This window comes from Nicotiana tomentosiformis, chromosome 3 (assembly GCF_000390325.3).
Source record: "Nicotiana tomentosiformis chromosome 3, ASM39032v3, whole genome shotgun sequence".
Taxonomy (NCBI): Eukaryota; Viridiplantae; Streptophyta; class Magnoliopsida; order Solanales; family Solanaceae; genus Nicotiana; species Nicotiana tomentosiformis.
This window is the reverse complement of record NC_090814.1, coordinates 130,486,347-130,558,435: the sequence shown is the minus strand read 5'-3', so window position 1 is coordinate 130,558,435 and position 72,089 is coordinate 130,486,347. Positions and strand designations below refer to the sequence as shown.

General features: G+C 38.8%; 1 protein-coding gene and 1 long non-coding RNA gene across 3 annotated transcripts; both read right to left on the bottom strand.

Annotated features, from left to right (window-relative positions):
- Positions 1-32,138: 32,138 nt before the first annotated feature.
- Positions 32,139-33,740, bottom strand: LOC104088347 (uncharacterized). Its single transcript, XR_011414995.1, has 2 exons — positions 32,606-33,740; positions 32,139-32,533 (listed from the first exon to the last, which is right to left on the bottom strand). It is a non-coding gene; the product is annotated as an uncharacterized lncRNA (long non-coding RNA).
- Positions 33,741-48,077: 14,337 nt separating this feature from the next.
- LOC104111801 (phospholipase D alpha 1) lies at positions 48,078-53,969 on the bottom strand. 2 transcript variants are annotated; one of them, XM_070197606.1, is made up of 3 exons: positions 53,158-53,969; positions 49,227-51,126; positions 48,078-48,783 (listed from the first exon to the last, which is right to left on the bottom strand). In XM_070197606.1, the coding sequence occupies exons 1-3, from the start codon at positions 53,248-53,250 to the stop codon at positions 48,344-48,346; spliced, it is 2,433 nt and encodes an 810-aa protein (XP_070053707.1). In that variant the 5' UTR covers positions 53,251-53,969; the 3' UTR covers positions 48,078-48,343. The 2 variants fall into 2 exon arrangements, with proteins under 2 accessions (XP_070053707.1, XP_018631693.1); XM_018776177.3 differs by lacking the exon at positions 53,158-53,969 and adding an exon at positions 51,568-51,612.
- Positions 53,970-72,089: the final 18,120 nt, after the last annotated feature.

Genomic DNA, 72,089 nt, shown 5'->3' with positions numbered 1-72,089 from the left:
CAAGAAGGCTTTCAAATGTTTCCAACTTAAATCACTAATTAAATGTTAAAAACAGTGATGGATTCGGGTAATCTAACCAAGATTGAGTTAAGAACACTTATCCCAATGATTTTCCTTGAAGATATATCAAAAATGGCCTCTGCTCAAGCTCCAAGTTGTTAAAAATGGCGAATAGGACGAAGCCTCCCTGATTTTATATCTTACAGATCTGTCCAGGGTGACCTCGCTCATGGGGTCCGATCCTGGACCTCGATCATAGGAGTCCGATCATGGGGAGTCCGATTAAGGGGAGTCCAATCATGGGCCTCGGTCATGGTCTTCGATCATAGCTTCGATCATGGCCCTCGACCCTAGGGCTCGATCACAGCCATCAATCCTAGCTATCGATCATGGCTTCGATCTTTATGGCCTTCGATCACTGGCCTTGGTCATAACCCTCGATCCTGGGCCTTCAATCACTGGCCTTCGAGCTTGCCTTCGATCATGGATCTCGAGCCTGCCTTCGATCCTCGGCTCGATTTTTGGGGGCTCGATTGCACAACAGAAGAGAATTTGCAGCAACTTTTGCAGCAGCTGTTTAAGTCCCTTTTTTGATCCGTTAACCATCTGAAACTCACCCGAGGCCCTCGGGACCTCAAACCAATACACCAACAAGTCCTAAAACATCATACGAACTTATTTGAAACCTTAAATCACATCAAAAAATGCTAAAATCACGAATCACACATAGATTCAAGCCTAATGAACTTTGAAACTTCCAATTTCTACAAACAACACCGGAACCTATCAAATCAAGTCCGATTGACCTTAAATTTTGTACGCAAGTCATAAATAACATAACGGAGCTATGAAAATTTTCAGACTCGGATTTCGATCCCGATATCAAAAAGTCAACCCCTCGGTCAAACTTTCCAAAAATTCAACTTTCGGCATTTCAAGCCTAATTCCACTACGGACTTCCAAATAAAATTCTGATCACGCTCCTAAGTCCAAAATCACCATACGGAGTTGTCGGAATCATCAAAATTCTATTCCGGGGTCATTTGCACATAATTCGACATCCGGTCACTATTTGAACTTAAACTTTAAATTTTTCATCAAAATTCTATATCTCGGTCTAGGGACCTCGGAATTTGATTCCGGGCATACGCCCAAGTCCCAATTCACGATACGGACCTACTAGAACTATCAAGACACTGATCCGAGTCCGTTTGCTCAAAATGTTGATCAAAGTCAACTCAGTTGTATTTTAAACATCAAATTCATATTTTAATTCATTTTTTCACGTGAAAACTTTCTGGAAAATTTTTACGGACTGCACACGCAAGTCAAGAAATGGTAAATAGTGCTTAGATCATATAATTAATCATTAAATTTAAAGATGACATTTTGGGTCACACAAAATCGAAGTTGGGTCGGGTCAAAAATTAGAAAGAATAGAAGCTCCGACGCAGTTATGCGGTCGCATATGCGATCGCATAACAGGTATGCGGTCCGCATACCGGCCGCATAATTTGGCCTCCAAAGTTGGGCACTTCTGACCCGGTCTGCATTTATTATGCGGTCCGCATACTTGTTCTGCGGTCGCATAATGCACCGCAAAACAGGTCTGCAGTCGCATAGTGCACCGCAGATTTTCCTCAAATTTTGCCCCTCTCCTGGTCCACTTTGCGACCATTATGCGGTCCGCAAAGTGATTCTGCGATCGCATAGTGGTCACAGAAATGACCCTTTTCCGACAATAGACGAGAATCCTTCCACGAAGCGACGATAATAATCGGCCAAGCCGAGAAAACTCCGAATCTCAGTAACTGAAGAGGGCCTGGGTCAATTCTGAACTGCCTCTATTTTCTTCGGATCCACCTTAATTCCTTCACTGGACACTATATGTCGCAAGAATGCCACTGAACTAAGCCAGAACTCGCACTTAGAGAATTTAGCATAAAGGCTCTCCTCTCTCAGCCTCTGTAATACAATACCCAAGTGTCGTGCATGCTCTTCCTAGTTACGTCAGTACACCAGAATATCATCAATAAATACCACGACAAATAAATCAAGATATGGATGGAATACACTATTCATCAAAGGCATAAATGCTGCTGGGGCATTGGTTAGCCCAAAAGACATCACAAGAAATTCATAATGGCCATAACGAGTTCTGAATGTCGTCAATTTCTATAATCTTTGTACTAATTGATCTACCTCGGCACCACCAAACCTAATTTTCCTTAGCAAAATTTCTCCGGGGTCATTTCACATAAGTCAATATCCGGTCAACCTTTTCAACTTAAATTCTAAACCTTGGAACCGGACCCAAACCAAATACCTCGGCAAGCCAAATAACAACTGTAATTCACAATTTGACCAGTAAATGGGGAAACGGGATTATAATACTCAAAACGACCGGCCGGGTCATTACATTCTCCCCCTCTTAAACAAACATTCATCCTTGAACGGGTTTAGAATAATACCTGGAGTCTCAAATAAGTGTGGGTATTTACTTCGCATCTCCTGCTCAATCTCCCAAGTAGCTTCTCTGACTAGCTGGCCTCTCCACTGCACCTTCATTGATGTTATGTTCTTGGACCTCAGTTTTCGAACCTGCCGGTATAAAATAGTTATCGGCTCCACATCATAAGTCAAATTACCGTCCAGTTGCACTGTACTGAAATCCAGAATATGAGACGGATCCTTGACATACTTTCGGAGCATGGATACATGGAATACAGGATGAAAACCTGATATACTAGGTGGCAAGGCAAGTTCATAAGCCACATATCCAATTTTCTTAAGTATCTCAAAAGGCCCAATATACCGAGGGCTCAACTTGCCCTTCTTCCCGAACCTCATCACATCCTTCATTGGTGAATGTTTGAGCAAAACCTTCTCCCCAACCATGTAAGCAACATCACTGACCTTTCTGTCGGCATAACTCTTTTGTCTAGATTGCGCCATGTGAAGCCGCTCCTGAATCACTTTAACCTTCTCCAAAGCATCCTAAACCAAGTCAGTACCCAATAGCCTAGCCTCACCCGGCTCAAACCAACCAACCGGAGATCAAAACCGTCTCCTATATAATGCCTCATACGGAGCCATCTGTATACTCGACTGGTAGCTGTTATTGTAAACAAACTCCGCAAGTGACAGAAATTTATCCCAAGAACATCCAAAATCAATGACACAAGTGCGTAGCATATCCTCCAATATTTGAATAGTGCGCTCGGACTGTCCGTCTGTCTGAGGGTGAAATATTGTACTCAATTGAACCTATGTGCCCAATTCTCGCCGCACTGCTCTCCAAAACTGTGATGTAAACTACGTGCCCCGATCTGAAATGATGGACACAGGCACACCATGTAGGCGAACAATGTCGCGGATATAAATCTCTGCCAACCGCTCCGAAGAATAATTAGTACCAACTGGAATAAAATGCACGGATTTGGTCAACCGATCCACAATCACCCAAACCGCATCAAACTTTCTCAATGTCCGTGAAAGCCAACTGCTAAGCCCATGGTAATGCGTTCCCATTTTCACTCCGGAATTTCAAGTCTCTGAAGTAATCCTCCCGGTCTCTGATGCTCGTACTTTATATGTTGACAATTTAAACACCGAGCTATAAACACAACTATATCTTTCTTCTTTCGCCTCCACCAATAATGCTGCCTCAAATACTGATACATCTTCGCGGCACCTGGATGAATGGAGCACCGCGAACTGTGAGCTTCCTTGAGAATCAACTCACGCAAACCATCTACATTAGGCACACATAGCCTACCCTGCATCCGTAATACACTGTTATCTGTAATAGTGACTTCTTTTGCATCACCGTGCTGAACTGTGTCCTTAAGGACAAGCAGATGGGGATCATCATACTGGCGCTCTATGATGTGATCATATAAGGAAGACCAAGAAACCACACAAGCCAAAACTCGATTCGGCTCGGAAATATCCAATCTAACAAACTGGTTGGCCAAAGCCTGAACATCCAATGCTAAAGGCCTCTCTGCTACCGGTAAGTATGCTTAGCTGTCCAAACTCTCCACCTTACGACTTAAGGCATCGGCCACCACATTGGCCTTTTCGGGATGGTAGAGAATGGTAATGTCATAATCCTTAAGCAACTCTAACCATCTTCGCTGCCGCAAATTAAGATCCTTTTGTTTAAACAAATGTTGTAGACTATGATGATTTGTATATACCTCACACTGGACACCGTACAAAAAATGTCGGCAGATTTTTAAGGCATGAACAATAGCTGCTAACTCAAGATCTTGGACTGGATAATTCTTCTCATGTACCTTTAATTGTCTGGATGCATAGGCAATCACCCTACCATCTTGCATACATACGGCACTGGGACCAATACGCGACGCGTCACAATATACAGTATACGACCCTGAACTTGTAGGCAACACCAATACTGGGGCTGTAGTTAAAGATGTCTTGAGCTTCTGAAAGCTCTCTTCACATTCATCTGACCACCTGAATGGAGCACCTTTATGGGTCAATTTAGTCATAGGCGATGCAATAGATGAGAATCCTTCCACGAAACGACGATAATAACCAGCCAAGCCGAGAAAACTCCGAATCTCAGTAACTGAAGAGGGCCCAGGCCAATTCTGAAATGCCTCTATTTTCTTCGGATCCACCTTAATTCCTTCACCGGACACTATATGTCCCAAGAATGTCACCGAACTAAGCCAAAACTCGCACTTAGAGAATTTAGCATAAAGTATCTCCTCTCCCAGCCTCTGTAATACAATACCCAAGTGTCGTGCATGCTCTTCCTGGTTACGTGAGTACATCAGAATATCATCAATAAATACCACGACAAATAAATCAAGATATGGCTGGAATACACTATTCATCAAAGGCATAAATGTTGTTGGGGCATTGGTTAGCCGAAAAGATATCACAAGAAATTCATAGTGGCCATAACGAGTTCTGAATGCCGTTAATTTCTATAATCTTTGTACTAATTGATCTACCTCGGCATCACCAAACCTTATTTTCCTTAGCAAAATTTCTCCGGGGTCGTTTCACATAAGTCAACATCCCATCAACCTTTTCAACTTAAATTCTAAACCTTGAAACCGGACCCAAACCAATTACCCCGGCAAGCTAAATAACAATTGTAATTCAAAATTTGAGCAGTAAATGGGGAAACATGATTATAATACTCAAAACGACAGGCCGGGTCTCTACATTCTCCCCCTCTTAAACAAACATTCGTCCTCGAACGGGTTTAGAATAATACCTGAAGTCTCAAATAAGTGTGGGTATTTATTCCGCATCTCCTGCTCAATCTCCCAAGTAGCTTCTCCGACTGGCTGTCCTCTCCACTGCACCTTCACTGATGCTATGTTCTTGGACCTCAGTTTTCGAACCTGCCGGTCTAAAATAGTTATCGGAACCACATCATAAGTCAAATTACCGTCCAGCTGTACTGTACTGAAATACATAATATGAGATGGATCCCCGACATACTTTCGGAGCATGGATACATGGAACACTGGATGAAAACCAGCTATACTAGGTGGCAAGGCAAGTTCATAAACCACATCTCCAATTTTCTTAAATATCTCAAAAGGCCCAATATACCGAGGGCTCAACTTGCCCTTCTTCCCGAACCTCATCACACCCTTCATTGGTGAAATTTTAAGCAGAACCTTCTCTCTAACCATGTAAGCAATATCACGGACCTTTCTGTCGGCATAACTCTTCTGTCTAGACTGCGCCGTGCGAAGCTGCTCCTGAATTACTTTAACCTTCTCCAAAGCATCCTCAACCAAGTCAGTACCCAATAGCCTAGCCTCACCCAGGTCAAACCAACCAACCGGAGATCGACACCGTCTCCCATATAATGCCTCATACGGAGCCATCTGTATACTCGACTGGTAGCTGTTATTGTAAACAAACTCCGCAAGTGGCAGAAATTTATCCCAAGTACATCCAAAATCAATGACACAAGCGCGTAGCACATCCTCTAATATTTGAATAGTGCGCTCGGACTGTCCGTCTGTCTGAGGGTGAAATGTTGTACTCAATTGAACCTGTGTGCCCAATTCTCGCCGCACTGCTCTCCAAAACTGTGATGTAAACTGCGTGCCCCGATCTGAAATGATGGACACTGGCACACCATGTAGGCGAAAAATCTCGCGGATATAAATCTCTGCCAACCGCTCAGAAGAATAATTAGTACCAACTGGAATAAAATGCGTAGATTTGGTCAACCGATCCAAATCACCCAAACCGCATCAAACTTCCTCAATGTTCGTGGAAGCCCAACTACGAAGTCCATGGTAATGCGTTCCCATTTTTACTCCAAAATTTGAAGTCTCTGAAGTAATCCTTCCGGTCTCTGATGCTCGTACTTTACCTGTTGACAATTTAAACACTGAACTACAAACCCAACTATATCTTTCTTCATTCGCCTCCACCAATAATGCTGCCTCAAATCCTGATACATCTTCGTGGCACCTGGATGAATGGAGTACCGCGAACTGTGAGCTTCCTGGAGAATCATCTCACGCAAACCATCTACATTAGGCACATATAGCCTACCCTGCATCCGTAATACACCGTCATCTGTAATAGTGACTTCCTTGTCATCTCCATTCTGAACCGTGTCTTTAAGGACACGCAGATGGGGATCATAGTACTGGAGCTCTCTGATGCAATCATATAAGGAAGACCGAGAAACCACACAAGCCAAAACTCGATTCGCCTCGGAAACATCCAATCTAACAAATTGGTAGGCCAAAGCCTGAGCATGAAATGCTAAAGGTCTCTCTGCTACCGGTAAGTATGATAAGCTGCCCAAACTCTCCACCTTACGACTTAAGGCATCGGCCACCACATTGGCCTTTCCGGGGTGGTAGAGAATGGTAATGTCAAAATCCTTAAGCAATTCTAACCATCTTCGCTATCGTAAATTATGATCCTTCTGTTTAAGCAAATGTTGTAGACTCCGATGATTTGTATATATCTCACATTGGACACCGTACAAATAATGTCGCCAGATTTTTACGGCATGAACAATAGCTGCTAACTCAAGATCTTGGACTGGATAATTCTTCTCATGTACCTTTAACTGTCTGGACGCATAGGCAATCACCCTACCATCTTGCATAAGTACTGCGCCGAGTCCAATACGCGACACGTCACAATATACAGTATACGACCCTGAACCTGTAGGCAACACCAATACTGGGGTTGTAGTCAAAGATGTCTTGAGCTTCTGAAAGCTCTCTTCACATTCATATGACCACCTGAACGGAGCACCTTTCTAGGTCAATTTAGTCATAAGCGATGCAATAGACGAGAATCCTTCCACGAAGCGATGATAATAATCGGCCAAGCCTAGAAAACTCTGAATCTCGGTAACTGAAGAGGGCCTGGGCCAATTCTAAACTGCCTCTATTTTCTTCGGATCCATCTTAATTCCTTCACTGGACACTATATGTCCCAAGAATGCTATCGAACTAAGCCAGAACTCGCACTTAGAGAATTTAGCATAAAGTCTCTCCTATCTCACCCTCTGTAATACAATACCCAAGTGTCATGCATGATCCTCCTGGTTACGTGAGTACACCAGAATATCATCAATAGATACCAAGAAAAATAAATCAAGATATGGCTAGAATACACTATTCATCAAAGGCATAAATGTTGTTGGGGCATTGGTTAGCCCAAAATACATCACAAGAAATTCATAGTGGCCAAAACGAGATCTGAATGTCGTCAATTTCTATAATCTTTGTACTAACAGATCTACCTCGGCACCACCAAACTTTATTTTCCTTAGCAAAATTTCTCCGGGGTTGTTTCACATAAGTCAACATCCGATCAACCTTTTCAACTTAAATTCTAAACCTTGGAACCGGACCCAAACCAATTATCCCGACAAGCCAAATAACAACTATTATTCACAATTTGAGCAGTAAATGGGGAAACATGATTATAATACTCAAAATGACAGGCCGGGTCTCTACATTCTCCCCATCTTAAACAAACGTTCGTCCCCGAACGGGTTTAGAATAATACCTGAAGTCTCAAATAAGTGTGGGTATTTACTCTGCATCTCCTTCTCAATCTCCCAAGTAGCTTCTCCGACTGGCTAGCCTCTCCACTGCACCTTCACTGATGCTATGTTCTTGGACCTCAGTTTTTGAACCTGCCGGTCTAAAATAGTTATCGGCTCCATATCATAAGTCAAATTACCATCCAACTGCACTGTACTGAAATCCAAAATATAAGACGGATCCCCAACATACTTTCGAAGCATGGATACATGGAACACTGGATGAAAACCTGATATACTAGGTGGCAAGGCAAGTTTATAAGCCACATCTCCAATTTTCTTAAGTATCTCAAAAGGCCCAATATACCGAGGGCTCAACTTGCCCTTCTTCCCGAACCTCATCACACCCTTCATTGGTGAAACTTAGAGCAGAACCTTCTCCCCAACCATATAAGCAACATCACGGACTTTTCTGTCGACATAACTCTTCTATCTAGACTGCGCCGTGCGAAGCCGCTCCTGAATCACTTTAACCTTCTCCAAAGAATCCTGAACCAAGTCAGTACCCAATAGCCTAGCCTCACCCGGCTCAAACCAACCAACCATAGATCGACACCGTCTCTCATATAATGCCTCATACGGAGCCATCTGTATACTCGACTGGTAGCTGTTATTGTAAACAAACTCCGCAAGTGGCAGAAATTTATCCCAAGAACCTCCAATATCAATGACACAAGCGCGTAGCATATCCTTCAATATTTGAATAGTGCGCTTGTACTGTCCGTCTCTCTGATGGTGAAATGATGTACTCAACTGAACCTGTGTGCCCAGTTCTAGCTGCACTGCTCTCCAAAACTGTAATGTAAACTGCGTGCCTCGATCTGAAATGATGGACACTAGCACACCATGAAGGCGAACAATCTCGCGGATATAAATCTCTGTCAACCGCTCCAAAGAATAATTAGTACCAACTGGAATAAAATGCGCGAATTTGGTCAACCGATCCACAATCACCCAAACCGCATCAAACTTCCTCAATGTCCGTGGAATCCCAACGAGAAGTCCATGGTAATGTGTTCCTATTTTCACTCCGAAATTTCAAGTTTCTGAAGTAATCCTCCCGGTCTCTGATGCTCGTACTTTACCTGTTGACAATTTAAACACCGAGCTACAAACCCAACTATATATTTCTTCATTCGCCTCCAGCAATAATGCTGCCTCAAATCCTGATACATCTTCGCGGAACCTGGATGAATGGAGTACCGCGAACTGTGATCTTTCTGGAGAATCAACTCATGCAAACCATCTACATTAGGCACGCATAGCCTACCCTACATCTGTAATACACCGTCATCTGTAATAGTGACTTCCTTGGAATCTCCATGTTGAACCATGTCCTTAAGGACAAGCAGATGGGGATCATCATACTGGCACTCTGTGATGCGATCATATAAGGAAGAACAAGAAACCACACAAGCCAAAACTCGATTCGGCTCGGAAATATCCAATCTAACAAACTGGTTGGCCAAAGCCTGAGCATGCAATGCTAAAGGTCTCTCTGCTATTGGTAAGTATACTAAGCTGCCCAAACTCTCCGCCTTACGACTTAAGGCATCAGAGGCCTTTCCGGAGTGGTAGAGAATGGTAATGTCATAATCCTTAAGCAACTCTAACCATCTTCGCTACCGTAAATCAAGAACCTTCTGTTTAAACAAATGTTGTAGACTCCGATGATTTGTATATACCTTACACTGGACACCGTACAAATAATGTCGCCGGATTTATAAGTCATGAACAATAGCTACTAACTCAAGATCGTGGACTGGATAATTCTTCTCATGTACCTTTAACTGCCTGGACGCATAGGCAATCACCCTACCATCTTGCATAAGTACAACCCCGAAACCAATACGCGATGCATCACAATATACAGTATACGACCCTGAACCTGTAGGCAACACCAATATTGGGGTTGTAGTCAAATATGTCTTGAGTTTCTGAAAGCTCTCTTCACATTCATCTGACCACCTGAACGGAGCACCTTTCTGGGTCAATTTAGTCATAGGCGATGCAATAGACTAGAATCCTTATACGAAGCAGCGATAATAACCGGCCAAGCCGAGAAAACTCTGAATCTCAGTAACTGAAGAAGGCCTGGGCCAATTCTGAACTACCTCTATTTTCTTCGGATCCACCTTAATTCCTTCACTGGACACTATATATCCCAATAATGCCATCGAACTAAGCCAAAACTCGCACTTAGAGAATTTAGCATAAAGTCTCTCCTCTCTCAGCCTCTGTAATAAAATACCCAAGTGTCGTGCATGCTCCTCCTGGTTACGTGAGTACACCAGAATATCTTCAATAAATACCACGAGAAATAAATCAAGATATGGCTGGAATACACTATTCATCAAAGGCATAAATGTTGTTGGGGCATTTGTTAGCCCAAAAGACATCACAAGAAATTCATAGTGGCCATAATGAGTTCTGAATGCCGTCAATTTCTATAATCTATGTACTAACTGATCGACCTCGGCACAACCAAACCTTATTTTCCTTAGCAAAATTTCTCCGGGGTCGTTTCACATAAGTCAACATCCGGTCAATTTTTTTAACTTATATTCTATACCTTGGAACCGGACCCAAACCAATTACCCCGGCAAGCCAAATAACAACTGTAATTCATAATTTGAGCAGTAAATGGGGAAACGAGATTATAATACTCAAAATGACCTGCCAGGTCATTACATTCTCCCCCTCTTAAACAAACGTTCGTCCTCGAACGGGTTTAGAATAATACCTGGTGTCTCAAATAAGTGTGGGTATTTACTCCGGATCTCCTGCTCAATCTCCCAAGTAGCTTCTCCGACTGGCTGGCCTCTCCACTGCACCTTCACTGATGTTATGTTCTTAGACCTCAGTTTTCGAACCTACCGGTCTAAAATAGTTATCGACTCCACATCATAAGTCAAATTACCGTCCAGCTGCACTGTACTGAAATTTAGAATATGAGACGGATCCCCGACATACTTTCGGAGCATGGATACATGGAACACTGGATGAAAACCTGATATGCTAGGTGGCAAGGCAAGTGCATAAGCCACATCTCCAATTTTCTTAAGTATCTCAAAAGGCCCAATATATCGAGGGCTCAACTTGCCCTTCTTCCCGAACTTCATCACACCCTTCATTGGTGAAATTTTGAGCAGAACCTTCTCCCCAACCATGTAAGCAACATCACTGACCTTTCTATCGGCATAACTCTTTTGTCTAGACTGCGCCGTGCGAAGCCGCTCCTGAATCACTTTAACCTTCTCCAAAGTATCCTGAACCAAGTCAGTACCCAATAGCCTAGCCTCACCTGGCTCAAACCAACCAATTGGAGATCGACACCGTCTCTCATATAATGCCTCATACAGAGCCATCTGTATACTCGACCGGTATCTGTTATTGTAAGCAAACTCCGCAAGTGGCAGAAATTTATCCCAAGAACCTCCAAAATCAATGACACAAGCGCATAGCATATCCTCCAATATTTGAATAGTGCGCTCGGATTGTCCGTCTGTCTGAGGGTGAAATGCTTTACTCAACTAAACCTGTGTGCCCAATTCTCACTGCACTGCTCTCCAAAACTTTGATGTAAATTGCGTTCCCCAATCTGAAATGATGGACATTGGCATACCATGTAGGCGAACAATCTCGTGGATATAAATCTCTGCCAACCGCTCCGAAGAATAATTAGTACCAACTGGAATAAAATGCGCGGATTTGGTCAACCGATACACAATCACCCAAATCGCATCAAACTTCCTCAATGTCCGTGGAAGCCCAACTACGAAGTTCATGGTAATGTGTTCCCATTTTCACTCCGAAATTTCAAGTCTCTGAAGTAATCTTCCTGGTATCTGATGCTCTTACTTTACCTGTTGACAATTTAAACATCGAGCTACAAACTCAACTATATCTTTCTTAATTCGCCTCCACTAATATTGCTGCCTCAAATCCTTATACAACTTCGCGGCACCAGGATTAATGGAGTACCGCAAACTGTGAGCTTCTTGGAGAATCAACTCAAGCAAACCATATACATTAGGCACACATAGCCTACCATGTATTAGTAATACACTGTCATCTGTAATAGTGACTTCCTTGGCATCGTCATGCCGAACCATGTCCTTAAGGACAAGCAGATGGGGATCATCATACGGGCGCTCTCTGATGCGATCATATAAGGAAGACCGAGAAACCGCACAAGCCTAAACACGATTCGGCTCGGAAACATCCAATCTAACAAACTGGTTGGCCAAAGCCTAAACATCTAATGCTAAAGGACTCTCTGCTACCGGTAAGTAAGCTAAGCTGCCCAAACTCTTCGCCTTACAACTTAAGGCATCGGCCACCACATTGGCCTTTCCGGGGTGGTAAAGAATGGTAATGTCATAATCCTTAAGTAACTCTAACCATCTTCGCTGCTGCAAATTAAGATTCTTCTGTTTAAACAAATGTTGTAGATTTCGATGATTTGTATATACCTCACACTGGACACCGTACAAATAATGTCGCCATATTTTTAAGGAATGAACAATAGCTGCTAACTCAAGATCGTGGACTGGATAATTCTTCTCATGTACTTTAACTGTCTGGGCGCATAGGCAATCACCCTACCATCTTGCATAAGTACTGCGCCGAGACCAATACGCGATGCGTCACAATATACAGTATACGACCCTGAACCTGTGGGCAACACCAATACTAGGGTTGTAGTCAAAGATATCTTGAGCTTCTGAAAGCTCTCTTCACACTCATCCGACCACCTGAACAGAGCACCTTTTTGGATCAATTTAGTCATAGGCGATGCAATAGAAAAGAATACTTCCATGAAGCGACGATAATAACCGGCCAAGCCGAGAAAACTCCTAATCTCAGTAACTGAAGAGGGCCTGGGCCAATTCTGAACTGCCTCTATTTTCTTCGTATCCACCTTAATTCCTTCACTGGACACTATATGTCACGACCCAATTTTCCCTCCATGTGACGTCGCCACGGCACCTAGTCTCTAACACTAGGTAAGCCTAACATTTTGCGAAATAATGAAATAAAAATATAAATTTAACCAACTATGCAAAAATACACAACAAATCCCAAAACCCGGAACATCGTCAATCACAAACTACAGAAGGAAAGATCTAGTGTCTCTATACATCAGAGTCTAACAAGAAATAAATACATAAGATAATGGTCATGGGAAAGAGTAGAAGGGGACTCTGAGGTCTGCGGAAGCGGCAGATATACCTTTAAGTATCCAAAACTGTCCCGGCTCACTCATAGTGCGGCTGATAAGGTGCACCTAGATCTGCACACGAAAATAAATGTGCAGAGAGTAGCATGAGTATACCACAATCGGTACCCAGTAAGTGCCAAGCCTAACCTAGGCCGAGTAAGGATGAGGTCCGGTCAGGGCCCTACTGGTAAATATATAATAAAACAATATAGAGTGTAATACCGAAATAAAATAAAGGTTGAAAATTAACAACAATGAAATCATAGAAGGTAACAGCTCAGTACACAGAAACACAACAGGAGATCTCCCGAGATACCGTCTCGTAGTCCCAAACGTATATGAGCAGGGGGATCTCCCGGAATACCGTTCCGTAGTCCCAAAGTAAATATGCAAGACAGGGGGGATCTCCCGGAATACCGTTCCGTAATCCCAAAGTAAATATGCAGTACAGGGGTTTCTCCCGGAATACCGTTCCCTAGTCCCAAAGTAAATATGCAAGACAGGGGGATCTCCCGGAATACCGTTTCGTAGTCCCAAAGTAAATATGCAGTATAGGGGATCTCCCGGAATACCGTTCTGTAGTCCCAAAGTAAATATGCAGCGCGAATGATAGAAATACAACTACATCACAAAATTCTTACAATTTAGACTAAGTACCAGTCAGGGAAGAAGCAGGAAAATCACTAAGCATGCTGCACATAATTCACATAAACAATTCAGATACGTAGACATGTTGTATTAGACTAAACATGATAGCTACACATATTAGAATAACTCAATTAAGAATGAAAATAGATTAGTACTTATTAAAATGGTATAACTCAAAATAACAGGAAAACATGTTGCTGCTCGGCAAGAAAAATTGGGTTTTACCACAACTAGCCCGTGTACATACCCGTCACCTCACGTACACGGCGCTCACATAAAACAATAGTTCCAAATCTTAAGGGGATTTCCCCCACACAAAGTTAGGCAAGTCACTTACCTCGAGTCAAGCTCAATCAATCCGTAAGAACGCCCTTTCTATGAATATCCGGCTCTGAATGGCCCAAATCTAGCCAAAAGTAATTACATATCAGAATTACAACAATAATAGACTTATCTAATTAAGGAAATCAACATTTTAACGAAAATTCCGAAATTAACTCCAAATTCGCCCATGGGGACACGTCTCGGAATCGGGTAAAAGTCATAAAATACAAAAGCTCGTTCACTCACGAGTCTAACCATATCAAAATTACTAAAATCCGACATCAAATGGTCCTCCAAATCCACAAATCAAACTTCCAAATCCCTAGCCTCCAACTTCCAATTTTCCACCTTAAATACACACTAAATAGGTGGAAAAATACATGGCAAAGCAAGATTATTGATCAAAAATAAGCACTAGGGACTTACCTCAAGAAATGCCTCGAAAATGCTCTCAAAAATCGCTTTAACCGAGTTTGAAAGTCAAAAATGACAAAAATCATGAAGCCCTTCGGTTTTAACCACTGCCCAGGTATTTTCGCACCTGCAGAACCTGGGCTCGCACCTGCGGGTGCACTTGTGCAGAAATTGTGCGCATCTTCGCAATTCACTTGCTCCCTCTGCCTTCGCACCTGCGATGAAAGGGCCGCATCTGCGCGTGCGCTCCTGCGGAATTCCCTTTCGCTTCTGCAAACCTTGCGCACCTGCGAAGAGCCCTAACGCATATGCGGGCATCGCAGATGCGGAAACCATCTCGCACCTGCGACCCCTGGAACTCCTCCACTTTGCCGCTTCTGCGCCAATGGGCTCGCACCTGCGGGCAGCCTTTCGCAGGTGCGATTACAACAGAAGCAGCAAAAGCACCAGATTTTCCTAAGTCCAATTTCATTCCGTTAAGCATCCGAAACACATCTGAGGCCCCCGGGACCTCAACCAAACCTACCAATCAATCCTATAACACCATACAAACTTAGTCGAGCTCTCAAATTACATCAAACAACGCTAAAATTATGAATCACCCTCTAATTCAAACTTAAAGAACTTCAAAATTCAAAATTCTACAACCGACGCCTAAACCTATCAAATCACGTCTGATTGACCTTAAATTTTGTACACAAGTCATAATCAACATTACGGACCTACTCCAACTTCCGAAATCAGAAAAAGACCCCGATATCAAAAATTTCACTACCGATCCAAAATTCCAAAAATTCGACTTTCGCCATTTCAAGCCTAAATGAGCTACAGACCTCAAAAACACAATCCAGACATGCCCCTAAACCCAAAATCACCTAACGGAGCTAACAGAACCGACAGAATTCCATTCCGGAGTCGTCTTCAAGTAGTTCTAACTACGGTCCAAATCCTAAGGCTTAAGCTCTCATTTAGGGACTAAGTGTCCCAAAACACTCTGAAACTCAAAACCAATCATCCCGGCAAGTCACAATAGCAGAAATAGATATGGGGAAAGCAGTTAATAGGGGTTCGGAGCTCTAACTCTGAAAACGACTGGCCTGGTCGTTACATTGCCCCCCTCTTAAAACAATCGTTCGTCCTCGAACAAGCATAGAGACATACCTGAAGTGGTGAAAAGATGAGGATAACGACTGTGCATAACCTGCTCGGTCTCCCAAGTCGCCTCCTCGACCGGTTGTCCCCTCCAATGAACCTTCACGGAAGTAATGTTCTTTGATCTTAGCTTTCTGACCTGCCTGTCTAAAATAGCCACTGGCTCCTAAACATAAGATAGATCCTTTTCTAATTGAACTGAGCTGAAATCCAACACATGGGACGGATCGTCGTGATACTTCTGGAGCATAGAAACATGGAATACCGGATGAACTCCTGCTAGACTGGGAGGCAGGGCGAGCTCATAAGTGTTGCGGCCAAATGCACACGCAAGTATATGCGGTCGTCAAGTAATAAAGTGACTAAAAGTCGGATGTCGAACCCACGAGGACTTGTGATTAACTATTAACTAAATTAGACTATCCTAATTATCTAAACAAGAATTAAACCTAAAAATATTTGATTCTAAACTAATTAAATAAAAAAATATAAATAATGAACTTTGAACAGAGAAAGAGCAGATTTTTATAATATCAATGTAATGAAAATGATCTAGGGTTATGGGCTATCTAAAAATCCTATTGTATTCTTCAATTGAATTGACCGACTAATTTATCTAGCTTATTGGTTGACAGGGTTAATATTGCTCATAAGAATCTGTCGAGTTCTTACTCGCCTATTCAAGCTAACCTAACGCCTATATGTCTATGGAGTTAGAATCAACAAGAACGCATTTATAATTCCTGTAAATCAACCAAGCAAGGCAATTAGGTATATGTCTATCCTAACCACGAATCCGTTCCCCGATGCCCGAGTTCAAGAACTTGCTCTACTCAATCCTATATGCAATCTAGAATTCCCACTTTCGAGTTCAATTCTAGATTCGTAGATAGTATTCAATTGGTGATCAAGCAATTAAATAATTAAGCGCAAGATTGAATAAATAAACCAATATGATAAATCAAGAAGGAAAAATCAATATCAGAATAACAATAGTCATGAAAGAACCACAACCCTAGAACGTGAAGTTTAGCTCAACATAGACATGGTATCCAAACAACAAATCATACAAAGAAACATAAAAATTACTAAGTTTGGTGAGAGAAAGATGGAACATGATGAATTTCGGCCTCCACGGCGGCTTTGTGCTTGTGTTTTTTCTCTCAAAACATCCTCCCTCTCTCCAAAATAGGTTTAGGTTGGCTTTTATATGAGTTGGGGCGTCTTGGGGTCGAAATAACCGAGTCCTGGTCAAAATAGGACACTTTTCCGTCTTGAGCGTCCAGGCCAGCGCCCCACGCTCGCTGTGGCCCCCAAATTTCACTTTTTGCGTTTTTGTCCCTATTTCGCTCCAATTCGCGCCCTTTCGTCCCAAATTGCATCCGAATGATCCCTACACATAGAAATACCAAAATTTAGCACAAATAATCATATTAAACATCTCAAATCGTCGAGACATGAGCAAAATGTGAGGCGATATATATCAAAATATGCATACATTAAGCCAATTATCAACACCCTACACTTAAACGTTGCTCGTCCTCGAGTCAACCAACAAATAACTCTATCTTTGAGCACTCTCCACCAATGACCATGGTTGATAGCAACAATTAAACTCTAGCATATGCAATCACATACACTTCCTTTTAACTTATGCCATACTTCAAAAATATTCAAACAAAGACAACATGCTCATAACAATCCTAGCCTCATAAACCGACTCAATGTCACAATGTACTCATGGCTTGAACATCCAATATCCTAGAGAAGTCTAATAATGTTACCTATCCCTCTTGAAACCATGTGCCCTCACAACAAAAGCAAAGAGAGTAAAATCAATCCACACATTCGAATCTCATGCTCACATATATCAACGAAAATCGCTCACTCTCACAAAAGAAGTCACATACATGTAATTGGTACCATAGGCGACTTTTTCATGGTTGTAATGTGGGCTAAGGGATGGGTAGGATATATTTTAGGAATAGTGACTCAACCTCCTAAGCACTTTAACACATTACCAAATAACTTAAGCGCAAATTCTTCAACACCACTTCAATTTCACAAATAATATCACCCCCAACAAAATTTTCTCTTTCTTTAAGCACTACTTTAATTCATACCCACTAGCAAGAACAAGACAACAATTTATTCATTTATATTTATTCCAAATTTTTTTTTTTCAACTATTTTTTTCAATTTTCGCTAGTGGTGTATTATTTTACAAAACAAGTGCACCTTTCTTCCTTTCATTGGTTCCACTCAAAAGTCACCCCACACTTAGTCCCTTCTTACTTCTTTTAGCGCTCATTTCACAATTAAAGTGTCTTAAGAGGTAAAAGGATAAAAAAAAATATCAATTAAGAACAAAAAGGGTATAGAGTTGTAATGTGGGTGCCAAATAAAAGTCTATAGGCTCAAAAGGGTTAACTAAGGATCAATTTTTATTTGTGATAAGCAATTAAGTTCAAAAAGATCAAAGAAAGCCTAAAATCATTTTTCAAACCAAGCATCACCTAAAATTTCGCTTCAACTCACATACCGGGCAAGTTCTAGACACAAGTACAAAAACATGGACTACACAAAAATCTCACCACACATGGCACATGACTCACTAAGGACGACCCCATTCCGACTCTCAACAGATGTAAATATTCATGGAGCCACGAGATATTGAGCATTAAGCGCAAAGTGAACACAAGTCAAGAAAACGAGAAATAGGTGCCACAAAACATGCTATCCAATTTATAAAGGATTCATGATCAATTTTAAAACATAGGAAAGGCACTACACATGCCAAAGCCTGAATACGCTACTGTCAAACAAGTCAAGAGCCCCTAAGAATCTCATATTTCTTCCTCCATTTATTTTCTAAACTCTAATCTATTCTCAAAGAAAAAAATTTACCCGGTTCAAACTACATCCCATGGAAAAGAACCGAGGCACAAAGAAAAACCACAGGGGATTATTGCTACAAAAAAAACCATATTTTTGGATTTTTCTATTTTTATTTTTATTTTTTATTTTTTTTTGTTTAGACTTTAATCCCTCAAGAAAATTGTCTAGGAGATCCATCGTCGGGAAAAGTCCAAAAAACAAATTTTCAATTTTTTTCTCAATTGTTTTCTATTTTATTTTTATTTTTATCTTTTTTTAATTAAGCTACTAAAACTATTACTACTATACTACACCATTAATTATACTAACTATGCTATTAAAAATAAATAGCTAGCTAACAATAAAAGATAAGAAATTAACAATATACTAATATAATACTATAGAAAGAATAGAGAATCTTCCACCCCACACTTAAAAGAGTGCAGTGTCCTCAATGCACAAATATCGCAAAAATAACAAGGGTGAACTAGAAACTCCCTGAAAGGCCAAAGGCCGAAGCAATGGCGGCTTACAGGTACTCAGACTTTCCCCAGGCATGGTCCTTTGTGTGGGCACCATACACTTAGTTCTCACCATCTAGCTTGTTTTTACACTCTTCCAATAGCTTTGCTTCCTATACTTATAATCCTACAAAATAAAAATAGACACTACAAAAATAATATAATAAAAACAAAAATAAAAGAAGGTAGTAAAGCTGGGTTGCCTCCCAACAAGCGCCTAATTTAACGTCGCAGCACGACGTGAACTACTTTTTGCCTCCACCTCGAACTTATGAATTGTGCGCCTAATTTGGCTTCAAGCTTTCTATTATGCTCCCGAGGCGGTGAGAGAAATTTAATTGGGCCAAGCAACCAATATCGCGTTTTACACTTCTTGGCCTTCGGATGAGGTATGTAATTTTGTCTCTCTGGCACGACGAATTCAAGAATGTAAGCACCCCGTTCCTCATCCATTGGCTCCTCCAAAGGCTCAGATGACTCGATTTCCATGTCATCATCCAAACACAATTTTGAAAAATGTATGGAATGAGGACCAATACACTCTAACTTTAGAATTGTATTACTCTTTACATCCTCATATGTACACACACTAGAGTCTTCACATATAATATTATCTACTTCCTCACATGACTCTAGAGTGCTTTCCTCGACATGGACATCATCAATACAAGTATGGACGAATGATTTACTCTCCCCTTTTAGCTCCTCAATTTGGCGTATAAGCTCATTTTCAGCTTCACACAACTCAGAACTATTTTGTTGGGCGTTAGACGCATCAAACTTTGCAATTAATTTAGCTCCCAAGTCATGAATATCAGTGCCAAAATTTTCAATCTCCTGTCCCAGTTCAGCTCTTCCTTCTATAAAGTGTCTCGTCCTATCAGTAATTTTCTCACGTTGAGCCTCATATATTTCTAACTTTTCAGCTTGTTCCACTAACCATGTTTGGCTCAAAATCTCCACTTTTTCAAAATTTTCCTTTTCTTGAAACTCGCTCTCTTCATTCAATTCTTCCATATTAGCCTTCATTCTTGTGATTGTTGCCGTCATTCTTTTCATATCTTTTTTGAGTTCATCATGTTGCTCTGCTACTTGCCTCATAATATACCTAATATATGCATCATGTTCGATATCCTGCGCTTCATTGCCCCTATCAAACTCACAAACATTGTTAGAAAGATCATAATAAGGGCTCTGAGAAGGATGAAAAGAATTAGAACAACCATCTCAATGGCTATCTTGACCACCACACATATTACAAATATTCCACTTGAAGGATTGAGATTGTACGCACAACTCGCTCCCGGGAACATTCTGACAATTTTTCCACCAGTGGGGTCCTCCGCAATATGGACAGGGATCATCAAAATAAGAATAACCATCATTCGAATAATTCTCATTCCAAGATGCCATGCTAAAATAAAAATAAAAAAATACTAACTAAACTAAAGAAAGAATAGAAAAACAAATGTCTAATCTAGAAAAATAGCTAATTTCTAAGTCCCCGGCAACGGCGCCAAAAACTTGTTGCGGCCAAACGCACACGCAAGTATACGCGGTCGTCAAGTAATAAAGTGACTAAAAGTCGGATGTCGAACCCACGAGGACTTGTGATTAACTATTAACTAAATTAGACTATCCTAATTATCTAAACAAGAATTAAACCTAAAAATATTTGATTCTAAACTAATTAAATAAAAAAATATAAATAATGAACTTTGAACAGAGAAAGAGCAGATTTTTATAATATCAATGTAATGAAAACGATCTAGGGTTATGGGCTATCTAACAATCCTATTGTATTCTTCAATTGAATTGACCGACTAATTTATCTAGCTTATTGGTTGACAGGGTTAATATTGCTCATAAGAATCTGTCGAGTTCTTACTCGCCTATTCAAGCTAACCTAACGCCTATATGTCTATGGAGTTAGAATCAACAAGAACGCATTTATAATTCCTGTAAATCAACCAAGCAAGGCAATTAGGTATATGTCTATCCTAACCACGAATCCGTTCCCCGATGCCCGAGTTCAAGAACTTGCTCTACTCAATCCTATATGCAATCTAGAATTCCCACTTTCGAGTTCAATTCTAGATTCGTAGATAGTATTCAATTGGTGATCAAGCAATTAAATAATTAAGCGCAAGATTGAATAAATAAACCAATATGATAAATCAAGAAGGCAAAATCAATATCAGAATAACAATAGTCATGAAAGAACCACAACCCTAGAACGTGAAGTTTAGCTCCACATAGACATGGTAGCCAAACAACAAATCATACAAAGAAACATAAAAATTACTAAGTTTGGTGAGAGAAAGATGGAACTTGATGAATTTCGGCCTCCACGGAGGCTTTGTGCTTGTGTTTTTTCTCTCAAAACATCCTCCCTCTCTCCAAAATAGGTTTAGGTTGGCTTTTATATGAGTTGGGGCGTCTTGGGGTCGAAATAACCGAGTCCTGGTCGAAATAGGACACTTTTCCGTCTTGAGCGTCCAGGCCAGTGCCCCACGCTCGCTGTGGCCCCCAAATTTCACTTTTTGCGTTTTTGTCCCGATTTCGCTCCAATTCGCGCCCTTTCGTCCCAAATTGCATCCGAATGATCCCTACACATAGAAATACCAAAATTTAGCACAAATAATCATATTAAACATCTCAAATCGTCGAGACATGAGCAAAATGTGAGGCGATATATATCAAAATATGCATACATTAAGCCAATTATCAATAAGCAACCTCCCCAACTCGACGCAACACCTCAAATAGACCAATGAACCTTGGGCTCAGCTTGTCCTTCTTCCCAAACCTTATAACGCCCTTCACGGGCGAAACCCGGAGCAAGACTCGCTCTCCAACCATGAATGCCATATCGCGAACCTTCTGGTCCGTATAACTCTTCTGTCTGGACTGGGCTGTGCGAAGTCTATCCTGAATCACCTTCAACTTTTCCAAGGCATCCTGAACCAAGTCCGTACCCAATAATCTAGCCTCGCCGGGTTCGAACCAACCCACTGGGAACCGACACCGCCTACCGTACAGAGCCTCATACGGTGACATCTAAATGCTGGACTGATAACTGTTATTGTAAGCAAACTCTGCAAGTGGCAAGAACTGGTCCCAAGCACCCCCAAAATCTATCACACACGCACGGAGCATATCCTCTGATATCTGAATAGTGCGCTCGGACTACCCGTCCGTCTGAGGGTGAAATGTTGTTCTTAACTCAACCCTAGTACCCAACTCGTGATGTACAGCTCTCCAAAACCGTGATGTAAATTGCGTACCCCGGTTAGAGATAATAGATACCGGTACGCCATGAAGCCTGACGATCTCACGGATGTAGATTCGAGCTAGATGTTTGGAAGAATAGATAGTCATCACATGAATGAAATGAGCCTACTTGTTCAACATATCCACAATCACCCAAACTACATCAAACCTCCACTGAGTCCGTGGGAGTCCAACAACAAAATCCATAGTGATCCGCTCCCATTTCCACTCTGGAATCTCTAACTTCTGAATCAATCCACCTGGTCGCTGATGCTCATATTTTACCTGCTGGCAATTCAGGCATCGAGCCACATACTCTACTATATTCTTGTTCATTCTCCTCCACTAGTAATGCTGTTTCAAGTCCTGATACATCTTTGCAGCACCCGGATGAATAGAGTACCGCGAACTGTGAGCCTCCTGAAGAATCAACTCACGTAAACCATCTACATTGGGCAAACATAGCCTACTCTGCATCCTCAATACACCATCATCTCCAATAGTGACCTCATTAGCATCACCGTGCTGGACCGTGTCCTTAAGGACAAGCAAATGGGGGTCATCATACTGACACTACCTGATACGATCATAAAGAGAAGACCGAAAGACCACATAAGCCAATACTCGACTCAGCTCAAAAATATCCAATCTCACAAACTGGCTGCCTAAGGCTTGAACATCCAACGCCAATGGCCTCTCTGCTGCTGGAAGATATGCTAAACTCCCCAAACTCTCTGCCCGGTGACTCAAATCATCGGCCACTACATTGGCCTTCCCAGGGTGGTACAAAATAGTGATATCATAATCCTTAAGCAGCTCCAACCACCTCCACTGATGTAAGTTAAGATCTTTCTGCTTAAACAAATGCTGCAAACTCCGATGATCGGTGTAAATCTTACAAGGAACACCGTACAAATAATGCCTCTATATCTTCAAGGCATGAAAAATAGCTGCTAACTCAAGGTCGTGGATAGGATAGCTCTTTTCGTGCACCTTCAACTGTCTGGACGCGTAGGCAATCACCCTACCGTCCTGTGTCAACACCGCGCCGAGACCAATACGCGATGCATCATAATATACAGTATATGACCCCGAACCTGTAGGTAATACCAATACTGGGCTTTAGTCAAAGTTGTCTTGAGCTTCTGAAAGCTCTCCTCACATTCCTCTGTCCACCTTAACGGAGCACCCTTCTGGGTCAGCCTAGTCATAGGTGCTGTAATAGATGAGAATCCCTCTACAAAGCGATGGTAATACCCCGCCAGACCAAGAAAACTCTGGATCTCTGTAGCTGAGGATGGCCTGGGCCAACTCTACACTTCTTTAATCTTCTTCGGATCTACCTTGATCCCATCACAAGACACTATGTGGCCCAAGAATGCCACGGAATCAAGCCAGAATTCACACTTAGAAAATTTTGCATACAATATCTTCTCCCTCAAAGTCTGAAGCACGGTCCTTAGGTGTTGCTCATGATCTTCCCGAGACCGGAAATATACCAGAATGTCATCAATAAATACAATGACTAAGGAATCAAGATAAGGCCGAAACACACTGTGCATCAAATACATAAAGGCTACTGGGGCATTGGTCAGCCCAAATGACATGACAAGAAACTCATAGTGACCATATCTGGTCCTGAAAATAGTCTTCGGGATATCCGGCTCCCGAATCTTCAACTGATGATAACCTGAACGTAAGTCAATCTTGGAAAACACTCTGGAACCCTGTAACTGATCAAATAAGTCATCAATACGAGGCAATGGGTACCTGTTCTTCACTGTGACTTTGTTCAACTGGCGGTAATCAATACACATCCGCATAGAACCATCCTTCTTCTTCACAAATACGACAGGAGTACCCCAAGGTAACACACTGGGCCGAATGAAGCCTTTATCAAGCAATTCTTGTAACTGCTCTTTCAACTCCTTCAATTCAAGAGGAGCCATACGATATGGAGGAATAGAGATGGGTTGATTGCCCGGCAATAAATCAATGCCAAAATCAATATCTCTGTTAGGCGGCATGCCTGGAAGATCAGCTGGAAACACATCTGGAAAGTCCGTCACTACTGGAACTGACTCAACTGTAGGGGTATCAATACTGACATCTCTCACATAAGCTAGATACGCGTCACACCCCTTCTCAACCATTCGTTGAGCTTTAAGAAAAGAAATAACTCTGTTGGGAGTATACTCTAAGGTACCTCTCCACTATAATCGTGGTAAACCTGGCATAGCCAGCATCACGGTTTTAGCGTGACAATCAAGAATAGCATAATGGGGTGAAAACCAGTTCATGCCCAAAATAATATCAAAGTCCACCATGATGAGCAATAATAAATCGGCTCTGGTCTCAAAACCACTAAGAGAAATCAAATACGACCGATACACGTGGTCCACAACAAGAGAATCTCCCACGGGAGTAGATACTTAAATAGGGGAACTCAAAGAATCCCGAGATACGCCCAAATACGAGGCAAAATAAGAGGATACATAAGAATATGTAGAGCCTGGGTCAAATAATACCGACGCATCTCTATGACAAACTGGAACAATACCTGTAATGACAGAATCAGAAGCAACTGCCTCTGTACGAGCAGGAAGTGCATAATATCTGGCATGGCCTCCCCCTCTAGGGCGACCTCTACCTCCCTGACCTCCACCTCGAGCTGGTTGAGCAGGTGGGGTGGCAGCTTGTGCTGTAATCATAGCCTGAGAACCCGGTAGAGCATGCTGTGGTTGAAAAGTCTGTGGAGGTGCACCCCTCCTAATCCTGGGGCAATCCCTCACTATGTGGCGAGTGTCACCACACTTAAAACAAGCTCTGGGAGAGCGTGGCTGCCATGACTGGCTCGGGCCAGGTCTGCTGGACTAGCCGCTAGGAACACCCCGTGCAGGAGGAACACTAGATATTGGCGGTGCATAATAAGGCTCCTGGGGTCTAGAAGGAGCTGGAACACCGCTGGAGGCTAGAAGAGATGAATGAACGGGGCGGCTCACATAACCCCTACCATGGCGAGCTGCTGGGGCACGAGCTCCAGAATAATAACTAGCCTCTCGAGACCTCTTGGCCTCCCTCTCCTCTCTATCCCAAGCAAACATGCCCTCGAACCTCCTCGCAATCCCCAAAACCTGCTGATAAGAAATATCCATCTCCAATTCCCTGTCCATACTACTCTGGATGTTGGGATGGAGATCCTCAATAAACTGTCGAACCCTCTCTCAAACTGTGGTAACTAAGGTCGGTGCATGTCGGGCCAAATCACTGAAGCGAACTGGATACTCTGACACAGTCATAGCACCCTAGCGCAGCTGCTCAAACTCCGCGTGCCATGAGTCCCTGAGGCTCTGAGGGACATACTCTCTCAAAAACATGTCCGAGAATTGAGTGCATGTAAGTGAAGCTGCCTCAGCCGGACTACTCAACTCATAAGCATGCCACCACTGATTGGCTGCTCCTCTAAGCTGGAAGGTAGTAAAAGAAACCCCGCTCGTCTCCGCTACGCCCATAGTACGGAGAATATGATGACACTCTTCCAGAAAACCCTGAGCATCATCTGTAGCCAATCCGCTGAAGGTAGGTGGGTGGTACTTCTTGTACCTCTCAAGTCTGAGCCGCTCTGCCTCAAAAGCTGTTGCCCTAACCTCGGGCTGAGCTGGAGCTATCGACTGCATTGGTACAATCTCTGGAACCTGGTCGACCTGAACCCGCTGCTCTGGAGCACCGGCGATGGGAGTCTGTGCTCCTCCCCCGGCCTGAGATGTGGCAAGAGCAAGTGGAATCAATCCAGCCTGAGCTAAGGTGTTAAACATGCTCAGAAACTGGGCTAGAGTCTCCTGGAGGGCTGGTGCAGTAACAGGTATCTCAGGTGTCTGCCCTCCAGCTTGAGCTACTGGGGGCTCCTCTGTAGCAGCTCGTACGGGTGCTCTAGCTGCACCACATGGACATCCTCAGCCTCTACCCTGGCCTCGGCCTCTCGCGGCTCTAGCAGGGGGCGTGGGTGCCTATTCATCAGATCCGCTTGTACGTGTCCTCACCATCTGTGAGAGAATAGAATACAAAAATTTAGATTCTCTGAAGTCAACAAATTTTCGCACGAAAAGGAATCAAAGTAGTGAAATTATTTTTTCCTAACAGTTCCATAGCTTCCTGAAGATAAGTACAGATGTCTCTGTACCGATCCGCGAGAATATAATAAACCAGTTTGTGACTCACGACACCAACGAACCTAGAGCTCTGATACCAACTTGTCACGACCCAATTTCCTCTTCGTGTGACATCGTGTCGACACCTAGTCTCTACAATTAGGTAAGCCTAACATTTTTGCAGAATAATGAAATAAAAATAAAAATTTAACCAACTATGCAAAAATACACAACAAATCCCAAATCCCGGAACATCGTGAATCACAAACTACAGAAGTAAAGATCCAGTGTCTCTATACATCAGAGTCTAACAAGAAACAAATACAGAAGATAATGGTCATGGGAAAGATTAGAAGGGTACTCCAAGGTCTGCGGACGCGGCAGATATACCTTGAAGTCTCAAAAACTGTCCCGGCTCACTCATAGTGCGGCTGATAAGGAGCATCTGGATTTGCACACGAGTAGCAGAGAGTACACCACAATCGGTACCCAGTAAGTGTCAAGCCTAAACTCGGTCGAGTAGTGACGAGGTCGGGTCAGGGTCCTACTGGTAAATATATAATAAAACAATATAGAGTATAATACCGCAATAAAATAAAGGTTGAAATTTAACAACAATGAAATCATAGAAGGTAACAGCTCAGTACACAGAAACACAACAGGGGATCTCCGAGATACCGTCTCGTAGTCCCAAACGTAAATGAGCACGGGGATCTCCCGAAATACCGTTCCGTAGTCCCAAAGTAAATATGCAAGACATGGGGATCTCCCGGAATACCGTTCTATAGTCTCAAAGTAAAAATGCAGTACATGGGGATCTCCCGGAATACCGTTCTGTAGTCCTAAAGTAAATATGCAAGACAGGGGGATCTCCCGGAATACCGTTTTATAGTCCCAAAGTAAATATGCAGTACAGGGGATCTCCCGAAATACCGTTCCGTAGTCCCAAAGTAAATATGCAGTGCGAATGATAGAAATACAACTACATCACTAAATTCTTACAATTAAGACTAAGTACCAGTCAGTGGATTTTCCCCACACAAAGTTAGGCAAGCCACTTATCTCGAGTCAAGCTCAATCAATCCGTAAGAATTCCCTTTCCATGAATATCCGGCTCTGAATGGCCCAAATCTAGCCAAAAGCAATTACATATCATAATTACAACAATAATAGACTAATCTAATTAACGAAATCAACATTTTAACGAAAATTCCGAAATTAACTCCAAATTCGCCCGTGGGACCCACGTCTCGGAATCGGGTAAAAGTCATAAAATACATAAGCCCGTTCACTCACGAGTCTAACCATATCAAAATTACTAAAATACGACATCAAATGGTCCTCCAAATCCACAAATCAAACTTCCAAATCTCTAGCCTCCAACTTCCAATTTTTCACCTTAAATACATACTAACTAGGTGGGAAAATACATGGCAAAGAAAGATTATTGATCAAAAATAAGCACTAGGGACTTACCTCAAGAAATGCCTCGAAAATGCTCTCAAAAAGTGCCATAAACCGAGTTTGCAAAGTCAAAAATGACAAAAATCACGAAGCCTTTCGGTTTTAACCACTGCCCAGGTATTTCCGAACCTGCGGAACCTGGGCTCGCACTTGCGGGTGCGCTTGTGCAGAAATTGTGCGCATCTGCGCAATTCACTTGACCCCTCTACCTTCGCACCTGTGATGAAAGGGCCGCATTTGCGCGTGCGCGCCTGCGGAATTCCCTTCCGCTTCTGCGGACCTTTCGCACCTGCGAAGACCCCTAATGCATCTACGGGCATCGCAGTTGCAGAAAACACCTCGCACCTGCGACCCCTGGCACTCCTCCATTTTCTCGCTTCTGCGCCAATTGTCTCGTACCTGCGGGCAGCCTTGCGCAAGTGCGATTACAGCAGAACCAGCAAAAGCACCAGATTTTCCTAAGTCCAATTTCATTCCGTTAAGCATATGAAACACACCCGAGGCCCCCCGGGACCTCAACCAAACCTACCAATCAATCCTATAATACCATACGAACTTAGTCGAGCTCTCAAATCACATCAAACAATGTTAAAATCATGAATCAGCCTCCAATTCAAATTTAAAGAACTTGAAACTTCAAAATTCTACAACCGATGTTGAAACCTATCAAATCACATCCGATTGATCTCAAATTTTGTGCACAAGTCATAATCAATATTACGGACCTACTCCAACTTCCAGAATCGAAAAACGACCCCGATATCAAAAATTTCACTACCTGCCCAAAACTCCAAAAATTCGACTTTCGCCATTTCAAGCCTAAATGAGCTACGGACCTCCAAAACACAATCCGGATACGCCCCTAAACCCAAAATTACCTAACGGAGCTAACGAAACTGATGGAATTCCATTCCGGAGTCATCTTCATACAGTTTCGACTACGGTCCAAATTCTAAGGCTTAAGCTCTCATTTAGGGACTAAGTGTCCCAAAACACTCTTAAACTCAAAACCAATCATCCCGGCAAGTCACAATAGCAGAAATAGATATGGGGAAAGTAGTTAATAGGGGTTCAGAGCTCTAACTCTCAAAACGATCGGGCGGATCGTTACACTATATGTCCTAAGAATGCCACCGAACTAAGCCAGAACTCGCACTTAGAGAATTTAGCATAAAGTCTCTCCTCTCTCAGCCTCTGTAATACAATACCTAAGTGTCGTGCATGCTCCTCTTATTTACGTGAGTACACCAGAATATCATCAATAAATACCACGACAAATAAATCAAGATATGGCTGGAATACACTATTCATCAAAGTCATAAATGTTGCTGGGGCATTGGTTAGCCCAAAAGACATCACAAGAAATTCATAGTGGCCATAACGAGTTCTGAATACCGTCAATTTCTATAATCTTTGTACTAATTGATCTACCTCGGCACCACCAAACCTTATTTTTCTTAGCAAAATTTCTCCGGGATTGTTTCACATAAGTCAACATCCGGTCAACCTTTACAACTTAAATTCTAAACCTTGGAACCGGACCCAAATCAATTATTCCGGCAAGCCAAATAACAACTGTAATTCACAATTTGAGCAGTAAATGGGAAAACGGGATTATAATACTCAAAACGATCGGCCGAGTCATTACAATCAAGATATTGATTCACAAAAGTCTCAGGATCCATGAAAAAGTCAGCAAGATACAGGTCATCCCTGGTCTCAATTTCAATGTGATATTCACTAGTGCCACGAGCAAGAGAAGTTGCAGTAACATACCTCTCTGACATATCTCTATGAGCACTTTTATCAAATAGTTGGACTTTGCTGCTTGTAGGACCTGTAGCTTCTAAATCAGGCATGCCGATTGGAGCATTTGATTATGCGTCGACAAATATATTAGGGCAGCAGCTATGTAGCATTGCATGAAACACTTTATGTGACTGAATATCGTCCAAATCAGCTACAAAGTGAGAGAATAAGCGTTTGTATCTGTGCTTTGGCACACTGTTGTAACAGAAGAATATTCCTCTGCTGCTCTGGCAAAAATTTCAGGAGACATTTCATCGAACACATGCTTGGCCTCTGAGTTACCAACTTTGAGTGCAGATGCTAACTCATAGAAGTTGGAATTATGGCGCAAATCAGCTAAAGGAGATACCTGAGCCTCAGACGAATTCAAAGTAGAGTGACTAATGTGGTTTTGATATGCCAAGGATGAATCGGCCAGCCTCTTCTTCGAATCTATGGCAGGTTGTTTCCGAAATCGCAAAAATATTTTCTCCTTAAAATGGTTCCAATCATAGAATTATTTGTTGCGAAAGAGCCAATCGAACCAAGCGAGGGCATCAGCTTCAAGGTAAAAATATGGAAGTGGTAACCATTTTTCCTCGAAAAAACTAAGGAATTTAAAGTAACGCTCTGCCCGATAAACCCAACCCTCTAGGTTTCCATTGCTGAATTTATCCAATATCACTGCTACCATTGGAGTCCGAATCGATGAAAGCACCAATGTAACAAACAAGAGTAGGCGACTCTCTTTCAATAGAACTGATCGATTATATTGAACATTAAACGGGAATTACAAAGCAAACACTAAATAGAGTAGGAAAGATTGCAACAGAACTAAAAAGAAAGGGGATGAGAAAGACTGATACAAAGTTGGGGATGAGAAGATACCAGAAATACCTTTGCACATAATTCGTGATAGTCTCTGAATATGATACCATGTGTTATTTAACGACAATACCAAGTGCCCTCAGCTTGAATCCCAAATTAACCTTTGTGAAGGCCTGACCCAATTGCTTCTTCTCAGCCCAAGATCTATTAGTGTGACATACTTGGTGTTATTCTTATTGGGTTGGGATTGATTCATAACAATATATTACCGATTTGATTTGTATAATTATGTAGCTAATTACTACTCCTTCCGCTATATTTTTTTGGTACATCTCTAGAAAAATTAGAATTGTAAAAGAACATAACGTTCGTCGAGCAACTCAAATGATATTTACTTTACAACTTTATCCTTTTGTTAAGATTGGCAATCCAAGTCCAATCATATATATATATATATATATATATATATATATATATATATATATATATAAAAAATCTATTAAATATGTAATTATTAATTTAATTATCATTATTATATAAGTATTAATTTGAAGTCGTAAAAATTTATAAATGTCAAATCGTGAATTTGCTTCTTATTTGGGAACAAAAGACAAAGAGGGGTTGCTCTAGTAGTAAGCAACATCCACTTACAACCAAGAGATTGTGAGTTCGAGTCACCCCAAGAGCAAGGTGGGGAGTTCTTGGAGAGAGGGAGTCGAGGGTCTTGTTGTTGTTGTCGTTGGGAACAAAAGACAAACTATATGATGATTTGGGTGTTGAGCAGATAATTATGTCAGACTGTTAATGTCAGCACTAACAGTCATGATATAACAAATACTCTATACTCGCCTTTCCTTTGTGGTTTGTTTCAACACAACTACAATTAAGGAAAGATTTAAATTTAATAGATAAAAGAGAAGTAAAATTTAAATTTTTGAATTGTATTAAATTACATTGAGATTCTCTTCGGGAAAGTGGACATAAACTAGAAAGTATAATACTTTATTTTCTGACTTCCTTCGGAAATCTTACTCTTAGAATCATGCTATCTACTATTTATTTCGATTTCAACGTTAAGTCTTATATTTTTATTTAATTTATTTATTATTTTAGAATCAAATTAGTTCGCTTGTTTATAAATCAGGTAACAAATTCAACTGTATCGTTTTACGGGTAAACAATTACCAGTATAACTGTATTTCTTATCACAAATATTTTGTACTTTTAATTTCACGTCGAAATCTGTCCAAACACACACTTATTATCTCTTGCAAATCAAAGGAGTTGAAAAGCGCCAAAATATAAAACAAGTAGAAGCTTAAAATAAAGTGAAACTAGACGGAAAAAGAAAGCTGAGACGGGTGAAAACTTAAAATAAGAAGGGGAGAGAATTGAAGAAAAAGAAAATATAAAAGAGTTCCTAATTCATGTACAGAAAACCGTGACACACTTTTCACACAATTATTTACAAGTTACAGCGAAGCGAAAGGCCTAAAATTTTGTTCCTCTGTTTCACACTGCAAGAGAAGAACCTAAACGAAAATACAAATTGATCAATAGGAGAATTCCATGCGTTGCACCCGATCCTTAAGAATCCCAGTGTACAAAGCCAATCTATTACCTGGCATACCCACAATCTCATTCCCGCAAGATTTAATACGACTTTCTGTATATTTCCTCATGTGTTCTCTTCTGTACTCCTCGCCATTTCCACTTGAATATTTAACATCAGCTGCAAAATGAACTCTCTTCTTTTTCTTCTTTGCTCTGTCCTTGTTCTTTCCAGCTGAAATTAACGAGAGAACCATAATTAGATAAATTAAACGAGAATTACCAGGTTAATTCTAAGGAAACCAACCTGAAGATAAACAAGATTTGAGAATCTGATTTTCAGGTGGAGAGTGATCGGAAAGATGGGTCGAGGAGTACTTGACCCGGAAAAGATCGAGTAGAATGACGGTGCCGGCAGAGACAGCCATAGCTGTTGCTAAAACCAAGCCTTGTGAACCCAACATACTTGACATGATCGATGGTGTTGGTTGGGGGATTAAATTGAAATTTTAAATGAAAGAGGAATATTGATGGATGGTCTAAAATGTAGCAAGAAAGTTGACTTAACTCAATATTTTATAGTACAACTTTTAAGAGTAAGAAGAAATTAGTGGGTGGTTAGGAAGTAGTTAAAGTACGAACTCCTATATGTGTAAAGCTCACAACTTATGAACAAACAAGGAAATTGGAGTTGGTGTGGATTTTTCATGTAATTTGAGGTATAAAGTAATAATAGTCGATTTTTTAAAAACCTTTCTAAAAGAGGAATTAGAGAGAAAAAGGAAAGATAAAATAGTGGATTAGTTTTTCTCCAAGTGTTGGATTTAGAATTAAGCTATTGCTTTCAGTAATGCACCGCACGGCAGGGGAAAGAGAGACGAAAGGCAGAGAATGAAAGATAGTCAAAGTTGTTGTAATGGAAATTGCTTTATTGTTTTGGTGGTCTACACAGTCCCCACAAAGTATTGAATGAATTAAAAGAATCTAAGCTGAAGAGGAAAATTAAAGAAGTGATGAGAGTTGGAGACGTGGAAGTTCACTCTACTATTTTGCTCTTCAAGTTTTGAACTAATTTATAGTACGTACCAGCTTCTTCAAGTCAAGTACGAAAGAATCATGTACTTGTCATTAGGGGTGGGCAGGGTTTTACCTAAGCGGTGTTATAATTAATCGGGTATACGGTGACTCATAGACAAGAGAGATGGAAAGCCAAGTAGAGTAGCAGTAACACATTCAAAAATAGCAAATTGTAAAGGAGTTTAGCGAATAGTTATATAGAAATTCCTATCAGTACTTAGACGGCCATTGTGTCTGGTCTACTGGCTTGTTCCTTGTGTTTTATAGCAGGGATCGGCAGTTCGAACCCATGCAAACCGAAGCATCTCTTTTTCAATCAGTAGCAAAAGATGCTCCAAAAGATGAACTCATGCAAGCATACGATGTCGAACACCCGACCGTCAATTTGAAAGCTAGATGCTGGACCACTGGACTGAGACCTTGATGTAATAAATGGTGTCACTTTGTTATTTTATCATTATTTATTTTTATATATCCTCTACCATAAACAAATTTAGTTAAATTTTTCGACGAAGTGGTCCTAGACTGAGACCTCGATTTGATAAGTGGTGTCACTTTAGTTATTTTATCCTTATTTGTTTTTATATATCCTCTGCCATAAACAAATTTAGTTAAATTTTTTGACGAAGCAGTGTTACGTGACACCGCTTAGGCCTACGTGCATCCGCCCCTTGGGTGGGCATTCGGTATTTCGATTCGATATTTAAGAACTACGGTTCTGTATTCGGTTTATCAATTATATATATCAAATACCGTACCAAAGTGGTTCGATACGGTTCGGTATTTCTTGTTTGGTTCTGTACGGTATCGGTATGATTTCGGTATATCAATTTGCATGACAAATTTTCATATGAATATAAAAATTAGGAAAGGCAGCAGCGACCAGACATTAAAAAGTAAACCACATATACTCATGGCGTAAAGCTTTCGGTTTTAGTTTGTGATCCCACATTGAATCTTGAAAAGTTTTCAAAATCATGCATGTTCCAATAGTTTTTTTCTTTCTCCAACAAGTGGGTAAGCAAGAAGAGGGGTTGCTCTGATGGTAAGCAACCTCCACTTCCAACCAAGAGGTTGTGAGTTCGAGTCACCTCAAGAGCAAGGTGAGGAGTTCTTGGAGGGAAGGATGCTGATGGTCTATTGGAAATAGCCTCTTTACCTCATGGTAGGGGTAAGGTCTGCGTACACACTATCCTCCTCATACCCAACTAGTGAGATTATACTGGGTTGTTGTTGTTGTTGTTTCTCCAACATGATTCGATAGTCAACTTAGGAACCCCGATAGAGCAGTGTTGTGCAACTAACGAGCAACATCAAAATATTTATAATTTTAAAGCCCATAATATTTCTAACATTTTGAATAGACCATAACAGATCTAAGTTTTAACCGACTTTAGATCAGAACAATCAAAGGATAAGCAATTAGCAATGAAATTTGCAAATAGGAAAAGGAAATAATAGAAAGTATGAATCTTGTAAGAGAAAAATGATGAGTTGCATGAGGGCTTCCCGCTAAACACCTAAACCTAGCGGAAAGATACAGCTAATGGTTGTATACTGTTGCTGCTGCCTGCGAATTGTGAGTAACGTTTAATAAAAAAGTTCGGTACCAAAATATCAATATCTTAATATCGAAGGCCGTATCGAACTTTTAAAAAATTCATACCGAATTAATACCGAAGTACCGAAGAACCGAAACCGAAGTATCGAATTAACTCGGTTCGGTCCGATTTTTCGATTTTTCGAATTTTATGCCCACCCTACTTGTCATGAGAATAACTAACAACTTGTGTCACGAGAAAGGATTTCCTTAGATTTCACAAGAAAATTCTAGATTTTTTTAGCCAAAGTATTACAAAAATAATAAAACTCATTAATTTTAAGTGAAAAGATACTGTTTTATTTAATGCAAAAAACATCAGCACCTATTCTGCTAAAGGTATTTTATGATAGGAGCTGCGGTGTCATTTTTTTTTTTTTTTTTTTTTTGCTAATAGCTGCGGTGTCGAATATAAAGTTCTTTCGTCCCACCAGAATTTAGAAGATATTCAAAGAAAAATAAAAGAAACAATAAAATGGAAACGTTTGGTTCATTTGAAGGTGAGAATCGGACGAAATAGATTCTTAGATTGTTGTGCACCTTTCGTTGCATGTGATTTGATATTTTGGAAAAAAAGAATTTGAAATTTTTGATTCTCGTTTTTTGTGGATAATATTTGATGTAGTCAAATTAAATCTTCATAGTCATCCCTCTAAGCCACTAAATGTTGTTTGTTTCTATTGTACCTCTGGAATTTGAAAGTAACGGTGAACTCTACTAGAAAAGCATATTTTTAGTCGTTTTTAGAAATAATAGTCGATAAATTATATATTTTTTTGTATATATGTATTATATATAATAAAAAAAAGTATACAGATTTTAACACTTTTCGGCTAGCGATTTCAATTAATTTTTAACAGACCGGCCAATTTTGTATTTTGCTCAAACTTTATTAACACAGTGATAGGCCCTGTCCGTGATAAAAAAGGAGAACACGAAAATGATAATACTAGTTCACTGATATTAATCTTCTCATTTTTACAATTAGTACGTGGTACGTTAATAATTGAAGCAAAATGCCACGATTGATTGATTGGATTAGGGAAAAACTAGAAGTTGGTGATGATAGAAATTAACGTCCAATAGACACGTCTCAGTCTAAATGCTTCCTAGCAATAATGACAAGTGAGGCTCATTCAATAATAAGCCAAGTGGGCAAATAATAAACCATCTTTTGAAATTTGGCCACTTGGTTGATTATTTCTTCGCCTTTTGATATTGCATGCAATCTCACATCTACATGTCACGTCCTGCCTTAAACTTTTAGACACCTGTGGAGAGAAACTCCTAAAAGTCGCAAGATTCAGTACACCTTTTGCTTCATTACGAGGGTGTAACTTAGGTAGTAAGTGAATATTTAAAAATCGACTAAATCGATCGAATTATATCGTGTCAAATCGATTTTAAATTTTTTTTAATAAAATTATAGGTTCTTATATAAATTTATAACCGTACAGATAATTAGGGTAAGTTTTTTATTTTATGAAATAAACCGAAAAAATACCGAACCATACCGAATAAATTTATATGTAAAAAATATATTTATATATTAAGTTTAAAAATAATAAATCATTAAATTTTTTCCTGGGCCTTGGAATTATTAAAATGGTTACAAGCCAACAAGTAATTAAAACCAAAAATCCTAATTCCTAAACCTATTATACTACCGTTTACCCACAAAATCGGATAACAATTAAATTTGTAAGTGGTTTTAAGGATACATGGATTAACTTGACACAAAACGATAAATTAAATTGTAATTGGAATAAATAATGATAAAGTAAATGCAAACCACACGAATTGAACAATCTCAGCCTTGGAAGGTTAATCACCCTTAAATTGTACGTTGTTCGATCGGTATCAAGACACAGAATAATAAGAGATTAAAGAGAATAATACTGTATTACTTTAGAATGTGTGTTACAATGTGTTTTACAAGTAACCAGACCCCCTTTATATAGTAGGGGAGTCCTACATTAGTTATAACTCTATAAAAAGTAAAAAAAACTCTTGATTTGTTAATTGCCGGTTCCTTATTGATACGTGTCGAGATTTCCGCCGTAATATCTGACCGGTCACTAATATTTTGGTCTTCTGTTATGCTAACAATGTTTCTTCGAGGTCGTTTGAACCAAGACCGGTTCTGGAGTCACGACCTCGGTGTTATCGAAGGCAGGTGTTTGATCCCGGTTGCTAATGCGGTGGGGCTTAAGGTCGATCTTCAGTCCTTTATTTCCATGTCTCGAGCTCGGCCTATCATGTCGGATGCTAGGATATACTACAAACTCGATTTTACCCATATACAGATAGTCCCCTCATTTTTCGGAGAGTAGATGACGAGGAACCATATGAGCTCCCGATTCTCACTTCGACATACCGTGACAGAAACGACAAAATAGTTAAAATGTCTCGTCGGTTTAGTTTTAATGGCATTAAATGTTTGTCAATTGCTGGTCGGCCACTCCCAGATGTGAACCGTCGCTGGAAAACTATAAATACCAGTCCGTTTTTCCCTCGTGATGGATACTTTGGTGCGCTTCAACATCGGCCCCGAGGGACATCGACCCCACCGATGATCATATTAATGACGTGTTGAGGTTCTTCTTGTTCAGTCTATTTGTTAGAATCCCTATTCCTGAAATGATTCTTGGATCGATCGCTTAGGAATTCTCGAAGATGCCCGTTGTTGAATAGTCGGGCTACTTCCTCTCTCAACTGTCGGCAATCCTCCGTTCTGTGGCCGTGAGTGTCGTGATATTTACACATATGGTTAGGATCCCTTTGGGTTGGATCAGATTGTAGAGGTCGAGGTCATTTGGTGTCTTTGATACGTCCGATGGCAGATACAATAGTGGTGGCATCGACGTTGAAGTTGTACTCCGATAATATCAGTGCTTCTTTAGGCCCGACGGGCCTGTCGAAGCTATTTTTTCTCATGAGTCCCCGGTTTCTCTGACCTCGATCACTTCTCCTTTCATTTCTCATAGAGATGTACGGCTGATACCGATCCCTGTTTGATCTCGGTTCACGATCGATATCTCTTTTGACTCTGTCGATGGTTATGATGGGATACACGGACCCGGAAGGGGCCCCAAGCTGATCATCTTCGACCCTGATTTTCGATGGATATTCTACCAAGTTTTATTTTAACTGCTGTGAAGCTAACGAGCTCCGAACGTTGAGTCATTCGGTGAAAGCCTGAACGGCCCAATCATCAGCGACCGGTGGTAGGTCCATCCGTTCTATTTGAAACCGGGACACGAACTCTCTAAGCATCTCATTATCCCTCTGCTTTACTTTGAAAAGGTCCGATCTCATGGTCTCGGCCTTGATAGCCCCGACATGTGTTTTTACAAAAGAATCTTCAAGCATAGAAAATGAATGAATAAAATTAGGAGGTAAGTTGTGGTACCATATCATAGCTCCTTTTGACAGGGTCTCTCCTAACTTCTTCAACAAGACAGACTCGATCTCTTCATCCTCCAAGTCGTTCCCTTTGATGGCACATGTGTAGGAGGTAACATGCTCGTCTGGATCGGTCGTTCCATTGTACTTAGGAATCTCGGGCATGCGAAAGTTATTAGGGATTGGCTTTGGAACCGCACTCGGAGGAAAAAGTTTTTGCACAAATTTCTTAGAATCAAAGCCTTTCAATATCGGCGGTGCTCCTGTGATTTGGTCGACCCTGGAATTGTATGGTTCCACCTTTTTGTCATTAGCTTTGATTTTCTTCTCCCCTTATTCTACCCGTTTGGTCAATTCCTCGAGCATCTTTATGATCCCGGGGTTAGTCCCTGATTCGTTTTCATTCGATCTCTCTACGACCGGTTCATCCCTGTGGGTGACTTCCCGGGTCTGCTTGGGGCACGATTTTGGTTCTGTAACTAAGCTATCACCGCCTATTAAGCCTGCAACATTTCGAAGATTACCCGTAGATCGATCCCGTCTCCTCCAATGTTTTATGTATTTTGAGTTGCCGATCGGGTTCCACCACAAACGCTATTCTCGGGGTGGGTAGGTAGATTTGTGTCGATATCCACATATGAATTATCATCAATTGAGTCTGCGACCGAAATTCCGATGGGATCAATAGGTGGTACCTCGTCACCGGGCGCTATGTTGTTATTTTCACATTGATGACCGGACTCATTGTCAACATATAGGGGTGCTGATTGAGAGTTCGACATTTTGAGTTTTAACCTGAAATTAGAGACACTTTACATACCAAGTGTAAAGTAGTGTGTATTATGACGATTTGTATCAAATAACTACTATTATCCATACCCCCTCGGTGGGTGCCAAACTGTTCACCCTCAAAATCGGATAACAATTAAATTTATAAGTGGTTTTAAGGATACGTGGATTAACTTGACACAAAACGATAAATTAAATTACAATTGGAATAAATAATGATAAAGTAAATGCAAACCACATGAATTGAACAGTCTCAGCCTTGGAAGATTAATCACCCTTGAGCTGGTCGTACTTCGATCGATATCAAGACACAGAAGAATATGAGATTAAAGAGAATAATAATATATTACTTTGGAATGCATGTTACAATGTGTTTTATAAGTAACCAGACCTCATTTATATAGTAGGGGCATCCTACATTAGTTACAACTCTATAAAAGGTAAAAATATCTCTTGATTAGCTGATTGTCGGTTCCTTATTTATATGTGCCGAGATTTTCGTCATAATATCCGACCGGTCACGTATATTTCTGTCTTCTGTTTGCTAACAATATTTTTTCGAGGTCGTTTGAACCAGGACCGATTACGGAGTCACGACCTCGGTGTTATCGAAGGCAGGTGTTTGGTGTTGGTTGCTAACCCGATAGGGCTTGGGGCCGATATTCAGTCCTTTATTGCTATGTCTTAAGCTCGGCCTATCATGTCGGATGCTAGGATATACTACAAGCTCGATTTTACCCGTATACAGATAGTCCCCTCATTTTTCGGAGAGTAAATGACGAGAAACGATATGAGCTCCCGATTCTCACTTCGATATAACGTGACAGAAACGATAAAATAGTTGAAACGTCCTGTTGTTCTAGTCTTAATGGCATTAAATGCTTGTCAGTTGCCGGTCGTCCACTCCTAGATGTGAACCGTCGCTGAAAAACTATAAATACCCCTCCAAGCCTTTGTTCATTCAAACTTTATATCCAAGCCTTTTTTCCTCGTGTCTAAGAAATTTCAATACTTCCAAGCACTCATATTCTGGTTACTTTGAGATCTTTTATAAAAACTCTCATTCGTTTACATCTCAAACCATCAAGTGTACTCTTTTAACTTCTACTTTTCCCTCATTTTTTCTCCATCTTTCAAAGAAATGACGAAGACTTCAAAATCCGTTCCCCAAAAAGAAACTCCCTCTACCTAGTGATGATGAGTAGCAAACTACAATATATTGAATATGTTTCCTTTCATATGATTTAGATTTATCTTTTGAATATTTAATCTTCTATAGACTTTATTCTTGAGTCCCAGCTTAGTGAATATCTTTCTACTCGTGTGATTTATCTTTTGTTTGTCTTTGCTTAGTTTCTTTTACGCTGCTGTAGAGTAGTTGATGGATCTATACTCTAACCATTCTTTCATGTTTCTTAATTCATCACCATTTAAATAGTAAAATTGTATAAAGAGTTTTGCTAAGTCCTATAGAAGTATGTATATCATTGCATTTTACTTTTACTAGTGACTTTTAGATGATATTTAAAAAAATACCGAAAATTAACCGAACCGTACCGATATCAAAGAGAAACCAACATAATTAGGATGGTTTCGAAAAGTCTAATTTTGATTATACATAATAGAATAACCAAAAAATTGGTATGGTACAAATTTTATAAAATAACCGACCGAACCGAACCGAACCATTGACACCCCTAGCGGAAAGGGCATTTGCATCTATACCCAGTTTTTGGGGTCACCATTAAACTTATACCCGCTTTGTGCAAAAAATTATAAGTGTACCCACTTTTCGGGTAGCTTCAGACATACGGGCCTGAAGTAGCAAAAATTTATGTCTGAAATTTGAACTTCAAAATTTTTTGCATGAAGTGTAGCTTTATCAAAGCAAAACTTGAGATATTTTTGCCTGAAGTTTTTTCCTGACTTACCAAGGCAATCACGCAAACTTCCATTCATTGTGCAAGGGCAAACTTCAGTTCAATTGTATATGTCTGAAGTTTGAACTTCAGAATGTTTTTCCTGAAGTGTAGCCTTATCAAAGTAAAACTTCAGATATTCTTTCCTGAAGTTTGGCCTGACTTGCGAAGGCAATCAGGCAAACTTCAGTTCATAGTGCAAGGGTAAACTTCAGTTCAATTGTATATGTCTGAAGTTTGAACTTGAGAATTCTTTTGCCTGAAGTGTGGCCTTATTAAAGCAAAACTTCAAATTATTTTCACCTGAAGTTTGTATGATTTGTTGTTTGGCTACCATGTCTATATGGAGCTAAACTTCACGTTCTAGGGTTGCGGTTCTTTCATGACTATTGTTATTCGGATATTGATTTTGACTTCTTGATTTATCATATTAGTTTATTTATTCAATCTTGCGCTTATTTATTTGATTGCTTGATCACCAATTGAATATTATCTACGAACCTAGAATTGAACGCGAAAGTGGGAATTCTATATTGCATACAGGATTGAGTAGGGCAAGTTCTTGAACTCGGGCATCAGGGAACAGATTCGTGGTTAGGATAGACATATACCTAATTGCCTTGCTTGGTTGATTTACAGGAATTATAAATGCGTTCTTGTTGATTCTAACTCCATAGACATATAGGCGTTAGGTTAGCTTGAATAGGCGAGTAAGAACTCGACAGATTCTTATGAGCAATATTAACCCTGTCAACCAATAAGCTAGATAAATTAGTCGGTCGATTCAATTGAAGAATACAATATGATTGTTAGATAGCCCATAACCCTAGATCGTTTTCATTACATTGATATCATAAAAAAATCTGCTCTTTCTCTGTTCAAAGTTTATTATTTATATTTTTTTATTTAATTATTTATAAAAAAATCTGCTCTTTCCCTTAATCGAGAATATTCGTCCCAATACCAACCCTTACTCCCATATTCAAATTCAGCTTTCCAAGAGTTCAGGTCATGACAAGCCAAAAATGACGGGCCATATAAGTCTTCCGTCAACCAAGAGTCTTCATCAATAACCTTACCTCCATATATTTCATCCCCAGATGTCATGGTGAAACTTCAGATATTCTTTCATGAAGTTTGGCCTGACTTGCGAAGGCAATCAGGCAAACTTCAGTTCATAGTGCAAGGGTAAACTTCAGTTCAATTGTATATGTCTGAAGTTTGAACTTGAGAATTCTTTTGCCTGAAGTTTGGCCTTATTAAAGCAAAACTTCAAATTATTTAATTAGTTTAGAATAAAATATTTTTAGGTTTAATTCTTGTTTAGATAATTAGGATTTTCTAATTTAGTTAATAGTTAATCATAAGTCCTCGTGGGTTCGACATCCGACTTTTAGTCACTTTATTACTTGACGACCGCGTATACTTGCGTGAGTGTGTTTGGTCGCAACAAGTTTTTGGCGCCGTTGCCAGGGACTTAAAAATTAACTATTTTTCTACAGTAGGCTTTTACTTTTATCTTTATAAGTTTTTTTTCTTCTCTTTTTGTAAATATTTTATTTTTATAACTATTTAATTTTTCTCTTAGTGTGTTTCTAGTTCTTTCACCATGACATCTGGGGATGAAATATATGGAGGTAAGGTTATTGATGAAGACTCTTAGTTGACGGAAGACTTATATGGCCCGTCATTTTGGGCTTGTCATGACCTGAACTCTTGGAAAGCTGAATTTGAATATGGGAGTAAGGGTTGGTATTGGGACGAATATTCTCGATTAAGGGAATATGCGGAACGACGTTGTCTTTTGACAACGTTGGTGAATGATCGGTCTAAGGAGAGAGATGATCTTGCACATAAAATTGATAATTTTGGCTTGGCTGTGCATAACTTGGATACAAATTTGAATGAAAAGGTTGATGCGTGTAATGGCCAACAATTTAATGATGAGTTGTGTGAAGCTGAAAAAAATCTTTTAGACCAAATTGAGGAGCTAAAACAAGAATACCAATCATTAGACCATATTTTTCTTGAGGATGCCAATGTTGAGACGAATGCTCTAGAGTCATATAAGGGAATAGATAACATTACTTTGGGAGACTTGAGTGTGTGTATATATGGGATGTAAATAGTAGTACAATTCATGAGTTAAGGCGCATTAGACCTCATTCCAATATTTTTTCCACATTGTGTTTAGATAGTAAGATAGTAATCGAGCCATCTGAGCCAATGAGGGGGTCAAAGGGTGAGGATGAGAGTGCCTATATTCTTGAATTTGTCATGCCAAAAAATAAAAAATACATTCCTCATCTAAAGGCCGAGAAGTGTAGAGTAAAAAATTTATTACTTGGCCTGGTTATCTTTGTAGCCCCACCACTGGAGCATAGTCGCAGACTGGATGCCATGTTAGGGGATCAATTCATAAGTTCGAGGTGGAGGCAAAAAGCGGTTCACGTCGTGCCACGACATTAAATCAGGTACTTGTTGGGAGGCAACCCAGCTTTACTGCTTTCTTTTATTTTTGTTTACTTTCTATTTTATTTTATTTTTATTATTTTGTAATATTTATTTTTGTTTTGTAGGATTATGAGCATAGGAAGCAAAGCCATTAGAAGAGTGCAAAAGCGAGCTAGATGGTGAGGACTAAGTGTGGGGTGCCCACACAAAGGACGATGCCTGGGGGCAGTCTGAGTACCTCGTGAGCCGCTATTGCTTTGGCCTTTGGCCTACCAGGGAGTCTCGCTTACCCTCTTATTATTTATAGTGTGCATTGAGGACATTGTAAAATTTTAAGTGTGGGGTGAGGAGATCGTTTAGATAAGTTTCTGTGCTATTTTAGCTTAGTTGTAGTACTTATTCTTAAGTGTAGTAGCTTTTGTGGAAAACAAAAACAAAAAAAAGTAGAAAAATTGGACTTTTCCCGACGATTGATCTCCTAGACAGTTTTCTTGAGGGATTAAAATCTAAACAAAAATCCAAAATATGTCTTTTAGCTTTCTTTAGGTAGTAATAATCCCTTGTGATTTTTCTTTATGCCTCGATTCTTTTCCATGGGATGTAGTTTGAACCGGATAGTTTTTTTTCTTTCTGAGTAGATTAGGAATTTAGGGAATAAAAGGAGCAAGAATGATGAACCTAGGCGCCCTTGATGATGCCTTGTTAAATTGGATAGCATGTTTTGTGGTGCCTATGTCTCGTTTACATGACTTATGTTCACCTTGTGTTTAATACTTAATATCTCGTGGCTCCGTGAATACTTGCATTATTTGAGAGTCGGAATGTTATCGTCCTTAGTGAGTCATGTGCCATGTGTGGTGAGGTTTTTGTGTAGTCCATGTATTGTACTTGTGTCTAGAACTTGCCCGGTATGTGAGTTGAAGCGAAATTGTAGGTGATGCTCGGTTTGAAAAATAATTTTAGGCTTTCTTTGATCTTTTTGAGCTTATTGCTTATCACAAATAAAATATATCCTTAGTTAACCCTTTTTGAGCCTGTAGACCTGTTATTTGGTACCCACATTACAAGCCTATACCCTTTTTATTCTTAATTGACATTGTTTTGATCCTTTTACCTCTTAAAGCACTTTAATTGTTAGATGAGCGCTAAAAGAAGTAAGAAGGGACTAAGTGTGAGGTGACTTTTGAGTGGAACCAATGAAAGGAAGAAAGGTGCACTTGTTTTGTAACATACTACACCACTAGCGGAATTTGAAAAAAAAAAAGAAGAAGGAAAAATAGAAATGAATAAATTGTTGTCTTGTTTTTGCTAGTGGGTATGAACTAAAGTAGTGCTTAAAGAAAAAGGGACTGTTTTGGGGGTGATATTGTTTGTGAAATTGAAATGGTATTGAAGAATCTGCGCTTAAGTTATTTGGTGATGTGTTAAAGTGCTTAGGAGGTTGAGTCACTATTCCTAAAATATATCCTACACTTCCCTTAGCCCACATTACAACCATGAAAAAGTCCTAATTGATTTTAGATCGAGTGAGCTTACATTAGTAGAGATTTACATTAAGGGTAAGCCTATGGTACCAATTTCATGTATGTGACTTCTTTGTGAGAGTGAGCGATTTTCTTTGATATATGTGAGTCATTAAAATATAATTGATCATGAGATTCGAATGTGTGGATTAAACTCGCTCTCTTGTTCTTGTTGTGAGGGCACATGGTTTCACGAGGGATAGGTAACGTTATTAGACTTCTCTATGATGTTGGGTGTTCAAGCCATGAGTGCATAGTGATATTAAGTCAGTTTTTGAGGTTAGGGTTGTTGTGAGCATGTTGTCTTTGTTTAAATATTTTTAAAGAATGACATAAGAAAAGAGAAGTGTATATGATGCATATTCTCGAGCCTAATTGTTGCAAATAACCATGGTTATAGGTGCAGTGTGCTTTGAATGATAAGAGCTTAATTTTGTTTCGTCTACTATAGGATGGTTTGTTCGAGGACGAATAAAGGTTTAAGTGTGGGGTAGTGATGTTTGGCATATTTCGATATGTGTTGATGTTACTTTACCCATGTTTTAACCACTTCTTGATGTTATTTGATCTTTAAAATGCCTAACATGGTTTAATTATTAATTTTATGACTAATTAAGTTATGTGTGACGATTTAAGGTGTTTGGAGTGCAAAATATGAAGAAAAGGTGGTCTAGCCAGAGGAAGAAGGGTTGGATGCGTCGCATCCAACCTAGAAAAAAACATCATCTTTTGTGCACCCTTAGCAGTGAAGTCGGCCCATAGCGTCCGCCTTAGCATCCGCACCTGGGCAAAGCTGAGAAGTGGAGGACGAGGTGGATGCAAAGCATCCACCCTAGCATGTGAAGCTGAGAAGTGGAGGATGAGGTGGATGCGAAGCATCCATCCTAGCATGCGAAGCTGAGAAGTGGAGGACGAGGTGGATGCAAAGCATCCAACCTAGCATGCGAAGCTGAGAAGTGGAGGACGAGGTGGATGCGACGCATCCACCCTAGCATCAATCCCTGAAGCTAATTTGGATTAGAAATAGGAGAACTTTGGCCCACGACTTTTGTACGCAATATATAGGCCAAAAACGACTCTTTTAGGTCATCTAACATATTGGGAAGGGGGAAAAAGCCATGACAAAGCTGTGGAGGCCGGAATTCATCAAGTTTCATCTTTCTCCCACCAAACTTAGTAATCTTTATGTTTCTTTGTATGATTTGTTGTTTGGCTACCATGTCTATATGGAGCTAAACTTCACGTTCTAGGGTTGTGGTTCTTTCATGACTATTGTTATTCGGATATTGATTTTGACTTCTTGATTTATCATATTAGTTTATTTATTCAATCTTGCGCTTATTTATTTGATTGCTTGATCACCAATTGAATATTATCTACGAACCTAGAATTGAACTCGAAAGTGGGAATTCTATATTGCATACAGGATTGAGTAGGGCAAGTTCTTGAACTCGGGCATCGGGGAACAGATTCGTGGTTAGGATAGACATATACCTAATTGCCTTGCTTGGTTGATTTACAGGAATTATAAATGTGTTCTTGTTGATTCTAACTCCATAGACATATAAGCGTTAGGTTAGCTTGAATAGGCGAGTAAGAACTTGACAGATTCTTATGAGCAATATTAACCCTGTCAACCAATAAGCTAGATAAATTAGTCGGTCGATTCAATTGAAGAATACAATAGGATTGTTAGATAGCCCATAACCCTAGATCGTTTTCATTACATTGATATCATAAAAATCTGCTCTTTCTCTGTTCAAAATTCATTATTTATATTTTTTATTTTTTATTTAATTAGTTTAGAATCAAATATTTTTAGGTTTAATTCTTGTTTAGATAATTAGGATAGTCTAATTTAGTTAATAGTTAATCATAAGTCCTCGTGGGTTCGACATCCGACTTTTAGTCTCTTTATTACTTGACGACTGCGTATACTTGCGTGAGTGTGTTTGGTCCCAACAGTAATCGAAAAAACTTCACTTCATAGTGCAAACTTCAGAAAAATTAGTCTGAAATCCTTCAATTTGTAGTGCAAACTTTAGGACAAAATCAGCTTGTTATATTTGAACTTCAAATAGTGCAAACTTCACATAATTTGTAGTGCAAATTTCCACATAAGTGATGTTGAGAACAAATTGGAAGAAGAAGTTATTCTGTTACAAGTAAAACTGTAAAATAATTTTAAGTTCAGGATTCTACTTGCCGCTAATGTTTTTCTTTCTTGAATTACATTTATATTTAATGTTTTCTTTTCAACACTCTAACAGACGAACTCCTTTATGAAATCCTCATTAGACTACCACGCAGCAAAGAAGCAATTCGTTGCAAATTGTTTTGCTAGCGTTGGTGCTCTCTAATTTCCTCTAATTACTTTATCATTACCTCTGTCATTCACCATCGAAATAACGATAGATAAAATTGTGTACTTCATATCCAATCAATAATACTTACACAAAGTCTCGTGTGTTTGAGAGAGAAAAGAAGAAGAGGAAAAGAAGATGAGGAAGAAAGGAGCGCATAGGTCAAGAGGAAGAAGAGGAGGTGTCTGAAATTGTCAAAATTAGGATATAGGTTAAATAATTTTAAAATTATGAGTATAGGTTAAATGGAGTCAATCAAATAAGGCGTCCGTGCAATTTTTACCTAGCGGAACTACATGGTTTGGATGAGTCCTCATACAGATAATCACATTATCTTTTATATATATGTAAACCGTTGAATCTTTTTTGACATAAAAGAAACTTCTAATGTAGTGATAAGGATAATTCATAAATTGCTTTTAGGTCATAAATTCGAATACCCATTGTAACATTCTTGCATTTTATTATTCCCTTTTTAGAGTTTCTGACTTTGTTATTGCTTGACCATACAGTTTTATTTCGCGCAAATTAGTTTGATTTGATGATTGCTCCCGAATTCATACAGTCAAGTTGCTCATTCAATATTACGTCAAAAAAATAAATGTTGGTGCAATGTAGTAGTGGTATACTTAATTAACGAGACAATGAGTTCAACAAGAAAATAACGAAGTGTTAAATTTCCAAGGAATGCAAATCTAATACTAGAATCCTTTCAGAACACGTATATAAATCTGAAAAACATCTAAAAAACAACAATTAAAATAAGGAGCCTCATCAAATCTCAGATGCACATCCCTGGATTAGAAATCTAAAAGACAAACAACCATCTGTTATTCCCACTACAAACTGCAGTTTCCTTGGGATATACTATGTGTTTATTTTCTCTTAAGGTAACTAGCCAACATGTTTTTCCGCTTATGTAGTGAGGATAGGAGGAAGGTAGTCAGATTTAGTACCAACAACCTTGGCCTTAGTGTCAGGGAAGAACTCATTTCCATCTCCTGGCAAATCCGTGATATCCCCATTGTTTGTAAGTCCAACGGGGTATCTGAGCAAGTGACCAGGCAGATCACTGTCTAGACTCTCACTTGTATAAAGATCCCAGTATTTATCAGCTATTTGATTCACCTTCTTCACGCATTCCTCACTTTCTGGATGTTGGAAGGTGTCGTCAAGCATACCCATGTGCTCGTACCACAATGCCATTCTGAAACCATGAACTTGACCCCGTGCTGGTTGACTTGTCGTTAAATGATGAGGCTGGTACGCTCCAATTGCTATCTCAGAATCTCTCGCGCCGTCCATGGACCTCTGGTTTATGTTGGCTGATCCAACTATGATGTACTCATCATCAACTGTTAAGAAACTAAGTTAGTACCACGCGATGCTAGCATAACCAGGAATCGATGCAACATAGACTCAATGGGTTCAACTAAACCAGAGAAAGATATATATGTGAAAGTAATTTCATCAAATATTAAGGTCCGAACCCATAATTGCAAAAGTGCAACGGCTTCAGTTGTGAGAAAATAAAGGCAGAATCTATCATGTTTAAATCTTAGATCCACCTCTAAGTATAACTTTATGCAGTACTTATGCAAGAAAGTCTATGTCTCTTGTATTTGTTTGATCAAACGAACAAATCAAAAACTTGATTGTTTACCATGTTAAATCCTTAAAGTATTTCAAGGAACTTATAGAACTTGAAAGTTTTTCTCGCCATATTCAAGACATATAAATTCCATATTTCAGAGAATCAAGTTTAAGATAGAGCAGAAATTTGTGAACCACATCTTACCAATCATCATCTTGGAATGGACATAGATCATGAAGCGACGAGCTTCCTGAGCTCGCTCATAATCAGAATCAGGCTCTGGCTTTTCTGAAGGTTCATATTCTCCGCTCTTCTTCATTTCCCGATTACCAATGCAGAAAAAGGTCAAATAATTCCTGGGGTGGTCGTCAGTACCTTTATCTCTGATAGCCTGAAATATATGTTTATACATCATTTCCATTGTCCTCTTTTGCCAATCTAATATTGCTTGTACGGATGCACTCTCAGGAATTCCTTCTGGCCACATTGGAACCAGAACATATACTGTAAACCTTTCCCCTGCTTCAATCTTACTCACAATCTTCAACGTAAGTTCTTTTGGAATGAGATGCAAAGCACCTATCTCCTCCACTTTCACATCATCACATTGCCAATCGTAACAGCTTCCAAGAAAATACTGATTTTCAATGTAAATGAAATTCTTTGCCCGACGAATAGCAGTGATATAAGCATCCTGAATACTTCTATCGACTATGTTATCTTTGCCACTCACTAGACCCGCCTTTGCTGCATCTTCGGGTGTGTCAGGAAAACCAAAAGCTGCCCCGCCATCGATAGATCTGAATAACTGAACATTCCATGTTTCAGGATCATCTGGATACATAACTGGAGATGGTGGAATGATAACATTGTCAAGCTCTCTTAAGTTGACAAGAATATCTTTTCCACCTTGTTTTCTCCATCTCTGCTCAAAATTAAACAGAACATCCCAAGCAATTGGTCCTTCAACTCGAGAGTGAATGTCATGCCAGGGCTCCCTAGGCCCACCTTTGGTAATCGAAGCCTCAGCAAAATTAGGCTGGTGGAAATCATCGTGGTGTGCAGTGTCCAGTGTTCTAAAAAGTGAATGGAAAGGTGTATCGTATCTCCCATCACAAAGATCAATGCCACCAACAAAACTCACAATCCTCCTCATGTCTGATTCGCCATTGGGCATGTCACTGTCCACTATTACGAGTTTCTGGTGATGAGTAAACATGGTAGAGATTTGTAAATCCTTAACTATGCTTCCACCATCATCAGGATCCCGAGGGCAAAGTACACAGTGCACGTCAGTACCTTTAAAGAACTCTTCAGTTTCTTCGTCATGAGTGGCCATAAGACCATCCTTCTTCAGCAGACGTACAGATGTTCTGTCATCCCATACAAGCATAAGTACTTTAACGCCATCACTCGCCTTCTTCTTGAGCAGCTCTCCGAGTGTGATATCTCCTCCAGGCTTTTGCCTCCTCGAATCTCTCAACAAGTTTATTTCAGTATATACAGACCAGCCAGTAATGTAAATCAAGTGCTTTGCATTTGTAATCGCATCAAACACATCTTCCCAACATCTATGCGGTTCATAATATTTACCCCCCGATAGAGGGATTTTAGGAATAAATTTGTCAGGGATATGTGCATCTTGATACAAAGAAACACGACATCCTGATCTCTGTGGGAAGAAAGTGTAAGGGACACCAGGATATTTAGGATTACCTATTCCATGTCCCCAATTACGATCTCGACTGATATCAAAGAACTGTAGCCTCACATGGATCTTAGAACCTTCTTTTATGGGATTCTTGTCTTCATCCAGTATCTCAATCCATTCATCAACTTCTTCCCCTTCCAAGAGTTCATTAACAGGTAAATAAGCTCTTCCAATTAAGGTTGCACCAATGGAATTGTTATCTTTGACTGTGAATACAACATTTGAAGCCATATGAGCGCAGTAGATGTGAAACGACTCATTCCACCTAGGATTGCTTGGTTCATTTTCAATGACTCTGGTTCTTCCAACCCTTGCCTTTTCCAAATCAACTGTGGCATATATTTTAGAAGCTCCTTTGCCAACACCTACAGTCTCCTCGACGGTCTCTTTAATCTGCAAATATGAGATTTCAACCAATCAGAAATTTCATTAGAGGGAGAATCCTTTTCTAAACAAGTTGAAAGAGTCCATTTTGTATCTAAGAGAAATATATGAATGATTAATGGAAAATTTTCATGAGTGTATGACTTAAGTCATAGATGTCTCGGGAACATTACAGATGGTAAACACTAAATTCATGGAAAAGCGAAGAGTTATACTGCATCGTTTAGTTACATGTTACTTAAAAACAACATTTCAAAATCAGTATTTTTTGCTGAAAAAATGAGGTGGATAAAATACAACTTTAACTTGGCATTGAGAAGAAATAGTGTCCACTGTTCTGTAGGTGTTTCAACACTAACAGGTTCTACTCAGAAACTAATGGACATATCTGTACATGAAATCACATAAAGCAGCTTCACTTCCCTAAGGGGCAAAGGATTGAGATTTAACCTTTTTCATAGCTGAAACACCACTATTCATCATTCAGAAAACTAAGTAAATACCCAAGATACAGAGAGGGAGAGAAGGACCCAATTAGCAAAAAGTCTTGATGATTTAACACAAGTAGTAAGGAGCATGTGTTTCTGCCAGAAGCATTTTAGGGCAGAGTTAGATTTCTCCACAAGCTTCAATTTGAAGTTTAAAATATCCCTGAATTGCACCATGCTATCTATATCAGGAGACTATGCTCATTCATGATTCATAAACTAAAATAACAGAAGTTTATTATGCTGTTATTTTAAGAAATTAAGAGAAAGATCAGCCACAAAAAATAGAGTTCATAGGGTGAAAGCTTAAAAGAGAATTAGAGGAACAACAGTGTTAATGGGAATATATCATGGGTTAAGAAATACAGACAAAACAAATTCATCAGAGTAAGAAATGGCTACACTAATCAGAGGCAGACCCAGTATTTAAAGGTGGAGGGGGCATATGAGCGAACTGCTCAACCAATGTCCCCATCGGACTTTTGATTTTAAGGGTTCCAAGCAAAATATATGACCATTTTTGATACATATACACTTATATATTTAGAATTTTTGCCGAAGTTAACGTATCCGATGACACTCTTCTCCAAACATAGGTCCGCCTCTGACCCTGAGAATATATATGACCTCAACTCAACTACACCAATAGAGTAAGACACGTCTACCAGACAATATGGAACTTCACGATTCAGCTGAATAATGTATTAACATCAGGGGCGGATCTACAATATCGGGTATGGTTTCCCAGGAACCTAGTAACTTTTACCCGAACCTTATATTTGTATCGAGAAATCTATTAAATGTATAACTATCTTTAGCTTGGAAGCCATAAGTAAAATCAGCTTCTGGTCCAGTGGCAAACGGAGGAACCAACTAAAGCTGTATTCCTGAATATGTGGTTAGCTAGGGTTCGAATGCCCTTGTTTACTTTTTAGCTTCACTTTTGTTTTTTTCACAAAACAACACCCCTATGGACTTTTTTGTTTCTCTTTTTCTTTTAAAAACAGACCAAGCCAACATTAAAAAACTTTCTTGGCTGAAAGTATCACTTTTGCCCAAATACGTTTTAAATCCTGGATCCTCCTCTAATAAACATGCTACCAATTTGTTCATTGAGAACAAGGCTACCATTTTAACAGCATACTCTCAGAGTTCAGGCAGAGATTTAGGTTATACCTGCACAATATCTTCACTACCCTCCCCTTCCTCCCCAAAAACAATGGAGGTAAAATAAAATGAAAAAACGAACACGAATTGTGCCTATTTCGGTGTGCTATTTACAGCTTTACACTCATCGCATACTTATCCAACCCCTATAGGGAAGAACATTCCAACTTCATGTTCATATAGAATTTACAAAACATTACGTAGCATATCAAAAGGGACTACAACTAGCGACTGTGAAAGACTGGGATAATTGATGAATCATAAGACCAAAAAGAAAAAAAATGGATAATGCATTCAAGAATACAGAAGTGCAAAAGACCAATTCAAAATCGATGTATGCATAGTGGACCAGCTCAAATTCAAGTGGAGCTCATATATATATTACCTTGCTGAAGAAGTTGCCACCGCCCTTCTCGCGTAGCCTATCAACCTCGTGTACAGTGACATGCAGAGTACCATGAAGCAGAATAGGAGCCATTTTCTCACCTGCTGACAAACTATCAGTGCATGCAAAAAAGAGAGTGCACTCGCAAGGATCAAGAAATTAAGTAAAATAGACCTGAAATCTCACTCCAACAAAAGTGTCGCTAAAAAACATATGTGAGAATATATATGTGTTTGCTGTAAAAAGAAGTGAAGGAAAAGGAAGTGGCGATCCGATAAATCTGTGTTGTTAGAGAAATTGGCCCATAGGTATAGCGAAATACAAAAAGGTTGACTGAGTAAACACAAGTTACAAAACTGCAACATTAATTGTCTTTTGAGGACCTGTTCTTTATGGAAAATAAAATATCTTAAATAAATTAGATCCGGATTTTTGTTTCAAGCCTGATGGATTTGAAGAAAACTAGCAAATTAGAATCACTAAAACCTCACACTACCCGCAATTTAGTATGTATTGAATACTTTCATCAAGATTAAAGTAGTTTTTTTTTCTTCTAAAGAGAAAAAAGCAACAAAAACTAGCTAATCCCTTCGGGATGGCCTAGTTGGTTTGGAGGGCGGTCATCCATACAGATGACCTGGGATCGATTTTTTCTCAATTCCTTCTGGGTCGAGTCTGTCGCACAGGGTTTGCCTAGTGCGGTTTACATCCCCTGTGTGGTTTGTAGGCTATTAGCTTACCATAGAGTGCTCACCCGAAGGGCAGAGGTTGTGGCAGAGGCTGTAGCGACTGCGGGTTTTTCTAGGGTTCCAAAAAAAAAAATTAGCTAGAAGTCAAGCATATCTCCCAACTCCCGCAACACATGAATAAATATGCTAGAAGACACGAGTGCGTGCCATTCAAAATACAGACCACAACACATGATAGCTACTGCGGGTTTTTCTAGGGTTCCAAAAAAAAAATTAGTTAAAAGTCAAGTATATCTCCCAACTCCCGCAACACGTGAATAAATGCTGGAAGACACGAGTGCGTGCCATTCAAAATACAGACCACAACACATGAATCACACTAAAATTATCAATTTACAAGTTAACTTTGTAGTTGCAAGGTAACTCAGCTATCAAAATTAAAGTAATTGCACGTTCAAGAAAATTGATGTTGGTCCAAGCCCCAAAATTTGGGGGGTGGTACTTTAAAATTACTAATTCATTTATTACATTTTATAATAGCTCCCCAAATGTGGTGCCTAATACTTAAAGTGTTGTTCGATTGAAGAATGTTCCTATTGAATTACTTATAGTTGGGGGATTGATACAAAGCCATTTCAAAGAATTTAGGTTGGGTTCGGTTGGATGAACAAAACATAGAAATTTGGTCCAATCAGTTGGTTGCGCTAGCTAACATCTACAATTTTAACGTAGAACATTTAAACATGTCTCGTAAATGTTAAAAGAAATTTGAAAGTATAATTTTATCTTAAAGCCGTAGTACTGTTCCAGCCTCATACAATGTAAATTAGTCTCAACTGGTTCTCTCTAACGCACAAATTGCTTATTATCTGAAATTTTTTTAACATCCGTTCATCTTGAAAACAATCGGTAATAGTGAGAATAGTAGAAATAAGAAATTCATATGTATGGTACTTGTTTGAAACTGTAGTAATTTTTACCCTTGAATAAATGAATTTGTATCAAACCCTCAATATAAAACAGCAATCGCGTATTCATTAATTTTATTTTGGAGATGTTTGACTTGATTTACTTGCCTGTTTACCATCAAAATCGGATAACAATTGAATTTGTAAGTGATTTTAAGGATACACGGATTAACTTGATACAAAGTGATAAATTAAGTTGCAATTGAAATAAACAATGATAAAGTAAATTCAAACCACACGAATTGGACAGTTTCAATCTCGGAAGGTTAGCCACCCTCAAGCCAGATGCATTTTGATCGATATCGCGATACAGAAGAACAAGAGCTTAAAGAGAAAAATAATAATGTATTGCTTTAGAATGCGGGTTATAATGTGCTAAATAAATTATCAGACCCCCTTTATATAGTAGTGGAGTCCTACTTTAGGTACAATTCTATAAAAGGTAAAAAATCTCTTGATTTGCCGATTGCCGGCTCCTCATTGATACGTGCCAAGATTCCCGTCGTAATATCAGACCGGTCACGGATATTTCGGTCTTCTCTTATACTAACAATATTTCTTCGAACTCGTTCGGGGCTAGGATCGATTCCTGGATTACGACCTCGATATTCTCGAAGGCGGACGTTCCAACCCCGGGTTCTAGCCCGGTGGGACTTGGGTCGATCTTCAAGCCTTTATTGCCATGTTCCGAACCTGACCTACCATGTCGAAGGCGAGCTCGATTTCGACCGTATACAGATAGTCCCCTCGTTTTTCGGAGAGTAGATGACGAGAAACGACATGAGCTTTCGGTTCTTACGTCGATACCCCGCGACAGAAAAGACAAAACAAACGAAACGTCTCGTCACTCAAGTCTTAATGACATTAAATGCATGTCAGTCGCCGGTCGGCCATTACTGGATGTGAACCGCCACTGAAATACTATAAATACCTCTTCCTTTGTTCATTCCAACTTTACATTCGAACCTACTACCCTCGTACCTTCGAAATTTCAATACTTTCTAGCAGTTATACTTTGGTTATTTGAGATCCTTTGCAAGAATCCTTGTTCATTTCCATCTCAAGCCATCAAGTGTACTCCTTTAACTTCCTTTTTTTCCTCATTTTTCTTCCATTTTCAAAGAAACGGTAAAGACTTCAAAAATCGTTCTCCAAAAAGAAACTCCTTCTACCTCGCGGCCGGCTACCGAGGAGACCGTTTCGCATACTACTGTCGAAGAACCAATACCGGAACCTCCATTGAAAATGTTCGTCCCTGGAGGGTGCTCGATAACCGCCGATTTCAAGGTTGAAAAACCTTCCCCCGTACAAGGCCGGCGTGAGGAGGTCTCGAGATACATATGCTGATCACTGAAAAAGTCCTCCCTACGGTCAAAAAGGATTACAATTGGGTTGACAAGCACGTGGTGGTTCCCGGACTCGATGAAGACATCACCACCTACATCGAGGGATACTTAGGTGTTTACACTTATCCCTTTATACTGGGCCTATTGGATCCGGTCATCATCGACTTCTGCAAAAGATATGAGGTATGCCTCGGTCAAATTCACCTCTCATTCTGGAGGATCGTGATCCTTCTTCGGTTCTTCGTGAGCAAGATCGATGGATGCTCGTTCACCGTCCACCACCTCATGCGCCTATACAGTCTCGGATAACAATTGAATTTGTAAGTGATTTTAAGGATACGCGGATTAACTTGATACAAAGTGATAAATTAAGTTGCAATTGAAATAAACAATGATAAAGTAAATTCAAACCACACGAATTGGACAGTTTCGATCTCGGAAGGTTAGCCACCCTCAAGCCAGATGCATTTTGATCGGTATCGAGATACAGAAGAACAAGAGCTTAAAGAGAAAAATAATAATGTATTACTTTGGAATGCGGGTTACAATGTGCTAAATAAATTATCAGACTCCCTTTATATAGTAGAGGAGCCCTACTTTAGGTACAATTCTATAAAAGGTAAAAAATCTCTTGATTTGCCGATTGCCAGTTCCTCATTGATACGTACCAAGATTCCCGCTGTAATATCCGACCGGTCACGGATATTTCGGTCTTCTCTTATGCTAACATTGTTTCTTCGAGCTCGTTCGGTGCTAGGATCGATTCCTGGATCACGACCTCGATATTCTCGAAGGCGGGCGTTCCAACCCCGGGTTCTAGTCCGGTGGGACTTGAGGTCGATCTTCAGTCCTTTATTGCCATGTTCCGAACCTGACCTACCATGTCGAAGGAGAGCTCGATTTCGACCGTATACAATGCATTTAACCATCATACAAAACACAGATTTTTCCAAAATGCAATATTTATTGAAGTATTGAACACTGTGGTAGTAAATCAAGTATTGGGAACTGATTATTTTCTATGCTCTAGAGTTTCAATTTTTCTGATTTTCTGCACCATATCCGTGGTTTGACCTGGAATCGATGCCTTATGCCTAACCCCTGATACAAAACCATATCTAATAATTTCGGATCGGGTTTGTGAAATAAGCAAATGATTTCGATCCAATTCGGTTAGTTCCTCTAGCCAGTCCAACTCCAATTGCTAATACTTAAATCAGCACTTAGACATTGTTGTCAATTTTACGAGTTAGGAATATCATCAAAATGCTAATTTTCATTCTTTATTATACACCTTATATATTTACCATATTTCATCTTCTTTTATGCGAACAAAAACTCAAAAATGAACCATAATATGATTTTTCTAAGTAAAACATATTTTTAACGAAAAACGAGTCAACTCAATCAAACATGTTCCCAAGATATATATAATGTAATTTGTTGGATGCCACTCTGATTTAGAGGTAAAGCAAGTGAAATGACAAATGAGTTTCCCACTCAAATTCGTTATGATTCCTATTTATCGTGAATAAAACTTAATAGTGTCTAATGAACTGATATAAAATAGATACCGAACGTATCAAAATGGAAGAAAAAACTGATACAAAAGTAACAAATCTCTGTGGGCTAACTTGGTCACGTCATCTCAGTCGGTCGATAAGGTCAGTGTTATAGTACTCCAAGGCCATCCTGTGTAAACAATTCCTAATATCTTAATTCTAAGTTTTGTAATAATGTAAAGATTTTGTATAACATTAATGTAATTCATTTATCATGACAAGTTAGTTAATCAATTTATGAATAATCAACAACTCCTAATACTTAACATAAAGATTTACTTGTCATGCATAATCGGGGCGGCTCAATACTTTAGGGGCCTAAAGCCAAATTTCCATAAGAGGCCTTTAATTTTTTTTCCTAAAATAAAAAATTTCATATATATTATTTTTTTGAAATCTAATTTTCTAGCTTTTTGAGATACAAAATTATGAATATTTATTTTATAATTAATTTCTTCTGAAAATTATTTTTCAATTTGATAATATAGTTAATCCATTCAATCTCTCTTGCGTCATGGTTGATCTTAAGTAAGATTTTATCAATTTTAATTTTAAAAAATTTCTTTTAAATTTCTAGTTTATGATCGAGGGTGGCCAGAGGTAACTGTTATAGGAACTGTTATCATTATTCTATAAGCAATATAAGTATTTGGAAAAGAATCAAAAAAAAATTATGTGATTGAGTATATCGATTAGAGTACTATCATCTCTTCTTTTTTTTTGGGATTGTATCAAAGATTCAACTTTTCTTTTTTTTCTTAATTTTTGAATCACTGAATTTATACTTTCTATTTGACATATTTAAATTTTAATAAATACTAAAAGGATAATCTATGTGCACGTATTGAAGATATCAAGAAAAACAACGTTATATGAAATTTAATACTAAAAAGTTGGAATAGAAGAACTTGATTCATTAACTTGATGTGAAAATAATTTTTTGTTGCTTTCAATGTACTTCTTGTAGGCTTTAGCTTGATAGAGAAAAAATGCATAAGAATGAGATCTCTTGGAGGCACAAAGGAAAAATATAATAGTAGTAATGTTTGGTAAGATCTGAGAAAGATTTAAAAAAAATCGAATATTATAAAAATCAAGGAAGTGGAAAAGTTAACATAATATTTAATAAGAAAAAGAATAATCACTTGATTTCTTCCATAATTTTTTTGCATTTACACGTTAGCGGCCTATTTTTAAGGAACAAAGATATCTTTCCTTTTGAATTTTTAACCAAAATATGTAACAGGAGTAAAAATACTTAATTTAAAAAACATTAAAGGGTAAAAAGTGGGGCTCCCTAAAGTTGGGGGCCTAAAGCTTGGACTTTAGTGGCTTTACCCAAAAACCGGCCCTGCATGCATTGTATGTATAAACTCCAACTCAAATGTTTATGCCGGTTCCCAATAACCACCGTTTGAATGATTTGATCCGACTTGAAAAGAAACAATTGTGCCACTCCTATGTGTGCATAATGATTTAAGAGAAATTGGCATCAGATGACAACATACAATAGGAATTGGTAAATTTTTGGCCTTAAATTATATTTGGTAAAGATCGTCCAAAAAAATTAGCATTATATAGCCATATCCCAAAAAACCTACTTCCTTATTTATTCTCTCCGTGTAACCCTTCTTTACCTCGCTTTGTGGTCTCCTTATCCCTTTCTCTTCCCAATTCCACCTCAAAATTGCCAAAAACTGTCACTTGATAGCCTTCACTGCCTCTCATACTCACCTATCTTTTTTGTCTCTCTTCACTCTTATCGTTCTTGTTCAGGCAAGACTCGACACAAAAGAGAATCCGTCAGAATCAAAAAGTCAAGGCCACAAACGGATGAATTAATCCCCCATATAAAATATTTTTGTTTCTAATTGTTAGACTACGATCCTTGGGAATCATTATGAAATATTCTGTCATAATGACAATTCGAAAATTACAGAGAAAATTAGTTGAGACTATTCCAAATCATGAACTTATTGTTTCAAGTCAAAAGATTTTTTTTATGTTCCTCAAGGCCACGTCTGGACTGGATTTATATGTTTCTGCCAAGGGAAGGAAGACAAGGGCGCTATATCAATATGTATCTCAGTGTTAGTGGGCTGCTACTTTTTGAAGACCGTAAAGGAGGAGAAATTGGCATACAAAGAAGGAAAAACAATTTTAGCATATATATTTGTGTATATCTACAAGAAATTATGTGTTATACAATGAGATATACAAAGAAGAAAAATGAGTTTTTGATATACAAAAAATAAAAATAAAATTTTGATATATAGTTTGATATACACGAAGAAGGAAAATAAAGTTGTGATATATATTTTGGTATACACATTATTTTTGATGTATTATACATGGCGATATACAAAATAATATCATTCTTTTTGGGTTATACATATAGATATATTCAAAGAAGGATTTGTTTTTTGATATATATTATGATATACACAAAGAAGGAAAATAGAGTTTTGATATACATTTTGATATACACATTATTGTTGTGATATACATTTATTGGTTATTTATTGCCAATATCTATAACTATGGCTTTTTTCTGCAATTATGTGGGTAAGTTGTCATACTGAGTCAAAACCCCATGATTTAACAAAGAAATTTGAGAAAATAAAAGACATAAATCTTGGGGTTTAACGTAACTTTCATGTAATTATATTGTAAAATTCTCAACTATAAGTCACTACTATAAACAATGATCCAGAAATAAAGCGTATTACTTTCTATAACAAGTTCAATTATACTAACAGTGTAAATATTCTTCTATTTTATAAGTTAATATAAATAAGTCATTAAACAATGTTGAGATGATGATAACTTGTTTGCGACCATGTTCTTATTTTGGCATAAAGATTTCGCTAGAGCTTTTGAGTTGGTAATCGTGAACTCTATTTTTTCGAAGAGGGAGGAGCATTTGGTTACTTTCCGGAGTATGGTGGCTAAGACTAAGATTGACTATCTCATCTTCAAGAGGTGTGATAGAGGGTTGTGCGAGGATTGTAAGGTGATTCCCGAGTGAGAACCTCACAACACAACATAGGCTCCTAGTGATGGAGGTCAGTATTTTGAAAAAGCGGAGGAAGAGGTTTGTTCAGGGTCAACCAAGGATCAGGTAGGGAGTTTTGACTAAGTATAATGCGCAGGAGTTGGAGGGGCGGCCGACAGCTATGGGAGCCGGAAAGAGTGGTGGGGATGCTAGCGTTATGTGGACGGCGACGACGGACTGTATAAGGGAGGCAACGATAGAGGTGTTAGGGATCTCGAAGGGTTACTCTAGCGGGCACCGAGGCGACTGGTGGTAGAATGACGCGGTCCAAGATAAAGTGAAAGCAATGAAAGCGGCTTACCTTAAGTTAGGGGAGAGCATCGAAGAGGAGCAGATGAGAGCGAATAAAGAAAGATATAAGGAAGTTAGGAAGGAGGCAAAATTAGCGGTCACGGAAGCTAAGGCTGTTGCGTTTGGTTGGTTACATGAGGAACTAGGGGGAAAAAGTGGGGACAAGAAGTTATTTCGGCTGGCCAAAGCGAAAGAGAGGAAGGCTCGTGCCCTGGATTAAGTGAGGTACATCAAAGATGAGGAAGCTCGGGTATTGATGGAAGAGGCCCAGATTAAGCAAAGATAGCGGTCGTACTTTCATACACTTCTGAATGAAGAGGGGGACGAAAACACCGTGCTAGAGGAATTGGGGTACTCCGAGAGTCACAAAGACTTTAGGTACTGTGGGCGTATTAAGGTTGAGGAGGTCGTAGGAGCGATACGTAAGATGAGTCGGGGCAAAGCAATTGGACCAAATGAGATCCCAGTATAATTTAGGAAGCATGTGGGTAGAGCAGGTTTGGAGTGGCTGACTGAGCTGTTTAATATTATCTTCAGGACGAAGAGGATGCCAGATGAGTGGAGATGGAGTATGATGATGCCGTTGTACAAGAACAAATATGATATTCAGAATTGTAACAACTATAGGAATATCAAGTTACTAAATCATACCATGAAAGTTTCGGAGAGGGTGGTGGAAGGGAGGGTAAGGAGGGTGGTGTCTATATCAGAAAATCAGTTCGGGTTCATGTTGGGTCGTTCTACTACGGAGTCTATACATCTTATCAGGAGATTGGTGGAACAATACGGGGATAGGAAGAGGGACTTGCATATGGTGTTTATTGACCTAGAGATGGCATATGGCAAGGTCCCTAGGGACATACTTTGGAGATGCCTGGAGGTGAAAGGTGTGCCGGTAGCTTATATTAGGGCGATAAAGGATATGTACGATGGAGCTATGACTCGGGTTAGGACCGTGGGAGGTGACTCAGATCGTTTTTCGGTGGTTATGGGACTACACCAAGGATCTGTGCTCATCCTGTTCTTATTTGCCGTGGCGATGGACACACTGGCACACTATATTCAAGGGGAGGTGCCATGGTATATGTTCTTCGCTGATGATATAGTTCTGATTGATGAGACACGAGGCGACATTAATGAGAGACTGGAGGTATAGAGACAGGCCTTGGAGTCTAAATATTTCAAATTGAATAGGACTAAGATGGAATATTTGGAGTGTAAGTTCAGCGACGTGACGGGGGAAACGGACGTGGAAGTGAGGCTTGACTCATAAGTCAACCCCAAGAGAGAAAATTTCAAGTACCTAGGGTTAGTTATCCAGAGAGATGTGGAGATCGATGGGGATGTTATGCACCGTATTGGGGTGGGTGGATGAAATAGAGGTTAGCGTCTGGAGTTCTGTGCGACAAGAATGAGCCACTGAACATTAAAGGTAAGTTCTATAGAGCGGTGGTTAGACTGGCAATATTGTATAGGGCTGAGTGTTGGCCAGTCAAGAATTCACATATCTAAAAGATGAAAGTAGCAGAAATGAGGATGTTGAGTTGGATGTGCAGGCACACTAGGCTGGATAAAATTAGGAATGAAGATATTCGGGAGAGGGTGGGTGTGGCTCCGATGGATGACAAGATGCGGGAAGCGAGGCTTAGATAGTTCGGGTACGTGCGGAGGAGAAGCCTAAATGCCCCGGTTAGGAGGTGTGAGCGGTTGGCTTTGGCAGGTACGAGAAGAGGTAGAGGGCGACCTAAGAAGTATTGGGGCGAGGTGATCAGGCAGGACATGGCGCGACTACAGATTTCCGAGGACATGGCTTTTGATAGGAAGGTGTGGAGGTCGAGCATTAGGGTTGTAGGTTAGGGGGTAGTCGAGCATTTTTCTCTTTGTATCGGCTAGTTTGATAGTGTTTTGTCTAGGAATGCTAGCGGTCTATGTTGTGTTTCATACTTTTACATAGTATTTGTGTTATTGCCCTTTCATTTATTTGTTGTCTCTCACGTTGCTGTTATTATTTTTCTGGTTTCTTTTGTTGTTACGGATTTTTTGTCTCTAAGCCGAGGGTCTCCCAGAAATAGCTTCTCTATCCCTCCGGGGTAGGGGTAAGGTATGCGTACACTCTACCCTCCCTAAACCCTACTGGTGAGATTCTACTGGGTTGTTGTTGTTGTTGTTTTAGTTGTTTGACACAAACAAACAATACCAGTAATAATCAACAAAGACACACCCTTTGTGTTTTTTCTTTCACTATTGTAGTGTTAAGAGAAACTGAAGATTAATTTTACCATGACTTAAATGCTATACAATGAATTAAGTCTCCTAATTAACTGGAAGGAATATTATTCACCATACCATCCTATTTCTTTTCTGATAGTTACTGAATACAATCCTAAAAGGGTAATGCATTGATTAATATTACTTAAATTCTCCCTATAACTCGAAAGTTCAACATTTTACACGCTACTAGTAGCAGCATTTATTTCACACAATTATTCAGTTCTCAGCCGTAGATTTGAAGGAGACCGTGAAATATCATTTTATCAATTACTGAATGAAGTACTACAGATTTCGTTTGACATATTCAGGCAGTCCAGTTCAATTTATCTTCTCAATTTGTCGTTGGCTAATAAAAAGTACAATTCCAACAATACTTATTGCCTTTAGTTCCTTATTTGGGTAAAAATTTATTTCCCGCACTTGACTCATTTATATCTCAATATTTTCATACGCCTAACATTAAGTTTAACGATCGTTTCTTTTTAAAACTTCGTGCTTATAAACATTAAATTCTCCCCAAGTGCTACTTAAAATTCAATAATATTAAACTTATATTATATCAGTTTCTAGTACACACATTATTATCGGAACTGATTGCTTTTCTTTCTTTTGTCGTAATTATAGCTAATTTTCATCATTGCTACTCACATTATTTCTAATACTGATTAGACTAGGACCCTTATTATATTCCGAAAATTCACTTATTCTTCATTCATAATTTAATCTAGTTTTAGCTAAAAAGAGTACTTCGTCGAATTGAATGTGATTATTAGACTTAATCAAACTTTAATAATAGAGCAATAAATTCTGGGAAAGCCACATTAAGACATCGGTTTAACGGACCTGAAACAGCAAGGACCACAATACGTTACATTTCTACATTGGGACGTTTTCGTATATATACTAGATTTTAAACTTATTTATCCAGTTTTGTCTAAATTTTCATATTTACAAGAAGTAACAATTTTTTTTTTACAAAATATATACAAATCCGATCAAAATCTATAATTTATCTACAACATAAATACATATTTTTTGCACAAAATCCGGTCAAAAACTACAATTTACATACAATTTATATACAACTTAATAAGTTGTAGATATTTTGTATACCGTTTCTACATTCGACATACAAAATATATACAATTTGTTCATGTCTTCTTTTGCGAGTTTCAATCTGAAATTTCAACTAAAATCAACTCGAATCTTCACCAAATTGTCTCAAATTTGAGATATAAACTCCAACGGATATTCCCAATCATTTGCAACAACACCCAATCCAAACAAAAAATAATTTCATAAAATTCCATTTTCGAATCCAAAGCTTTGAAGCTTTTTAATGGATTAACATAGTTTCCAATTCAATCTAGTCACTTCTAATTAATACTATTTTGTTTATTGATTCCAAAAAGTTAAAAGAATGATAACTAAAATGATTCCCTTCATCAAAGCTAATTTCTTTCTTATTTATTTTCTCATTTTCATAGGATCCGAGGCAAGAAATTTGCTAAGTACTAATCTTCTCTCTTTTTTTCACTTAACATTAATATAATTTCTTCAGTTAATCCACATGAAGATATTAATATAAGAATACAGATAGAGAATGAGAGAGAGAGAGAGAGAGAGAGAGAGAGAGAGATCGAAGAGAAAGAGGGATGAGGGAATTTCCTATTCAATTCCTAATATAATCGGATACTCATTAATACTAATTTGTATATAATTGATAAATTGTATATCAACTTGTAATTAAGTTAAAACATAAACAATGAGGGTAAATAAGTTTCTAATATAGTACATATAGGTAAAACCCCCATCCATATTAGGCTACGAAACTGAACTAAACATATAATATTTTTCAACGGTTTTAAAAGGGACTTCTCTTTTTAAAGTGTCACGACCCAAATCCCTCCTTAGGAGTCATGATGGCACCTAGTCTCTAAAATTAGGTAAGCCTAACATTTACTGAATTAATAACAGATTTTAACCAAATAACTATTAAATATGAACCAGATATTTCTATATAAACCAACAATCCCAAGTAGATATACAATATCCTAAAATCGGTAGTACAAGTCATAAGCTCTACTGAGACTACTAGAAAATTTCTAAGTACAACTGTTCCGAAATAGAAATAAATAGTACAAAGTAAAATTTCAGAAGGTGACTCCGAGGCCTGCGAACGCGATGACAGGTATACCTTGAAGTCTCTACTGCGATACTCGATCAGCTATCTAATGATCAACAAGCTCCGAGGTACCTGGATATGCACAAAAATGTGTGCAGCAAGCGTAGCATGAGTACACCACAGTGGTACCCAGTAAGTATCAAGACTAACCTCGGTGGAGTAGTGACGAGGAACAATCAAGACACATACTAGACATAATAACATGTACAAGTATGAATATGAAATTAATGGGGAACAATATAAAGCTAAACATGATAAGAATGTTTCTGCAATACTTGCAACAAGAACTAGAATATCAATTAACAACAAGGAGCCAACAGATAATAACGTCATAAAGTAAGCAAAATACAATTTAAGTCCGGTGAAAATCAAGTAAAGGAAAACAAGTAACAACCCAAATAAAACAACTGCTTTCACACAATATTTATCCAAGAATTTCTCCGAAGTACCACACCTCATAATCACAAATCACAGGTCCCAAATCATGAACCCTAATCACTTAGCATCTTGTGCCCTTATAACAAATTACAACCGCATGGACAACTCACGTGCCAATACCATTAATACGTCATATCTGCACGCATGACTCACGTGCTAAGGGAGAGACAATATCCAATATCCGCAACGGACAACTCACGTGCTAGAAATAACAATATCTCATAACCGCACTGACAACTCACGTGTCAATAGTACAATATCTCATACAGAAGGCAAGTATACGAGAATACATGCAAATGATAAATAAACATCAGTGTTCATTTTCTTAGACTGATATGAGTGACTAATTACGGTGTATGCTTGCGCATGTGTTCTATCATGACTCTAGTCAACAAGTAAGATCAGAGACAACGAAGGTCACATAGGAAACAACACAACAAAAATGTAAAATACATGACTCACACAAAGTAGGCACACTGCTACACAAATATTATCAACAACAATGCCCCAGGCCATCACAAATCATCCCCGATATAGCGCCCCTTGTCTCGCCGCGTGGGCAACAATAAAGTAAATGCCCGCCTTATCTCGCCACACGCGCATAATAATATTCTCGCCTTGTCGCTCCACATGCGCAAACTCACATATATAGCCCGCCTTTTTACGCCACATGTGCAAGTATCAATAATAACAATAGCACAGGAGTACGACAAGTAAATCAACACAAGAATTACAAAAATACAATGAAATGGAAGAATGAGCTCACAATGAAAGAGATAACAAGTAATAATGGTTTCAAATAAGAATAACTCAATAATGAGAGAGATAATGTGTAACAACGATATCAAATAAGAATAACTCAACAATAGGAGAGATAACATATAACAATAATTTCAAATAAGAATAACTCAACAATAAGAGAGATAACATGTAACAACGATTTCAAGTAAGGATAAATAATAATGGAAGAGATAACATGTAACAATGACTTCAAGTAAGGATAAGTCACAATTGAGGAGATAACATGTAACAATAAAAGAGGCAACAACGTCAATTAAAGCATATAAGAGTTTATTTGGCAATAAAGGGTAGAACATGAACCAATTAACTTTAAATAAAACATGTAAGGGTAAATTTAGCAATGGAGGATATAACATGATAAGACAACTTCATTTTAATATACATAAGGACCTAAGAGTCTAAATCGGTTAAATTTCTACATATAAGTTGCGCACACACTCGTCACCTCGTGTACACATCTTTTACATAGTTCAAATAGTAAAAACATCCAATCCCTATGGGGTAGTTTTCCCACACAATGTTAGGCAAGATACTTACCTCAAAAACCCTAAATCAACACTCTAAAATAGCTTTTCATTTATAATTCACCTCCGCTCGGCTCAAATCTAACCAAAATCGACTTTAACATCAAATAATGCAAGAGAACTCAATTCCACTAAAAAAAGAAATGATCTTTAAACAATTCTTCAAAAGTCAACAAAATCAACCCCGGGCTCACCTGGTCAAAACTCAGATCCAAGGGTAGATTCTGACTATCCATAACTGCAACGACCCGACTTATCGTTTTAAGAATTTACGCCCCATTCAGCGACTTAAGGTCCCAAGCAACTTCGTAATACGTATTATGACTTGCGTCTGTAGTCGAGTTTGGTTTTTGGAAAGTTCGAAATTAAATTGGAAGAACAATCCTTATTTTTGAAGTTTAAATGAAAAGAGTTGACCGGAGTTTGACTTTTGAGAAAATGACTCCGGAATAGGATTTTGATGATGTCAATAACTTCGTATGCTGATTTCGGACTTAGGCATATATACGAATTTGAATTTGGATGTCCGTAGGACACTTTGACGCATTTTGGCTAAAGTTGAAAAATAGAAGATTTTTAGAAAGCTTGACCGGGAGTTGACTTTATTGACATCGGAATCAAAATTCGATTCCGAAAATTGGAATAGCTCCATTATGTCATTTAAGGCTCGTGTGCAAAAAGTTGAAGTCATTCCGGATTGATTTGATACGTTTCAGTGTAAATTATAGAATTTGTAAAATTTATAAACTCATAATTCGATTCGAGGTGCGATTCGTAATTTCGACATTGTTTGATATGATTTGAGCCCTTAGGCAGGTCCACGTTAGGTTATGGGACTTATTGGTATGTTAGGACAGGGTCCCGAAGGGCTCGGGTGAGTTTCGGGCTGGGTTCGGACCATTTCTAGGCCATTTTTAGTTGTTAGTTTTTGGCTACAGAGGTATCCATCACGATCGCGGACAAACGGTCACGATCTCAAAGAGCAATATTGTTGTTTGGATACTGTGAATAGCGATCGCGGAAGCATTTTTGCGATCGCGTAGAGAAAAATTCTGCTGCACTGACCTGACTTTAGAAGCTTATATCTCACAATCTATAAGGAATTTGGAGATAATCTAAAAAATAAAAGTTGTAGTCCTTTGTGTCTAGTTTTCAGAAAATCAAACCGTTTGCCATTTGGAATTGTGTACAAAAAATTATGATGGATACACTACAGGATGTCTGAGAAGAGTTTGGAAATCGCGAAGAAGAAATTATTGTTGCACAAGGCTGACTTTGGAAGCTTATATCTCGAAATATTTAAGGAATTGGGAGATGAACAAAACATGAAAGTTATAGCCCTTGATGTCTAGTTTTCAAAAAGTCAAATTATTTGTCATTTAGAGTTTTGTAAAAAAGGTTATAACTATTAAAATAGAGGTTGTCTAGAAGAGTTGGAGAGTTTGTACTTCGCGATCGCGATTGGTTTTCCGCAATCGCGAAGAGCAAATTTTGAGCTGAAAAATTTTGTGTTTCACGATCACGAAGAGTAAATGCCTAGACAGAAGCTATATTTTGAGGTTCTGTCCATTTTAACATATTTGGAGCTATGGAGCTCGGATTGAAGCAATTTTGTAGGCGATTTTCGGGATATTTTCAAGGAAAACATCGGGGTAAGAGTTCTTAGCTCAATTTTGGTTAAGTTACCCGAATCTATTATTATTTTTATCATTAAATTAGTATTTTGGGTTGAAAATGATAGAAATTTTATAGACTGGGTGGAGGTCGATTCATTATCGGAATGTGATAAAATTGGTATGGTTGAACTCGTATCAGAATGGGTGTTCGAATTTCGTAAAATTTTGTCGGGTTCCGAGAGGAGGGCCCCACGTTGACTTTTGGTTGACTTTTTAATGTGAATTTATAAGTCGGCATTTTATTATCCGGAATTATTTCCGATAAATTTTAATGAAGTTATATAATTTATTTAGCTAGATTTGAGCCGTCCGGAGGTCATTTCACGCAAGAAGGCTATTTTGAAATATCGGCCTAACTTCAAAAAGGTAAGTATCTTACCTAACCTTTAGTAGGAAAAATTACCCCTTAGGCATTGAGTCTTATGTGAAAATTGCGTAATTGAAAACCATGTACGTAAGGTGACGAGTACGTACTTGGTTTATATGTGCAAATTACATTGGTTGAAATTCGTAGACGCCCTTATGTATTAAATTGAAAAATTGTTGGAACATAGTAAATACTTGTTTGTTGAATTTATTTTTATATAATAATTTGGTGCGATTGCCACTTTGATTTTTATGCGAATCCCGTATTTTTGTTGATTTGATATTTTCTGGAGATAATTTCATTATGGATTATTCATTTGTAAATAATTTATTAAATAAATTTAAAAGGAGGAATTAATCTATTTGCCAAACATTTGAACAAAAGAAGGCGTTGTTCCTTGATGAATTACTTTCCATTTCATGTTGTTGAAATTGGTATTGAGTTATAAAGGCCGTAAATCATATTGAGGCAAAGTGTTGAATTGTAAAATATTATTTTGTTGAGTTGTTCACTCCCGGATATCTTGTTAAGATTTTATGCACATTATGGTCGAGCCATGTGCTCCTTATTGTAGAAAATAATGTATTGTTGATTTCTATGGCAAGTTGTAATATTTGAGCACTTGAGGTGCAATTTATGATATGTTTTGATATTTGAGCACTTGATGTGCAATTTATGATATATTTTGATATTTGAGCACTTGATGTACAATTTATGATATATTGTAATATTTGAGCACTTGAGGTGTAATTTGTGATATGTGGTGATATTTGAGCACTTGAGGTGCAATTTATAATATGTTGTGATATTTGAGCACTTGAGGTGCAAGTTGTGTTATGCTGTGATAATCGGACACTTGAGGTGCGAATTGTGTTATATTGTGATATTGATACGCATGCGGTGGTATAAGGTCTGGGTGTTAAAACGCATGCGGTGAGATAAGGGGGGCTTCATTCACGTGGCTAGTAGGGGAACTACGAGAAGCCATGCGGTATGATAAGGATGGCTAAAACGCAGGATGCTATTTCGGAAAAAATAATTTTTTTAAAACTAAATGTGAAGGCTCCCGCGGTAATATAAGGAAATATTGAAATTTATTTATGATTTGGGACTACGAGGCGGTACCTCGGGAGTGCCCTTTGTTGATATTTCTCTATGGTTGTACTTGCCTTTGGTTATTTTATTTTTTCGTGATGTATAAATTCTTGTGTTCTTTCGTGATGTATTATTTGATTTTATTATGTGTTTTGTATTTTTTATTATATTGTGTTGGCTTTGGCTCTTTGTACAAGACTCTAACGATTTGTGTTTCTGGTTTTACTGATTTTCAAGGTTTGAGTTGTTTTGAATAAAAGAAATTGCTATTATATTTTAATTTAATAAATTTTATATCCAAATCAGTAGCTATCGGATGCTTCATTTTAATTGAAACATCATTTTCTTCCCCCAAACGAGTTCAAAAATAAACTCATTTCTTTGTTGATTTCTTACTTAGTTTAAAAATTGTAAACTTACTTTATTGAAAATAAATTAATCATGTGGATCTTATATACATTGATATTTTAGTACGTGAGTTTTTCGTGCGGTTGTAATAGAGATATAGGCACGAGGTACCGTAAAAGTATGAAAGTGGGTTGAGACCCGTATTTTATGATTATGAAATGAGGTGTCACAAAGTGACTTTTATTTGAAAAAATTATATTCGAAAGATTTTTATTTGAAGAACTTATATGTGAAAGATTTATATTTGAAGGACTTATATTTGAAAGATGTATATTTTGAAGGACTTGATTAATTGGTTGTACTTATGTCCATTATTCGCTTGAGCAATATTTATGGTGTCCTTGCTGCCTTGCTGTTTATATCACTAGTTGATTATTGTTGCTATAACTGCTAATTGTCTTTCTATTATTTTTGTATGTTATATTGCACAGGTTATTTGACTAGTGAGTGTCTTGACTATACCCCGTCACTACTCCACCGGGGTTAGTCTTGATACTTATTGGGTACTAACTGTGGTATACTCATACTATACTTCTGTACATTTTTGTGCAGAGCTAGGTATTGGAGATATCGGATTCGGACAGAGGTTAGAGTGTGATCGCAAGGATTTAAGATAGAGCTCTTTGGCTGTTGCAATCCCTTGGGTAATTGTAATCGTCTTACCTAGTCTTAGAGACTAAGTATCATCACGACACTTGTGGTAGGATTTTGGGTCGTGACAATAACTCCACGAGTCCATACATATATTTTGTTTCAAAATTCGAGTTCAAATTGACTCTCAAATCTCAATTCCTCATTTTTCAAAATATAGACAAAGTTTTTCAAAATTTCACTTTGATTCTCAAGGTTTTGATGTTAAAACTCACATATAATCATGTAAAAAAGTTCAAAACTAAATAAAATCGTTTATCTAATAATTGTAGATGAAAATCGCTCTTCAGAATCGCCTCCTACCGAGTCTAGGGTTCAAAGATGTGAAAATGAGACTAAAAATCTCGTCCCTCAGCTTTTGTCCAGGCGCATGTATCGCAAATGTGAAGAAATTATCGCAAAAGCGAAACTCCTCACATCCCCCCTGTCATCGCAAATGCGACGTATGGTCCGCAAATGCGAACATTGGACCATCGCAAAATTGATTAGGATGATTGTAAATGCGATCACTGCTAAGCCTAACTCCTCTTTGCAAATGCGAACACAGGGTTCCCAAATGCGATCCCAGCAGACTCAAGCCAAACATCGCAATTTCGACTCATATC

What these genes read in the sequence shown, in the direction of transcription:
- LOC104111801 (XM_070197606.1), bottom strand. Translation starts at nt 53,250, where the DNA reads ATGGCTCCTATTCTGCTTCATGGTACTCTGCATGTCACTGTACACGAG. An exon ending in GTGGCAACTTCTTCAGCAAG is followed by an intron (nt 51,127 to 53,157) that starts GTAATATATATA and finishes TCATATTTGCAG; the next exon opens with ATTAAAGAGACCGTCGAGGA. An exon ending in CCATTCCAAGATGATGATTG is followed by an intron (nt 48,784 to 49,226) that starts GTAAGATGTGGT and finishes GTTTCTTAACAG; the next exon opens with TTGATGATGAGTACATCATA.